This window comes from Clarias gariepinus, chromosome 21 (assembly GCF_024256425.1).
Source record: "Clarias gariepinus isolate MV-2021 ecotype Netherlands chromosome 21, CGAR_prim_01v2, whole genome shotgun sequence".
Lineage (NCBI taxonomy): Eukaryota > Metazoa > Chordata > Actinopteri > Siluriformes > Clariidae > Clarias > Clarias gariepinus.
The window spans coordinates 4,030,320-4,091,267 of NC_071120.1; the positions used below are offsets into that span (position 1 = coordinate 4,030,320).

At 39.5% G+C, this 60,948-nt stretch overlaps 2 protein-coding genes and 1 pseudogene across 4 annotated transcripts; 1 reads left to right on the forward strand and 2 right to left on the reverse strand.

Moving 5' to 3' along the window:
• Positions 1-4,582: 4,582 nt before the first annotated feature.
• Positions 4,583-8,938, reverse strand: LOC128509182 (H-2 class I histocompatibility antigen, Q9 alpha chain-like). 3 transcript variants are annotated; one of them, XR_008356011.1, is made up of 8 exons: positions 8,716-8,938; positions 7,869-8,126; positions 5,746-6,012; positions 5,327-5,611; positions 5,110-5,244; positions 4,945-4,974; positions 4,777-4,846; positions 4,583-4,700 (listed from the first exon to the last, which is right to left on the reverse strand). XR_008356011.1 is itself a non-coding variant. In XM_053480805.1 (8 exons), the coding sequence occupies exons 2-8, from the start codon at positions 8,774-8,776 to the stop codon at positions 4,836-4,838; spliced, it is 1,047 nt and encodes a 348-aa protein (XP_053336780.1). In that variant the 5' UTR covers positions 8,777-8,812; positions 8,917-8,938; the 3' UTR covers positions 4,605-4,835. The 3 variants fall into 3 exon arrangements, 2 of the variants coding, with proteins under 2 accessions (XP_053336780.1, XP_053336778.1); XM_053480805.1 differs by having other exon boundaries at positions 4,605-4,846; positions 8,716-8,812; positions 8,917-8,938; XM_053480803.1 differs by having other exon boundaries at positions 4,606-4,846.
• A 14,863-nt stretch (positions 8,939-23,801) lies between these two features.
• LOC128509167 (uncharacterized) lies at positions 23,802-26,717 on the reverse strand (annotated as a pseudogene).
• A 21,194-nt stretch (positions 26,718-47,911) lies between these two features.
• On the forward strand, positions 47,912-57,180 carry LOC128509730 (immunoglobulin kappa light chain-like). Its single transcript, XM_053481565.1, has 5 exons — positions 47,912-47,970; positions 49,525-49,872; positions 50,025-50,126; positions 56,364-56,389; positions 57,166-57,180. The coding sequence occupies exons 1-5, from the start codon at positions 47,928-47,930 to the stop codon at positions 57,178-57,180; spliced, it is 534 nt and encodes a 177-aa protein (XP_053337540.1). The 5' UTR covers positions 47,912-47,927.
• The last annotated feature ends 3,768 nt before the right edge of the window (positions 57,181-60,948 follow it).

Sequence of the window (60,948 nt, forward strand, 5' to 3'; positions counted from 1 at the left end):
CGCATCTACATAAAAGGCATTAAACTCAGTTTAACATTGTCCTCTGTAACAAAGTTACTTTCCCTATAATACTATCCATCCCGAAATAAACTGTACTGTCCAGGGAGATGTTCATCTGTGAATTCAATGTTATTTAAAAAGATGTCTTAATTGAACAAGGTTACAGGCAAAAAAATGAGTGGTAAATGAACAAACATTTTTTCATGAGCATGCTAATAACGAGTGGACAAAGTACCCTTTTCAGATATGGATGCTAAAAGTGGATTTGTTAAAATTGGGCGATTGTTTGTTTTAAATCTACATCTTTTAAAGGGGCGCTGAATTGTTTGTCTGTGTTTCAAATGATTTGGAAGATGAATGAAAAACCTTTTCTCACTTTGTGCTTTTCACAAAGCAGTCAAGTTCTTCCAATCCAAACTCAACACGCTTTGTCGTCAAATACTTTTAAAAGTAATGCAAGGCATTGTAACGTCGTCAGTGTGCTTTCCTTGGTGTAGCAATTATCATCATCCCAAAAAGGCACAACACTTTACGTATTCAAACCTGTGGCTGACAGAAATTATACCGTCAGACCTGGATCACACACACACACACACACACATACACACACAGTGACGGCAAAACAAAGCTGCATAAAACACTCGGGCTTTCCAGCCAGAAGAGATGAATTCCTCTAAGAATTGTTTAGCACACGGTTTACCAGCGACCCCTACTGCTGAAACCTGTATCACAGCAAAATCCTTTGTGGTCCAAGGGATATTATACTGTAGGTAATACAGCAGTCGTTCCTTTACTAACTTTTACATTTTACCCTGCCAGAGTTCTACCCACAAATTTTCAATGATCTTTAAATCAGGGGACTGTGATGGCCATTCCAAAGCCCTCAGCTTGCAGTTTACTCTCTTGAAATATTTTGTAGTGGACTTCAAGGTATGTTTAGGATCATTGTCCTGATGTATAAGCCATCCATCATTGGATTTTATGATGGGGACGGAGGTACAGTAAGGCTTTTTTCTACTGACTCTTTCACAAGGTCTTGGGGAAGGAGCACCACCACTCCTGAGTGTATTAAATCTTCCTGCAGGTGTTTTTGCAGTGAAATGGGTGTTTTGATTTATCTTTCTGATCAGCATATGAGCAGTTCTCTCCGAGTTTTCTTGGTCTTCCAGATCTTATCTTGACCTCCACAGTTTCCCTGAACTGTCTTCTCTTAATTACATTTCTTTCTGGGGAACCTCTATGCTGACAACACTTTGTCATCTTCTTGTAGTCTCTTCTCCTCCATTGTGGGCATCAATAAATTACACAGCTGCTTAGAGGAACGCATGGTTGTTGAGTATCCGCAAGTGTGTGCCCAAGGTTTGAAGAGTCAAAGTATTTGTAAATCTTTGAAATCAGCATTTACTAATGACAGCTGTTGCCATGCATCAGATCTACTGTAACTAGCTGATTAAGGTCTGAAACCTTGTAAATAGAAATCGAGGCTCTTAGGGTGCCCAAAATTTGCACAGTGCCATGATAATGTGTTTATTTTATTTTTTTGTTCAGTTTATGACATAAGTCGTAACTATGCATCAATGTTTGCTGAAAATATTGTGCATTTCTTCCAATTCCAAGAAAGACTGTTAACATCTTTTCAATTTAAAAAAATCATCAAAATCTGGTACTTATTAAGGGGTGCCCAAACTTTTGCATAAGACTGTATCTTAAATATGGTGCAAATATGCGTCTGAATTACAAATGTTTACTGTTCATCATCATCTATACCATTTTATTTTAGGTATGCAGTGTCGCGGGGGGCCTGGAGCCTATCCCAGGAGACGTAGCACATGGGGTGGGGTACACCCTGGACAGGGTCCCAATCCATCGCAGGGCACACACACACACACACACACACACACACTCAACACACTACTGGCAATTTGGGGAACGCCAGTTAGTCAATCTGTTTGTCTTTGAACTCTGGGAGGAAACCCTGAGGAAACCTACCAAGCACTGGGAGAACATGCAAACTCCATGCACACAGAGTCCCCGAGGCAGGAATCGAACCCAGACCCTGGAGGTGCAAGGCGACAGAATTAACCACTAAGTCATCATTACCAGGCTACAGTAATAATAAAATAGAAAAGGGTGAGCGTGAGTTCAGTTCAATCATGGTTTATTGATGGCTGTTGATAAAAACTGTTCCTAAATCTGGAAGTTCGACTCTTCTGAGCTTTCTACTGTCGGTGTAGATGGTAGCAGTGTGAATAGATGATGGAGTGGGTAAATAAAATCCCTCACAATGTTACAGGGCTTACCCTTACAGCAGAATCTGTAAATGTCCTCCAAAGACGACAGAGGAAGTCCAGTAATTTCCTATGTAGTGTTTATAACCCCTTGAAACGCCTTTCTGTCAGCTGCTGAGGAGTATCCACACCACGCTGTTAGATATGTTAAAACACTTTCTATTGACTGTATTGGTAGAAACATTTCATCAGCTTTGCTAAGAGATGGACCTTCCTCAGAGTTCTGAAGAAGTATAATCTCTTTTGGGCCTTCTTTACCACAGCTGCACAATTGGCAGTCCACTTGAGGTCTGTACTAACATGTACACCTACAGTGGTGTTCAAAATAATAGCAGTGTATTGAAAAAATTGCGTAAATAAGTGCTCCATATCCATATAATAACTTTAAATTTAAATTACACAAATGCATTGGACACCCTGCACATTCTATTCTGAATCACAGCATGAAGAAAAATGTGCTAAATGTATTATTAGTTTAATGTAAGTGAAAAAACAAATATTAGTCTGTTAAAAAAATAGCAGTGTCATCAGTCATCTTTACAAAGTGATGAATTTACCGTTTAAAAAAAAATGCTTAAAGTTTAACCTTTCTTGTGCATTTCTGAACTAATATTTAGTTGTATATCCATGCTGTCTGAGAACTGCTTCACATCTGTGACAATCGTACTACAGGCCACAATTCCTCTGCATTTCTTGGTTTTGCCTCAGAAACAGCATTTTTAATGTCTGCCCACAACTTTTCTATTGGATTAGGGTCTGGGGATTGGGCTGGACACTCCATAACCTTAATCCTGTTGGTCTGGAACCAAGATGCTGCTCGGTTACTGGTGTGTTTGGGGTCGTTGTCTTGTTGAAACACCCATTTTAAGGGCATTTCCTCTTTGGCTTAAGGCAACATGTGACCTCTTTAAGTATTCTGATGGACTCAGATTGATCTATGATCCCTGAAATGTGATAAATAGGCCCAACACCATAGTACGAGAAGCATCTCCATATCATGATGCTTGTCACTCCATGCTTCACTGTCTTCACAGTGTACTGTGGCTCGAATTCAGTGTTTGGGGGCCTGACAAACTGTCTGCGGCCTCTAGAACCAAAAAGGACAATATTGCTTTCATCAGTCCACAAAATATTGCGCCATTTCTCTTTAGGCCAGTCAATGTGTTCTTTGGCGAACTGTAACCTCAAATTCAAATTTTATTTGTCACATACACAGTCATAGACAGTACGATATGCAGTGAAATGCTTGTACGACCACCAGTGATCTTAAAAAGTAAATAAAAACTATATATAATGAATAAATATTAATAAAAAGAAATACTAGTTTTTAACTAGTAAAATAAACTGTAGAAATAAGGGCAGAATAAAAATATTACAAAATATAGAAATATAGGAATATGGGGGGGGAAGGGAAAAAAAAAAGTATATATAAAAATGAATACTGTACCACGTACTACAGTGGCTACCAAAGCTCAGGGGTTTAGGTGAACATGTCTGTTCTCCTGCGATTACTGGATTAACTCACTACACACAGTATGTGAGGACTCGTGGCTGTGAGTCCAAACAAAAAAAAGAAAAGGTTTTTCACAAATATTTCATGATATTTGACATTGTGTAAAATTTAAAGGTGTGTCCGAAAAAACTTTTTCCCATTACTGTAGAAAAGAAGATTAGAAATAATGATGCTCCGGATCTCTGCTTGAGGAAATTTTCACCAAGTGGACCTCCAGTGTGTCTCCAGAATAAAAGAGTTTGTCACAAATGTGTGTCGCAAGCTCTGTCATGCTTATATAATCTTGTTTGATTAGTCTTAAGTCCTGCAACTAAAAATAATATTGTGCATGTGATACTGTATGAGGGAACAGAGGCACATTAGTGAGCAGAAAATCATCCTCACAAGGGAGCATTTCTGATCTATGTGCATTTGTTTTGAGGCTAATTACATGCCATCAGTCTTTCTCATTTATCTCTTCAGAGAATTAATTGACCTGCTATCATTTAAGTGCAAATATAAATGAAACTGGTGTCCACACTGATCAATTTGTAAAAAAAATAATAATAATAATAACTCAAATAAAAATAACTTTTTTTGCAGAAAAGTGAGTTTTTGCTTTTTCCTCATATTTCAGTACAGCAGTAAAACCTGGCAATGTTTTTGCAGAGTTTGATTGTTTGGTAATAATGACAATGAGTGTTAATACGCTGTTTATGTACCAGCTGAAGTTGTGATCAAATCCTTTACAGTATAGACTATATGTAGATGAATAAGCAGCAGAAAACCAAGAAGAATTTTACTAAAATATAAAATATTTAATACAATATATACATTATTTACAATAATAATGATATTCAATTATTATACAATTTTAATATGCCAAATATTCCAGGACATTGGCGGAGAATCCGTGTCTCCTAGAAGGACAGACAGAAACAGGATGAGCTCTGAGCCGAGACTGAATGTTTAACTGTAAACGCCATCATGTCTTACTCTCTCAGTTCAGCAGGAAGACACACAGTCAGACTTTAAGAGTTGTTGGAGGAAGAATCTCAATCAGAGGCTGTAAAACATTCACATCCATCACAAAGTGACTAAACACTGTGTATAAATAATGTAGTGGTTTTAAACATCATTTATGGATCATAAAGGTTCACTTACAGGGTTTGCGTGAAAGAACAGGTTTAATGCCTGAAACACAGATGATGGACAGACAGTTAGTATTAAATCTGCTTTTACAAGACAATTAATCAATATCAGCTTATAAATCGTCTAATTTATCAGTTCAACTTAAACAGAAGCAAAATATTCATTACATCCCCTTACAGATATTAGAAAGTGTAAATCCGTTCCATCTGTTCTTCTTCTTATAGACAACAACGATGAAACCGATGAGACTTAAGAGAGACACGACTACAGCAGCAGTGATGATAGCAATTGATGCTCCACCTGATCCTCCACCTGTTAAATCAGCACAGAGTCTTTATTATCTGCTGCAGCAAGAAATCAGCTTTCACTCTCTACAGCTCTAGTTTATTAGGACCTTTTGGTACTTCTCGCACTAACTCCTTCTCCAAGCTGCTGTGCTGAACCACGCAGGTGTAGTTGTGTTTGTGCAGCTCCTCAGCTGGGACTTTCAGAATGCTTCTCTTCTGGAAGCTTCCATCCTGGTTGGGTAACGTCTCTCTGAGCTCCACGTCCTCATGCACGTCCTCTCCGTCCTTCTGCCAGGTGATATTTAGTGGTTTGGGGAAGAAACCTGTAGCGTGACACACCACCTCTGGAGAAGGAGACGAGTGTCTATGGAACACTAACACCTCAGGACCAGCTGCAGAGACGGATTAAAGAAAACCACTGTATTCAGAGTGTGGTGTATTAGTGTGTACACTAGTGGAGTGTGTTATTACATATAATAGTGGGTGCACACTCAGAGCGTGTGTGGGTGTTTGTCACACTCTTTACCTTTCCTCTTCAGTGTCTCATTGCCATACTTCATTAAACTGTCAGTACACGTGCTCTCCAGGTAGTTCTTCCAGTATTTGGTATAAACACTATCAGACTCCCACTTCTGTTTGGTGTTCAGAGCTTTAGCATTAGTTGCGCTCCAGGTTTCTGTTGTCAGGTTCAGACTGATGAAGTCGTCTCCATCGTAAGCGTAATGATCGTATCCTCTAGTGGTGCCGTCACTATTCTGCTCACAGCCGTACATCCTCTGTAGTGTATTAACACCTGCACCCACACACACACACACACACACACACACAGTATAAATGTATATATAAATGTATAAATCACTCTCTCACGTGCTTAATTGTGGTCACGTCCTACTGTATGGAGAAATGTTCTGGAAATTAAATAACCAGCAGATAATCCACAACAAATAATGAAACATGTTGTGTAGTATAAAAATAAATATGAAACTGATAATAGTGTGTGGTTTTGGTGACCATTAAAGGCTAATTTGGTTTATTAATATAAATAATTGATATGAAGCACTTGCAGGCAGCATGCTGAGTTAGAAAACGTCAAAGAGGCAAGAAAAGTCACTATAGCAAAACTTAGCAAGAAGGTCATGGTGGCCATGTTGTAGAAACGAAATTTCTGAAAAAATTTCTATAAAAAAATTAAATACAATAATAATAAAAAATAAAAATAAAAATGTGTCAAATTCACCCTGTGCAGTGAAATCACCAGTCTGCTGGTATTTTACAAAACTCTTTGCGGATGCTAGAGAACTCAATCATCTCAATTGGGAGCGGAGACTCACCACCATGAGGTCATAGTAATACCATGACATGATGCCATGGACATGTCACTTTCAACCCAGTGACGCTACAGTATATATTTAATCAATATCACATGAGAGTGTGCTGTTTTACCGAAGATCAGCACAGCGGGCACAAGGGCACAGCTTCAGCACTAAAGTGGGGCCACAGTGGATCGGACTTGTTTTTCTGGTGCATCTCATGGGTGATTGATTGGATTGGGATCTGGTGAATTTGCAGGCCAGATCAACAACCCTGTATTCTTTGCCTACTTAACCCCATGCATGCTAAACTGTGGTGCGCTGGGTATTCTGGTGCCTTTCTATTGAATTTTAATTGAATTTGACCTCCACTGGGGTTTCTGGGGATCAGACCGTACAGGCATGCAGAGTAACTGCAGGTGAAAGAGCTTTTTGAGTTTTTGATTGTGCAAGAGAAGCGGCTTTAAAATTATGGGATGCCAATTTTTATATGTGCATTTCAAAATTTGAGTGCAAAAAAACTGTCTTTGCTGTTTTTGTGCTGTTCCAAAGTGCTCCAAAAGCATTTTTCTTAGTGTGTGTTCACTCTACAACCCCCATTATAATCTATGAACCAGGGCCATTTCTGAAGGGGTGAATAATTTTTGATAGATATGATTTTTACCAATGTTGTAAAGTTTTTCGAGCCCTTTGATGTGCAGTGTCTCAGTGGTTCAGCACAGGTACTCATAACTCAAAAATGGAGAGTTCTCTTTCCACCAATTACCCCCAACCCCCCCGGCCGATTTTTATTTCATTGTGTGGGGGTGCGTGCAAAATTCTGAGAGACATGGCCACCCAGTGCTGATTTGGAAAAAGCAGGAATTTTGGGAAAAACAATTGTTCAGATTCTTTAGAACAGTAATAGCACATTCCCAGGGGGCTAATCAGCTGTGACAATATTCAGCACAACAGCATGACCTTGATTGTAATATTGCAGCAGTTAGTGTAAGTAACAGGGGTAAAATTTGTTTTATTTTCATACTGGCACTCTGTAGCCAAATGGTAAGGAGAATAAACCATGAATGTGGTGGACAGTCCTGAGCTTTTCTTTATATTTCCACTTATTCCACTTTATGCCTTTTGCTTAAAGTCTTTCAATTGATCAGATTACTTGGTCAGAAGGAACAGTTGTATAACATAAAATAATGACATGGAATCTATGGCAAGCATTTGCATTTGTTAATTTATGGCTAGTTTAGTCAAAGCTAGTAAAAGTGGATTTCTAATTAGATATGAACGCTCTTTATTCCAAGAAACATGCTGGCGACATGAATCTAACAGGGAAGTTTATTTTTACCTTTAGTAGGATTCAATTCTTTCCTTACTCTTGTGAACGTCTCGGTAAAGTCATTCTCTCTGCCCTGCATGTCCTGTGTCTCACTCTGCCAATACACTTCACCCTCAATCTTCTTTATCCAGTCCTTTAGGATCAGTGTCCTGTTGCTGCTGCTGTAGGACATAAACTGCTCTCCGTCCAGTAGACCCACAGCAATAAACCCTTTAAAACTGATTCCTGGTGTGACTGCAGTGTAGAGGTACTCCAGAGAGTGTGTATCTGCAAGAACAAGGACAAATTATTTAATAAAATTCTAATTACAGATTAACAAAAGCAACCATGATGGAACAATTAAAACGGAGGAGTGGAAAAAAGGCTCCCTGATTAAAAAAAAAAAAAAAAAAAACAAGAATGTGAATTGACAAAACCGAGTGGGGGAATTAACAAACAGTTTCCTGATTGACTAACCATGCGCGAGGATTAACAAAACCGAGGGTGAGGATTAACAAAAGCGAGCGTGAGGATTAACCAAACCGAGGGTGAGGATTAACCAAACCGAGGGTGAGGATTAACCAAACCGAGGGTGAGGATTAACCAAACCGAGGGTGAGGATTAACCAAACTGAGGGTGAGGATTAACAGTTTCCTAATTGACAAAACCAAGCAAACTGATTGACAAAGAATTCCCTGATTAACAAAACCCAGAGTGAGGATTAATAAACAGCTCTGTGATTGACAAACCGGAGCGTGAGGATTGACAAAGAGCTCCAGGATTTAGTACTAGTTACAGGGTAAACTTTACTGTCCTGTGTGAAGAAGCGTTCATTTAAAACAATATAACTTTAATACAAACACACACTCGGTCTGACCTGCGGACTCGTACAGTAGACACGCTGTAAAGATGATGTTCATCAGCCCGGTCCGCTCCATCCTGACGTTCACACAGGTGTAAAACTCCAACAAAGACTTTGTCAGAAAAAAAACTTCAGCCTTTTTTCTCTGTGCTCTCACACTAAACGAGAAATATAAACATATATACAGTAACTTAGATTATTAAAAGACGACGATACCTGAAGCCCTGAGTCACATTGATACCGGCTAATGAATCCAGTTTAAACCAGCTGCTCGCTTTCCATGGAATTTTGGGCTTGCTGTGACGTGACCCTGACCCCTCCCACTGATGGAACGTAGCCAGCCATGGGCTTTAAACTGCGCTCCTTCCGCCCTGCTCCCTGGGCAAATCTCCTATTTGGATTTTTTTTTATTATAAGAACTTGAAACAACACGAAATAGAATACAAGGGGCATTAATGACAGTAAAAATACACATTATTTACAGGAAAGGAAAAACAAAAGACAATACAGAATTAATATTGTGAGACTATAAAAGAAAGGACAAAGATGCGAGAGAGCAGTCAAGGGATACAAACAGGACAAAACGTTTCCAAGAGACACATTTTCTTCAGTTAAAAACAATGCTGTAGAAATGTAAAAGTCTTTCGTTCATTTTATTAAATCTAATTACCTTAAGTTTATTAGGATGATTTAGTTTCTGATTTAGTTTTTTTTAGTTTTAGTGATTTAGAAGTGATTTAATTTCTATTATAAACAGGGACAGTTTTGCTCTTAGAAATCTTGTTTATAAATGTAAAATTGTGCATTAAAAATAATTATTTACATGTTTGAGAGGATTATTTTCAGAATTATTATAATAAAAATTATGTTTTTAATATGAAAGGAGTGAGATATATTAAAAAGGTCAAAGACAGGGGCGTTTCTAGCATTTTCAGTTAAGGGGGCTCAGCCCCCATAGATGTTTAACACATATTTGACTTGTTCAGAATCAGTACTCAAATGAGTCTTCTTGATCACACACGCTGTTTACCATATAAACCTTTTTCTATGTACAGGTACAATCAGAAAAATGTAACCAGAAACAGCATATAACTTTAAACTTACATTGATTAGCAATATAAACAACACACCTATGAGGCTGGACAATGGAATAAACTGTGTGGGAGCCAATAATGTCAAACATTTATCTGTTAATTCTTTGACAATGCTGCTGCTTTTTGTTGGATACTAGCAGAAATAAAAAATGTAAAAAATGGTTTCTGATGCAATGACTTCAATCAATGTTGGAAACACAGTGTTAATGTTCCTGAGAGGCTGCGCTTTCAGAGAACTGAACTGTAGAACTGAACAGAGAACTGGAGATGGAAGGGTTTTACAACTCACATGGGAGTAGGTCTCCAAATGAGCAGCAGGTAAGAATAGAACATGTTTATTTTTATGTGACTTAAAAAACCTTCTATCTACAGTTAAATATAAATATTAAAACTTTGATCATCATGTTATCTAGTTTTAGCTACATAAATAAGACTAAATTAACGTTCTCTATTCAACCCCTTAAAATTTTATATTTACATTTGGCTGACGCTCTTATCCAGAGCGACTTACATTTTTATCTCATTACACATCTGAGCAGTTGAGGGTTAAGGGCCTTGCTCAAGGGCCCAACAGTGGCAACTTGGTGGTTGTGGGGTTTGAACCTGGGATCTTCCGAACCGTAGTCCAATGCCTTAACCACTGAGCTACCCCTGGCCCTTATATCTACTAGGATATTTATTCAAATTCATTAAAATATCATTCTTTTTCAAAATCAAAGTGACTAAAACCCCACTCTAAGGATATTAAATTTATTTAACGATTTGGGACATTATTTAATACAATACAATATTTATTTAAAAAAAAAATGATTTTTCTATCTCTGTAAATCACACTGCTATGCAGTTAAAGCGAGGGCACTGAATGCTGTCTGTCACTATTTTTAATCATTTATGTGCAGAACTATATGGTAGTTAATGCCATAAGCATTGTGGAGTGTTTTATATAGACAGTTAGGTTTTCCAACTGAAACAGTAACGGCATGATTGTTGTATAAAGTAGACTATAGCTTCATAGAGTGAATTAAGTGTATTAAGGGCTTAATTTTCACTAGAGGAAACAGCTGGTGTGATGAGGGTGAACACAGTGAAGATTTAACAGATTAATTCCTCATGACATTTTGTAAACTGTATTTATGAGAAAGGACTGCACTCATGCAGATATAACAATTTATCGAAAAACACAAACTTTGCCTTAATCCTCCCTCTGTGAGGCGAATTGAAGACCCGCTGAAAGACGGTGAGGAGCCGAAGGAGCCGAAGCCTGCCGCAGCTTTCATATCAAATTTAAAGGGGACGATGGGCGACCAGCAATTTGTGTGGAGTTTATGGAGAATTTTTAGGGAGGCTAAGTACAAATGTTAGGGGGCTAAAGCCCCCCTAAAAATGGCCTAGCGACGCCCATGGACAAAGAGATGACATTTTAGGTGTGTTAAAAATCTTTTTGTCTTTTCACACTCAAAAAACAAATGTTTTAATTATTGCATCACAGAAGGAGCATTTGTTATCTATCTCCAAATTTATCTCTCCAAACATCTCTATGAAACACATAGTTCACATAATAAATTTTGTGGAAGATTATGAAATTAACTTGTTTTGTTGGAAATGCAGTATTAATAAGGCATAATACAGGCTTTACACAAGATTAGATAAAACGTACCGTTACAGCATTAAATGTACACCACACAGAGCTTTATCAATAATCTCCCAGAGTTACTATCCTTATGGATCACCATCTGACTCCACAGAACTCGATCAGGCAACTGAATATTTAGAAACAACATTTCGTTATAACTTGGTCAATGTAGCTCCAGTAAAAATGAAAATCATTTGAGATAAGAAACTTGCTCCCTGGTATAATGATCACACACAGACTTGTATCTCTCCACTTTTATAGAAAATAACAAAAATAATCCTGAATTTTTATTTATTTATTTTTAACACAGTGGCAAAATCAACTAGAAATAAGACCACTACGGTACAATAATCTCCACAACAATAACATACAGTAGTGAGGTAATTTGTTCTGATTTTTTTTACATGGAGGACTCATGAGGTATGCTTGGGACGCATGTGGTAACTGGGGGACAGTTTCACTTTACCATGAAGACAGTTCTGGCCTCGGCTGATGCAGACAGATGTTCTCTTCAATAGTTTACGACTGGAATTTTGTACAGTCTACCTGAGCCTCAGATAACGAACTGGACTTCATATTAACTTAAAGACATCAACTGTTTTATTGAACGTCCAGCTGCCTATGTACTAAGGAAACAGAAGTATTAGCATTTTTATACAAATGAAATAAAGGTGTGTTTCACCGTATCAAAGTCTTCATAAAAGTCCAAAAACACAACTAATAATTCTGGGTAGCTCGAATGTCTGGCACTACTGTAGTTTAATGTTTTTAGAGATGTGCCATCCTTACATTAAACATCACCGGGTTACATAAATACTGTCCCCTAATCATAATTTCAACCTCTCTGCATGTAGAGCAGCAGAAATAAGGAGGGTTATGGGGAGTCAATTGTCAATATATAATATTGTCTGGGTTTTGGATCGAGTGGAATTAAACTGCATTATATTAGCATTTATTTCACTGTTATCGGCACAATCATCAAGCAAGACATCCAGTTACATGTTTTAGATCTTCTTAAATCTTCACTTAAATATTTTTAGACAATGTTTGCAGAACATTGATGTTTTTACATCAATGTTCTGCAAACATTGTCTGAAAATATTTGCATTAAAGCCATAAAATAACCAACTTTTCTACAGATTTAGTTTTCACTAAAATCCATCTGCCAGCCTTTGATATCTCTGTACACTGTAAACCCAGATTTAATATCTAATTAAACAATCAATTACAATGTACTAAATAATTTTAAGTTTCAATGCATTACTATTATAGGTAAGTATATTGTACTAATTTGTAATACAATATACTTGCATTTGATAGTAAAGCAATATGTAAATAATTTTAAGTTTAATCGCTTAAAAATTGTAAGTTTTAGCCGTGGCCACGCCTCTTTATCTCCATAGAGACCGAATTTGAAGTTGATGATTGGCTGTTTCTTCAGGCAACACACAAGATGAATGTGCACTCGCCACTTCGGTTATTTCACCCATCTGATTCGACCACGATACATTTTCCACCTCTTATTCTTTTCATTTGGTTTTCTTTCACTCGAGACGCTGATTGTGAGCCGCTGAAATATCATCGTGAAAAAAGTTTTATCACCTGTTACTTTGGCTGCCATTAACGGAGCTGGTGTAATGGCCGCTGTGGGCGGACGCCGCCCCGCATTGACCTCCCGCCAGGTGACCGCGCCGAAGCTGCTTCCAGCAGGTGAGACCGGAGAGCGACAGTCGGGCTGCTGTTCCACAGTCTACTGAATCTGGTGAGTGCTATTGGCGAGAAGTATAAACCTGCTGCTTTTTTTTTTTGCTTTATTTTGCGCTGGAGGGGCTGAGTGTGGCAGTATGAAAAGTTTCTTGTAATGTTTAACAATTTTTCACCTGCTAAGTTCGCTAGCTAACTGGGAACACGAACGCGCATTTCACGTAATTTCACCCGCTAAGTTAGCTAGCTATATTGTACAGCGTTGTCTTATTACTCTTTCTGCTGTTTTGGAGCAGTACAACGTGATGCTTTTTAATTAGTTTGATTTTACCTGTTAGTCACCTGTAGGGGAATTTAAAAAACAGAAAATTTCTCAAACAGATAAAATACACGTGCAATTGTTATAACAGGCTTAGTTTGTCACTTATCTAGAGCTTTCTTTTAAAGAAGTCTAGTGGCTTATTAGTGACTGAGGTGTGTTGTCGATAAGTGTCTTCCTACTTTGTCTTATGCTGTCTGCTGCCAGCGGTTTAAGACACAAAACACACAGAGGTCTCTCCTCTGCCCCACCATCCCCACCATGAATCCAAGCGCAACATACAGTAGGCTTCATCATGTTTTCCTTTCGGCTGGCTTTTTGGTTGATTAGGCTGATAGTGCTGAATCACCTGCTTTTTTTGTGGTCCATGTAACAAATGTATCCATTGACGTTATTACGCTCACTACATACAGTACGCTACTGACCCGGTTTGTGTCCGCGGTAAAGTTAGTTTTATATTTGCATCTCCGAATTCAATAGCTGCGTAAATAAACCTGCAAATAAGATACCCACATATATTTCCACTCTACATTGTCTTTCAGCTACATTCGCCTTAAATTATACAAGTTTAAAAGCATAAACACCATTATTCTCTACAGCGCAACGAAAGATTTAGGGATCATCGCAAAACGCCACACAGCAACAAAAAGCGAAAACCGATATTGATCTTCCCTTCTGTTCAGCACCTGAAGGATCAAAAAGTAACTTTGTTGCCACACTGGAAACTAGAAATGCCAGACTAGTACTGCCTGATACGGGCCAGGGGTAGCTTAGTGGTTAAGGCATTGGACTACGGTTCGGAAGATCCCAGGTTCAAATCCCACAACCACCAAGTTGCCACTGTTGGGCCCTTGAGCAAGGCCCTTAACCCTCAACTGCTCAGATGTGTAATGGGATAAAAATGTAAGTCGCTCTGGATAAGAGCGTCTGCTAAATGTAAATGATAAAATATTAATGTTTAACAGAAATACAGAAAAATATCAGCATACACATTGGAATAAATGAAATGACATATATAATACCGAATGTTTGCTTATACTGTATATTGTTCCTCTGCATTTAACATGCCGACGGTAAACCGTTATTGTTGCACTATGGTTCCACTTTTTCTCTGATGTTATTTTAATTTACTTGTGTTAATGATTCATTTCTTTGCGTGTGATTGTTTAGTTTCGAGTGTCCGATCTTTATTGTCAATAAAGAAAAGCATGAATTAGAATAGATACTTTCCTATTATTTTCCACTAATATCCTCCCGTTCATTGCGCCACACCTGTCATGTCTGTATTCCCCACTATGGGGCACCACACACTTTGAGAACCACAGCTTTAACCAGTGTGATAGGCTATTTTCCACCTCTTCCTTCATTATTATTTTTTTAAGGACTGCTTGCTATTTAACTTTTACTTTAATGGTTTACAGAGCGGTTAATTTTATGCTCATGAAAATATAAATAGGTGGAGGTAAATAGAGGTACTTTTTGTTGGACAAAACTGCATTATCTAACTGGTTAATTACAGTGTATCTTCTCTTAGTTAATCTGTTTTTTTTTTTTTTTTCCTGTTAGATTGTAACTAATATGGACTTGTACAGTAAAACACCAGTGTGAGTCCTCTACATTGATCAAGAAAAACAGACAATGACAATGATCAGATGATCAGGCAGTGATTAGTATACTAGTGATGCTGAATGCTGAGTGGTTGGAACAGACGAGAGGGGAAACGAGGTCGCTGCTGAGTTACATAAACAAGCTATTTTTTTATTCTATCTTTAGGCAGAAAGAATCCTTGAGAAAAAACAGATTTAAAATGGAACCCACATTTTCTTTTTAGGGTGATACCGGATATTTCAACTGTACATAAATCCCATCTGTAGCCATGTACAGTACTATAAGGTCCAAAGTGCAGTTGTATGACAGGAAAAGCGTTCGGTTTTGGTTGTCCATTTGGTCAAGGTTTGTGATGACAATTTCAGTTTTAAATATAAAATTATAATATTATTACGGCTTGTAGAGAAAGAAATCAATAATAGTATTTTAAAGGAAATAGCCAGCCAATGTAGTTGGTACAGTTTATTACTGTAACTATGAATACACAGTTTTGCCATGAGTATTACATGTTATAAAGTCCTCCCAAGTGTGTATGCAATAATTTATAAAGTGTTTAACAAAAATAATAGTGGGAAAAATATGAAGGTAAAACAGTAGCAAAACCCGAGAGCTTGCAAATTCGAATGTGGGAACTTGTAAAATGAATATTTGTATTTGTAAGTTGAAATTTATACTCACAGCTCTGATGTGAAAAGCTGCATCCATCGATTTGCACACCTGTGTTTTGAATTCGAAGTTGCAGATTAACAGGCACAATTGTGTACTACACATTTATCTTTGCGCTTTACTTCAGTTTCGCTGTACAACCACAAGTCGGCGCTCACAACCTCTCAGATCTGGCAGTACAACCTCAAATCCCGGCGCTCTGACTTTTGCTACTCATTTTGCGATATTCCTGTAGCAAAACTGACTTGTGCACTTGTAAACGCGGGGGCAGGGCTGGGGTGGAAATGAAGTCATTTTATTGGTCAATGCCTCACCAATGAACATTTAATTGGTTGGAGCCAGCCAATGAAGTGGGACGTTTTGTGCGCGATGACGTCACAGACTACACAGAGCAGCTCGCGCCGTTTCGGTGGTGGTGGTGGGTCGTCTATGCCAACCAATTAAACGACATTGCTGCGCTTTTACTGGTATATAAAATCCAGTAAAACTAATGATAGTTAATAAAAAAAAATTCCAAGCGTTTAAAAACAAAATAGCTGATACATATGCATACAAATGTTTGCATTGTGGCTGGCGTTGTTCATTAGAGAGGCATTGACCAATAAAATGACTTCATTTCCACCCCAGCCCCGCCCCCGCGTTTACAAGTGCACAAGTCAGTTTTGCTACAGGAATATCGCAAAATGAGTAGCAAAAGTCAGAGCGCCGGGATTTGAGGTTGTACTGCCAGATCTGAGAGGTTGTGAGCGCCGACTTGTGGTTGTACAGCGAAACTGAAGTAAAGCGCAAAGTACACAATTGTGCCTGTTAATCTGCAACTTCGAATTCAAAACACAGGTGTGCAAATCGATAGATGCAGCTTTTCACATCAGAGCTGTGAGTACAAATTTCAACTTACAAATACAAATATTTATTTTACAAGTTCTCACATTCGAATTTGCAAGCTCTCGGGTTTTGCTACTGTTTTACCTTCATAGAAAAATAGCTTTTTTTTCTTGAACGTTGCATGTTTTTTTGCATGATTGGAATCTTTCCAATGTCAAATGGACACAAATAAAAAATTTAAATTGAAATGTAATATGAAAAATATAAATTTAATAATAAATTAGAATTTAAGTCTCTTTTAAATTCTTTTACATTTAAATTTACACAGCATTTGGATGCTTCCTAAGTACCATGATTAATGCTGTGTTTAGTTATGCAATTAATTAAAATGTTTTTTACCTTATGTGCATCTGTAATTACTAGCAATGCGATTTCATAATAATTATTGCCCTCTTCACCTGATAGAAAAATTTAAAGGAGAAAACAGCGCCTCTCTATGGCACAAAACTGACATACAGCACCAAATAACTCGCTACAAAACTATGGGTCAAGTTGGGCCCTGAGTATCCTGCCTAGTCAGTGCAGGTTATCACTTCAACCCCAGAACCACACCGCACCGAGAGAGAAAAAGAGAGGTGTGAAAAGCTCAACACAACCCCTCCACCGTGCTCACACATTTACACCCTGCTCAAAGACAACTCAGCCCTGCTAGAGGTGGATCTGATAGGGTTGAAAGAGCAGTACAAATCACACTTATTAGACTATTAGACATGCAAAAAAAAACGTAAAATACCAAATTTGGCTTAAAATAAGTACATCCACACTGTTCTCACAGAAAGATCTGTACCTCAGTGCCAAATACATCCCTCCCTCAGAGTCACCAGACTACTCTGAAGACATGAGAGACATACATGCCATTACCAGGCCCAGGGAAATGTGCTTATCTGTGGAAATCTGACCTCCAGAACAGGAACACACCCCAACACAATAAACACCCACAGCAACCACTTCATTAAAAACAACACTAATACTCACGTCTCAAGCAGGAATAACTGTGACAAAACACTAAAGAAGAATAGTAAAGACCCCCTGCAGCTCTGTCGAAGTCCGGGTCTGTACATCATCATCGGTAGGACATGAGGGGCCTCTTAAGGGAAAATATGCTTTTTGTTTACCTTTTGCTCACAGTATAGTGGACTACATCATCACTGATTTAGACCTCTTCTCTCTCAGTGCATTCACTGTTAAAGTAAGAACCAAAAAGTACAATACACACAGAAACAGCTGACACTAAGTCACTCGAGGAGTCACTGAACACACGCCAATTCTGGGATCATCGGAACAAACTTAAAAAAAGAGAGAGTGTGAAGAACTGGCCACCCAAAATAGTGATATCTGGACAACACATTTCCACATTAAAACCATATAATCCGACACAAACTCACAGAAAATCACATCAAGAACATGCTGGAAAAACTGAATCCCTTGATCCCAATCATTACCGAGGCATTTGTGTAAACAGTAACCTGGGGAAGATCATGTGCAGCAAAATCAATGCATGAGTCCTAAACTTCCTTCCCGAGCACACTGTCCTGAGTAAAAGCCAGATGGGATTTCTACCAAACTACTGCACCACTGATCACATTCACACCCTACACACCCTCATCCAAAATATATTCTCCAAAATAAATAATAATAATAAATAAACAATATTTGCCTGTTATATTGACTTCAGAAAGGCTTTTGACTCCATCTGGCACCAAAGCCTGTTCTATAGTGTTTGATAACGGTGTCGGGGGTAAATCATATGATCTCATTAAATCCATGTACACAGTAGACAAGTAAGAATTTGGAACAAAAAAAACACATTTCATCTCTCAGGAGGGCCGAGTGAGACAGGGCTGATGTTTAAGTCCAACATTATCCAATATATAAATAAAAACGAATTGGCCTTCGCCTGCAGCGCCCGGTCTCACTCCACACGACTCAGAGATTAAACTCCTGCTGTACGCAGATGACCTGGTCCTGCTGTCCCCCAGCGCTCAGGGCATCGGACCTGCTGCAGCAGTACTGTGAGACCTGAGCTCTGATGCTCAACCTCAGCAAGACAAACAGTCATCTTCCAAAAAAGTTAGGAACCATTTGGAAACCCAAACTACACTGCAGAGTAAGATGTGGTGTTATCTAGCCCTAAACACACAAAACAGCGTAGCAGACTCTCTGAGCACGGTGTCTGACGCAAAGATAAAAAACACAAACTCACCGAGCACCGTCTCTACAGACAGACACAGACAGACCTGCTGTCCTGAGAGAAGAGACGGTGTCAGCGGTGTACACTTAATAACACAGAGACAGAGCTGCACTTCATCACTGAACGCCCGAAATATCACCACAATCACACTCAATTCTTCACCAAATTCAATACAATCATCAACTTCAACTGCCCCTACCTAACACACATACACAGACAAATAAACACTAATCGCTATTATTATTATTACTATTATTATTATTATTAGTAGTAGTAGTAGTAGTATGTACGGTGGCCCAGAAGGGCAAATCATCTTTCCCATATATGTGTGTGTTTTTTCCCTTATAAATGTGTTTTTTTTTCCTTGAAAATGTGCGCTTTTTCCCGTGTAAATGTCTGCTCTTTTCCGTTTGTGCGCAACTACTTCTTTCCCGTGTGAGAACTCTTTCTCCAGTATTTTGCAAGCTAAAAGCTAAAGCTAATGCGCAAAGGACTATGGGAGTGGGGTCAAAACGCAACTGAACAGGGAACCTTTCCGGATATCAGCTCCAGGACTCAACATCATGGAGTATACAGTGAATTATAGCGTGATAACGTTATAATTTTCACTAAATTTCCAACTGCACACACTTACCAGGTAATGTTTAATATATGAAATTAATCAGATTTTACTGTTTTAGGCACTAATGATAACTTTGTAGCAGTGTTAATACTATTGGAGTGTTTGGGGGAAATGCCGAGCCGAGTGTAAATGGCAGTGATTAAAAGGAATATTATCTCATTTAGACCATTAAACACTGATGTAAACCATCAGCTCCATGGCATCTCTGTAATATACATCCACATATGGATTTATAAGCAAGCTAATATCACTATGCTAACCGCTAGTGCTTAGCATGGGGAAACTAGCTTGTTTATTAATATATATTAGTTTAATAGTGTATTTGGACACATATACGTGATGTAAACAGTTAGCTCTATTGTTTTTGTAAAATGCCTTTCCAAATATGAATCTATAAGCAAGCTAATATAATTATGCTAAGCGCTACCTTACTAAAAGAGCTAAGATAGCAGCAACTATTGCTAATTATCCCTGAGCTGCTCCTGTTATGTGCTAAATGTTACAGATGGTTAACGAATTGTTGTATGTAGTTTATTGGAGCTCCTGAGTGCCATATAATGTATCCTGCTGTATAATGTAGTGGTTTTATCATAGCTAGAGATCTTCTGAGTAGTTAGCTCTGTGCTTACACAATGTATGTAACAGTCAAGAAAAGGGGCTTTTGTTCAGGTTCTATCTATTCTATTATAAAGTCATTAAATAAATGTGTTTTTCCTCTCACGGTGAATTGTGTGTAAATCATCAACTGCCTGTGTATCAGCTGATTTCTACACCAGCTTTACATCCTGAGCAGAAGGTGAGTGCTCAGAAGTATTTACCTCTCTTTTCAAGAACACCACTGAGCACATCTTAATCAGGGGACAGGGACACATTTCTCTTCATGGACATGATGTGTGTGTTAATGAATGGTGGAGAAGGGGCAGAATTGCAGCACACATCATGTCCATGAAGAGAAATGTGTCCCTGTCCCCTGATTAAGATGTGCTCAGTGGTGTTCTTGAAAAGAGAGGTAAATACTTCTGAGTAGGGATGCACCGAAATTTCGGCCGCCGAAAATTTTCGGCCGAAATAGCATTATCGGTTTCGGCCGAAACGTAAGAAAGCGCCGAAAATAAAAGCCGAAATTATCGCCACGCCTCTCCCATCCTCCCGTCTCGTTCGCGCTGTCATTACGCATCAAACACGGAGTATGTCGGCGGTTTGGAAGCACTTCAAAGTTTCAGATAAGGAAAGCAAAGTTGCAATATGCAACATTTTTTTAATACAAACAAAAAGAAAATATTTTAAACATGTTTTTTAATGAAGCCATTTTCGGTTTCGGTATCGGTTTTCGGCCAAGTGCATCCAAAAATTTCAGTTTCCTTTTCGGCCCAGAATTTTCATTTCGGTGCATCCCTGCTTCTGAGCACTCACCTTCTGCTCAGGATGTAAAGCTGGTGTAGAAATCAGCTGATACACAGGCAGTTGATGATTTACACACAGTTCACTGTGAGAAGAAAAACACACAATCATAAATATTATATGGAGTATAAACATATATTTAATGACTTTATAATAGAATAGATAGAACCTGAACGAAAGCCCCTTTTCTTGACTGTTACATACATTGTGTAAGCACAGAGCTAACTACTCAGAAGATCTCTAGCTATGATAAAATCACTACATTATACAGCAGTATACATTATAAGGCACTCAGGAGCTCCAATAAAATACATACGACAATTCGTTAACCATCTGTAACATTTAGCACATAACAGGAGCAGCTCAGGGATAATTAGCACTAGTTGATAGGCAACAGTTAATAGTCTGCTATCTTAGCTCTTTTAGTAAGCTAGCGCTTTGCATAATTATATTAACTTGCTTATAGATTCATATTTGGACAGGCATTTTACAGGGCCAGGGGTAGCTCAGTGGTTAAGGCATTGAACTACGGTTCGGAAGATCCCAGGTTCAAACCCCACAACCAAGAGTTGCCACTGTTGAGCCCTTGGATAAGAGCGTCTGCCAAATGCCTAAATGTAAATGTAATGTACAGAAACAATGGAGCTAACATCACGTATATGTGTCCAAATACACTATTAAACTAATATATATTAATAAACAAGCTAGTTTCCCCGTGCTAAGCGCTAGCGGTTAGCATAGTGATATTAGCTTGCTTATAAATCCATATGTGGATGTATATTACAGAGATGCCATGGAGCTGATGGTTTACATCAGTGTTTAATGGTCTAAATGAGATGATATTCCTTTTAATCACTGCCATTTACACTCGGCTCGGCATTTCCCCCAAACACTCCAATAGTATTAACACTGCTACAAAGTTATTATTAGTGCCTAAAACAGTAAAATCTGATTAATTTTATATATTAAACATTACCTGGTAAGTGTGTGCAGTTGGAAATTTAGTGAAAATTATAACGTTATCACGCTATAATTCACTGTATACTCCATGATGTTGAGTCCTGGAGCTGATATCCGGAAAGGTTCCGTGTTTAGTTGCATTTTGACCTCACTCCCATAGTCCTTTGCGCATTAGCTTTAGCTTTTAGCTTGCAAAATACTGGAGAAAGAGTTCTCACACAGGAAAGAAGTAGTTGCGCACAAACGGGAAAGAGCAGACATTTACACAGGAAAAAGCGCACAGTTACACAGGAAAAATGCACACATTTTCAAGGGAAAAAAGGACATTTATAAGGGGAAAAGCACACATTTTTAAGGGAAAAAACACACACATATACAGGAAAGATGATTTGCCCTTCTGGGCCACCGTAATAAAGTATGTATGTATATATGCTCTTTTTATAATGTTCTCAAGTACTTTATCTTTGACTAATTGATAGAGTATATAAAACTATTTTATATATATGCATTTATTATTACTCTTCTTATACTCTTGTTTTTTTTTGTTCACTCTCTACTCCTGTTATTTTCTCGTGTATTATTTCTAAGCTTTAGTAATACGAATGTAAATATTGGTTATACCAATAAAGCACCTTTGACTCCTGACTCACTGCTCTCTTAATGTGCACCTCTGTCTCCCTCTGCTGGCAGCCTGTGGTATAGCGCGGCCTTTTACAACAGATTAGATCATAATTCATGAGGTGTAAATTTTTCTCCTCCATTCACTACCATGGGAAAGGGCAGGGTTAAAATCTCTACTGCATGTGGCCACTAGAGGGCCTCAGAGACATTATGGATTAACTTTTGAAATTTAATTTCTATTTTATTTAAATTTATGTTATGCTGTCCCCTCCTATATTTAATCATATATCCACTCCTTCACTACAGAGACAGTCTCTCTTTCTCTCTCTCTCCCCCCCCTTATACACACACACACTGAAGCATATTCCCATGGATGAGGAGGAAAAAATATGCGAGAAAAAAAAAAAATCCATGCTCAGTATTTTAAAGTCATTCGTTCCTGTAAATGCATTAGAGCAGCAAGACATCGACATAAAAGATAAATAAGTATTTCTTCACAACTTACTAATATATATGTGCACTAACAACTGGCCTTAAACAAAGCTTTATTAATATATATAATAAAAGAAAAAAAATGTAAAGGAGTATTCGGACAAGTGGAAACATAAATACAACAGCATAATAATAATAATAATGATTATTACAATAATAATATTAATAAATAATAATTCAAAAAGAAAAGAAAGCTAATTATGTAAAAGACCACTTTTTCAGATAAAAATCTGTCAATTAATACAAATCCAGATCAATATTTTAAATTAATTAATGAATATATTGAAAAGTGCATTAGTGTAGCTGGTGATTGTATAAAAAAAAAATTAAGGAAGTTTTAACTCCCAGAACTGTCCTGTTATTGTTATTGAATTTCAATACAAGTGATTTAATACCTGCACTTGCAGTTTTATCTACATACAGAAATGAGGCCGGGTACATCAGTCTGGATACGTCTTGACCTTTAAAACAATTAAATACAACCAAAGAGTGTAAAATACTTTTTGTAGTATTAAATACAAACAATTAAATATAGATTTAGATTTTTAAAGTTAAGAGAGAATGTTTCCCTCATTATTTCGACATTCTTAAACTTTCTGAATTAGCAAGCTGATAAAAGTTGGCAGTACTGAGGCGGGATAACACTTGGACACTTGTGGTCATAAAAAAAAATGGATACAAGAATGATGATACAAGATTCAAATTGTGATATTTATAGTGTTAAGAAGAGAATGCCTTATTTTTTAAATGTGTATCTGAGACAGTTTGACTTCACAGGAAGGTTTGCAGGTCAGTCCAAAGCAGTCTGATATTTTTTTTAGTTATAAGAAACACCTTAGTGGTGCAGCTTGGACACATCCTTAGTGATGAACCCAGGGTCACAGGGTGTTTCGGGTCTTAGATCATCAGACACCCTCACCTGAGCGACCCAGCCGGGGATGATCAGACCCCGACTTGTGTCCAAGCAGCGGACTAAGCCATACGTCGCCCCTTTTTATCCACAGCCACCTAGAGGCTTTCTCCGCTGCCTCACAGATGTTTCTGGTGGCTTTTCTTTCTTGAGCACCTCTGATTCCAAGCAGCCTGAGTGATCGGTGCAGGCTGTGTCCTGGGAATCCTCTGCAGCCAACCTCAATTGGCTCACAGCGGGCCCTCCACCACCAGTTCCAGATACTTCGCCTTTTTCCGCTCAAAAGCTTTCTCAATCCGATCTTCCCAGGGGACTGTGAGTTCCATTAGCACCACTTGCTTTGTACTCTCTGATGTTAAAACCATGTCTGGCCTGAGTGTTGTGCTGGTTATGTGGTCTGGAAACTTCAGTTGCCTCCACAGATCTACCTTCAGCTGCCAGTCCCCTGCTGTGGATAGCAGACCAGCTGAGACCTTTGGCTGTGACTGAGTCTTCTCCCCGGCCCTGACGAAAAGAATATTTGGCCTTACTAGGGGCTGGTGCTTACTTTGCTGGATTCCAGCACCGATGATATCAGCTACGGCCTTCAGCACCTGGTCGTGGCGCCATCGGTACCTCCCCTCTCCCAGTGCTTTTGGGCAGCAGCTCAAGATGTGCTCCAGCGACCCTCTTGCGGGGCACAGAGGACAAGATGGTGCTTCCACTAGCCCCCAGCAATGCAGATTAGCTGGGCTCGGTAGGACGTCATACACTGACTGGATCAGAAACTTGAGTCTTGCTGGCTCTGACCTCCAAAGTTCTGACCAGGTGATTTTCCTAGTCAGTGCATGTTCCCATTTGGTCCAAGCTCCCTGCTGACGCATAGCCACCATTTTACTACGCCGCTCCTATTCCACCTCTGCTCGGACCTCGCCCTGAATCATTTGCCGTCTGACCCTCCCCAGCGCTCTGTCATAGCGCGGCATTTTATGACAGCCGAGTCCTGCTCGCCCAACCGCCACAGACCCTACTAGCACACCATGCCGCAACCTTGCCTTTGCCAGCTGGACTGCCTCCTGCGCCCTCCACTTCCTTCCAGTCCTGACCTCTATGCCTGCAGAGGAGACTCTGGTGTCGGATGAGTCTCTGTACAGTAACACCTCCCTAGCTCTTGTTACTTTGAATTCCTCTGTAAGGCCTGAGAACGGGAGCTGGAGCTTGTTGGTGTGCCCATACAGGGCAATGCAGCTCAGGCTCTTTGGGAGGCCCAGCCACCTGCGCAGGAACTGGCTGATGTTTCTCTCCAGAGTCTCCACCGTTGTTATTGGGACCTGGTACATCAACAGTGGCCACAAAAGCCTTGGCAGAATGCCATGCTGATATATCCAGGCTTTAAATTTCCCGGGGAGGCCTGCCCTGTCCACTGCTGCAAGCCAGGTTTTCAGCTCTGCGTGCATAGCCTGGATTGCTACTGTCTCTTAAAGTCGCATCGAAGAGCTTCCCCAAGCTCTTCACCAGCTTCTCCGTCAATGATGGTATCTGGAGCCCGTTCATGTGGAAGCGGAATTTGTCCCCAACTCTCCCCTTCCTCAACACAAGGGACCGGCATTTAGCTGGCTTGAATGACATTCTCGCCCAAGATGTTAACCTTTCCAGACCTTTAAGAAGCCAGCGGCACCCTGGCACTGATGTTGCTGTGACTGTTAAGTCATCCATAAAGGCTCTAATTGGCGGTTGTCGAGTGCCAGATCTGGAGAGAGGCCCTCTGCATTCCACTTCTGCCGCCTTGACAAGCATGGTCATCGCTAGAGCAAACAGCGTCACTGATATGGTACAACCAGTAATGATGCCTTTTTCTAGGCGGTGCCATGCTGATGTTATAGATCCAGATGTAAATCTCATACTAAACCTACTGTAATAGTCCTGTATGAGATCTGTGATCTCCTGCGGAACATGGTGCATCGTCAAGGCTTTGGTCACCAGCTTGTGAGGAATTGATCCGTAGGCATTTGCCAGATCCAACCATATGACTGACAAATCTCCTCGTTTCTCTCTGGCCTCTCGAATCAGCTGGGTGACCACTCCAGTGTGTTCAATGCAGCCTGGGAAGCCTGGAACCCCTCCCTTCTGCACGCTAGTATCAATGTAGGAATTCCTCAGGAGGAAATCGGTCATGCGATTGGCAAGGATCTTAAAAAAGATCTTGCCCTCTACGCTAAGCAGTGAGATGGTACGGAACTGCGAGATGTCACTTGCGTTTTCCTGCTTCGGTATCCACACACCTTCGGCATATCTCCACTGCTTGGCTACCCTGTCTCTTCGCCATACTACCCTGATGATTCTCCACAGCCTCTTCAGAAGTCTTGGGTAGTGCTTGTATACTTTGTATGGCACGCCACTCGGCCCTGGTGCTGCACTGGTCCGTGCAGCCCTGACCATGTTCTTGACCTCTGCCAGCGTTGGCTCTTTGATGTTGAATTGGCTGGATGGTAGTGGTGGTGAAATTTGTTCTCTGCAGGGGCCCAGGTCTTCCTCCCTCTGCCGGTCGCTGTATGTTTCAGAGAGATGGCGATTGATGTCGTCTTCTAGGCACATGAGGGTCCCACTCCGCTTCTGCCCAAGCAGCTTCTTCGTAAACCCGAAAGGGTTAGCTATGAAGGCAGTGCGCTTGCGGGCCCTCTCTCTACCCTTCCTCCTGTGCCACTCAGCACAACGTAGGGAGATGAGCTTTTTCCCTTCAGATGTCCCGGAGCTCAGTCAGGGCGGGCTTTTCTTCCTCGCTCGCCTTCTTAAAACGTTGTTTTAGGGACTTCAAGTCTCTCCTGGGTACAATGATCTTATTCTCTCGCCTGTTGGGTCTGACTGTAGTCTTGGCCTTTGGCTGTTTGATACCAAACCGCTCAGCACCGATGTAGATGATGAAGGTGCACATCGTTTGGAGCTGCTGATCCACACTCCCTTTTGATGATGCTTCCAAGGCGCCATCTACATCTTCATCAAACTGGCGCCACTCAAACTCCTTGTGTGCCGCTGGCCACAAGACCCTGCGATGTTCAGATGGATTGCTGGGTGGAGCACGCTGAGCTTGGAAGTTCTGAACACTGTGGGTTGACTCCGGGTCCTGCTCCTCCTCCGTCTCACCAGGGGCCTTGCTATGCACTGCCTCTGTGCGTTGTTCAGCTTGCTCCTTCCTCGTAAAGCCCATCTTCGTCTGATGGATCTTCAGGCCTTTCAGGTTCTTGCAGCTTTTGCCACACATACAAGATACTCTCATCGTCGTTAATCCTTTGCTCATGTTCTGCACCAGAAGGTCCGTCCGTGTGGGGTGCTCATCCTCCCCCCCTCTCGGGCACCCCCTGGGGGTATATTTCATTCGGGCTTTCTGTAGCTTAGTTGGGTGCTCCCTCACGGTAGCTGCAGCTTGGGGTGCTAACCCTCGCTGCCCCGGTTGCCGTCTCTCCGAGCTGTCCACTGTCTCTCCAGCCGTCACTACACTGTTCGTAGTCGTCATCCAGCCTTTCCTGGATGTCACTGGCTATGCCAGAAGGATAGTTATAAGAAACACCTTAGTGGTGCAGCTTGGACACATCCTCAGTGATGAACCCAGGGTCACAGGGTGTTTCGGGTCTTAGATCATCAGACACCCTCACCTGAGCGACCCAGCCGGGGATGATCAGACCCCGACTTGTGTCTAAGAAGCGGACTAAGCCATACGTCGCCCCTTTTTATCCACAGCCACCTAGAGGCTTTCTCCGCTGCCTCACAGATGTTTCTGGTGGCTTTTCTTTCTTGAGCACCTTTGATTCCAAGCAGCCTAAGTGATCGGTGCAGGCTCTGTCCTGGGAATCCTCTGCAGCCAACCTCAATTGGCTCACAGCGGGCCCTCCACCCCTTCCGCCTGCAGTCCTGCACCAGTTCCAGATACTTCGCCTTTTCCGCTCAAAAGCTTCCTCAATTCGATCTTCCCAGGGGACTGGGATATAATAACAGTCACTAAGAAAGTGTTCAAGAGTTACAGTAGACACACACACACACATTACATCACATTCAACTTTAAATCTTTTTACAATATATGTTCTGCCGGAAAACAACATACTCGAAGAATTTCAGTCATGTTTCAGGTCCCATCATAGTACAGAAACTGCACTAGTTAAAATTGCAAATGACTTCGAACCAAGACTGCATCTCGATACTAGTCTTACTTGGTCTTAGTGCTGCATTCGACAATATAGATCATAATATTCTCATAGATCGCTTACAAAATCACATAGGTATTCAGGGACAGGCGTTAAAATGGTTTAGATCATACCTGTCTGATCGATACCATTTTGTAGATCTAAATGGAGAACCATCTGGTGTAATGCCAGTGTAATATGGGGGTCCCACAAGGGTCAGTTTTAGGACCTCTGCTGTTCTCAATATACATGCTTCCCTTGGGTAACATCATTAGAAGACATGAAATTAGTTTCCATTGTTATGCTGATGACACCCAATTATATATCTCAACAAAACCAGACGAAATACCCAAGTTGTCTAGACTAACTGAGTGTGTCCAGGACATAAAATATTGGATGATCGCTAATTTTCTCTCTCTTTTTTGCCAGCTGCTTGTGAAGACTGGGGCTGTGTCTTTGCCTCTGTCTTGAACTTGAATGCCTTTGTTCTTTGTCTGTCTTGGCCCTCAACCCTTATCAGTGCTACCTAATGATCGCATGAAGTGCAGGTATCAGAGCCCTTAAATTAACACACCACCAGGTGCAAAACGTGCCCTTACTGATTGAGCTTACGGCACAGGCGTCTAGTGATCATGAATCTAGATGACCAGGGGTCTGCCTGATTGGAATTCCATGGCATACAGAGTATTTTAATATTCGTCAGAATATTTATCTGCCCTTCGTGAGACCCGCATTGTTACACTTTAAGCAAAGAAAACACATCTGATAATATTATATATAACTAGCTTTTAACATTAAGCTGAATCCCAAATTTCTCTTTAACCCCTAATTAGTTTCCCTTCTTGGTGTGTGGAACAAAATGGCTTACCATTTAAAATTTGCAATTTAACCCCAGATCCCAGATGTTAATAAAGCTAATATTCTTAAAATTCTTAGATTAAATGAAATATGAAGTAAATCTTGTAAGTTTTAAGGATTGTTCACCACCTCCATGGTTTATTCTTCTCACCTTTTGGCTACACAGTACTGGTCAGAATTTACAACACCGTTCACCCATGTTAATGAGACTGTCGCTCTCCATTTGCACCAATTGCAGTTAGTTATTTCCACCAGTCAAGCAAGGATATGTTATGAGCAAAATAATGAAGATGATAAATTGTGTTTGTGAAACTCTTGTATAGAAGCAATATCAAACTTAAGGTCATGCTGTTATCACAGGCTTGTCGATATTAAATACAACAGGACAACCTAGAGTGTGATATTGCTTAATGTTACGTGCAGGTGTAGCGCACGTATGCGCGCATGCATGACCGCTGGTGCCGCTCTCTCTCTCCCTTCTTTTTTCTCTCTCTCTCGCTCTCCTTCTCACAGGAAGCCCCGCCCTGATTGAGCGTGCCGTGACGTGCGTCGGGATTGGCTGGCCTAAAGCAGCACGTCCTCTAAAGGTGGCAGATGAAAGCCGGAAGGGGGAGCGGTTATGTTGGTTTCTGAGATGTTTGCTTATGTTGTGTTTTTTTTTTGTGTACGGACTGTTGGGTCGCGCCAGTGTTTGTGAGTTTGGGTGTTGTGAGTGTTGGTTTCTTTTTCCTATTTTTATTTTATTGTTTTCGTAAATATTGTAAATAGCCCTTTTTGTTTGTATATACATTTTGTTCTATGGAAGCAGTAGGGGTTGGGTGCCATTTCTGTTAAACGCGTTTTCTCCTGTTTTTATATGTTTAGTTAGGGAGTTAGTATAGCCCTGTGTTTTTGGTTTATAGTTTTCTTTGTAGTTTAGTTAGCTTTACGGGAGGAGATAGGTACAGGGTTTTGTTTATTGTTTTGGCCTTGGCCCAACCCTGAAGCCAAGAGCTTCCTGCGTGTGCTTGTAAAAAAAGAAAAAAACAACCAAGACCACGCACACTTAAATTTGGTTGTAAAGGTTCTTTTTTTATTTATTTATTTTTTGTTGCGTCCCTGAACCCTAGACCAGGGGTCGTAACAAGTGGGAGCTCGTCTGTTGTCGGGCATACTCGGCCTTTGGTTTGTTTGGCTGCCTTCTTAGGTTGGAATGTAGTCATAGAAAAATGGCTTTTGACCTTAATAGCCTTTACGCTAGCTCCTACTTTAGAGCAATTTGACCGGTGTCGTAAAGACGACTTGTTCAGCATTGGTGAATTCTTTGAAATTGACATGCCACGTAAGGGTCTAAAAAAAAGAGGTGAAAAAAATATTGCTTAACACATTAGTTGATCAACAGATTTTGCCTCGGGTGCCTGGAGAGTATACTGAGGACAAGGACGCTTCAACGCCGACAGAGGTCGACGGTGAGCCATAGGTTGCGCCACAGTCGCCCCCCCAGGCATAAGGTAATTACACCACCCACAATAACATCACCAATTGACAAATCAGAACAACTTTTGGTTCTAAAAACGAGGGAAGTAGAACTGGAAATAAAACGAGAAAACACAGGCTCAAAAACTACGGTTGCGGGAGCAGGAGCTTGAGATGGAGAGGGAGAATTTTCGGCGAGATTTCAGCCGGCTGCACGGGACTAAGAGCGCGGGGGAGACCTCCCCTGCCTCTCCATCATTTGCTCAGTTACCTGTAGCAGCTGCGCCGGGTTTTTCTTTTCTCGCTTCTGCCCTAGTTACTACCTCCCCACCCCAGTTTGATGTAAGCAAACATATTGTTTTAGTGCCTCCTTTTGGGGAGACCGAGGTGGATAGCTATTTCATAGCTTTTGAGTGTGTGGCGGCTACATTACAGTGGCTGAGAGCAATGTGGGCCCTCTTGTTACAATGTAAGTTGACTGGTAAAGCACAGGATGTGTGCTCTGCGTTGCCTGTTGAACAAAATCTGGATTACGACACGGTCAAACAAACTGTTCTACGTGCCTATGAGTTAGTGCCAGAGGCTTACAGACAAAAATTTAGGTCCCATAGGAAGGCGGATAGACAAACCTTCATTGAATTTGCCCATAAAAAGCAAACGTTGTTTGAAAAGTGGTGTGCTGCAACGAAAGCTACCACTTTTGAGGCTCTTAAAGAGTTAATCCTGTTGGAGGATTTCTCTGTCAGCATCCGCTGTGTTGGCTGACGAGTTTGTGTTGACACACTGTACTGTATTCTCTCCTACTATGAGAACGGATAAATTCGCTGCCCGTGGGGTTGAAGGGCAGGTGAAACCTTCAGCAGGCAGTGTAAAACCTGCACGAGGGGGTGTTTTTAGAGGTTCTCAGTATCGCTCAGGAGGAGGTAGAGTCTGTTTTTACTGTTTAGCTGCTGATCATCTGATTTCAGACTGTGAGGCCTGGAGGAAGAAAAAATGCATCGGTAAAGTCAAAGTCTGTGTTTTTTTTTAAGACAAGCAAAACAGGTTTTACCTGAGCAAACAGTGGCAGTGTATAAGCCCTTCATGTTACAGGGGTGGGTGGCAGACAGCCCTGAAGGCGTTTGCAGATCAGTGTCCATCCTGCGAGATACAGGTGCAGCACAGACTCTGATGTTAGCTAGTCCACTTTCACTGTCTCAGACAACCTACATGGGTACTGATGTTATTTTACGTGGCATTGGAGCAGGCTGTATCACAGTCCCACTTCATAATATACACCTTGAAACAGAAATAGTAACTGGTGAAGTATGTGTCGGTATTTGTACCGAACTCCCTGTTGACGGAGTTCATTTAATCCTGGGAAATGATCTGGCAGGTGCTATTGTTTCCCCTCGCCCAATTTTGACAGAAAAAACAGTAACTGATGTTAATGATTTTGTTTCCAACTTGCCTACAGTATTTCCATCAGGTGCAGTTACACGTGCACAGGCACGGAACCTTGATTATGTTGTCGATTTGTCTGATTCTTTTTTGCAAACACCTGTTACAGGAAAATTTTATGTCAAACCAACTGTGTCTGATGAAACTATTGCACCCTTACAAATGGGCCGTTCGCAATTGGCGGCGGCGCAGAGGGCTAATGTAACATTAGCGAAATATTTTAAAGCTGTTACTGATGAGCTAATGATGCTTAATAAAAATGTAATGTTTAATTTAGATGGAGAAGTATTAATGAGACGATGGGAAAATGTTGATATTGTTCAACAAATTGTGGTGTCTGTGAATTATCGATGACAGATATTAAATCTGGCTCATGACCATGTTTTCTCTGGCCATTTGGGGATTACAAAGACATATGACCGTATTTTACGATCGTTTTTTTGGCCGGGCTTGAAGGCCGACGTTGTTGCTCATTGCAAATCGTGCCATGTTTGTCAATTAACGGGCAAGCCGAATCAGATAGTTCCTCCGGCTCCTTTACACCCAATTCCTGTAATGGGAGAACCGTTCGAGCATGTGGTTATTGATTGTGTGGGTCCGTTGCTAAAATCGAAAGCAGGTCACCAGTTTATACACACTTTTACTGTATGTGTACTGCCACTCGTTTTCCGGACGCCGTTCCAATGCGCAGTATAAAAGCTAATATGGTGACGAAAGACATATAAAAAATTTTTTCACTGTTTGGGTTGCCTAAAGTAATACAAACTGATCAGGGGTCTAATTTTACCTCAAAGCTGTTTTCTCAGGTTCTTCGTGAACTAACTGTCAAGCATCAGTTGTCGACTGCGTTCTATCCGGAGTCGCAAGGCATGTTGGAGAGGTTCCATCAAACTCTCAAGTCCATGCTCCGGGCTTTCTGTCTCGAAACGGGAAAAGACTGGGATGAATCGCTCCCGATGCTGCTGTTTGCAGTACGTGAGACGGTCCAGGAATCGTTAGGCTTACAGTAAGTCCGGCTGAGCTGGTCTTTGGACACACTGTGCGGGGCCCTCTGAAACTTTTAAAAGAGCAGTTTTTATCATCTGAGGAAAAAACAGTGACAGTATGTGAGTATGTGACTCAAATGCGACAACGTTTAAATCGAGTGTTGGAAGTGGCAAAGTCAAACTTGGGTTTTAAGCAACAACAAATGAAGAAACATTTTGATGTTAAGAGTGTGGCACGTAATTTTAAACCAGGAGATTTGGTCTTGGTGCTACTTCCTCTCCCAGGGTCATAGTTGCAGGCCAGGTTTTCTGGACCCTATGTGGTGGAGAAGAAAATTTACGAAATTAACTATTAAATTTGTACTCCTGAGAGGGGAAAGAAAAGTCGTGAGTGTCACATAAACATGTTAAAACCTTATGTGAATAGGGAAACGTCTGTAAAGCGCGCAGTGGCGGTGTCATCAGTGGTGACTGTTTCCCCTCTGTCAATTGAAGTTAATCCTTAGGATGATGGGTTGAATCATTATGACAAAACTGCTAACAATACATTAGGTAATAAATCCCATTCCCAGGCAATTAGTGAATTTCCCATTCCCAAATCGAAAAGGGAGCTACTCTGTTATTTAGGCATGATTGGGTATTATCGTGCCTTCTACAAAACCTTTTCCTCCGTGGTATGTCCTTTAACGGACTTGTTGAGTACGTCCAAAATTTTCGCCTGGAGCAGTAAATGCAATAATGCTTTTAACGCGGCAAAAGATCTTTCATGTAGTGCAACGGTTCTCTCCGCCCCTGATTTCTCGAAACTTTTTAAACTAGAGGTGAATGCAAGCGCATTGGGGGCAGGTGCAGTGTTTTTACAACAAAGCGAGTCGGAAATTGACCACCCTGTGTGCTATTTTTTAAAGAAATTTTCAAAAACATAGCAAAATTATAGCACAATTAAAAAGGAAGCTCTAGCCCTGCTCCTGGCTCTTCAACACTTTGTGTATGTTGGTGGTAGCTCTAGACCTATAGTAGTATACACTGATCACAACCCCTTGGTCTTCCTATCTCGAATGGCCAATTCGAACCAGCGGTTAATGCGGTGGTCATTAATCATTTAGGGTTTTAATCTGGAAATACACCACAAGAAAGGAGCAAAAAAATGTTTTGGCAGACGCACTGTCGAGAGCGTGAAGATTTTTTTTAGTCAAAATAAGATTTCGACTTTTATGGGTGGGGGTGTTACGTGCAGGTGTAGCGCTCGCCCTTCTTTTTTCTCTCTATCTCGCTCTCCTTCTCACAGGAAGACGCCCTGATTGAGCGTGCCGTGACGTGTGTCGGGATTGGCTGGCCTAAAGCAGCACGTCCTCTTAAGGTGGCGGTGAGGCGATTATGTTGGTTTCTGAGAAGTTGGCTTGTGTTGTGTTTTTTTTTGTGTACGAACTGTTGGGTCGCGCCAGTGTTTGTGAGTTTGGGTGTTGTAAGTGTTGGTTTCTTTTTTTATTTTTATTTTATAGTTGCGTTCCTGAACCCTAGACCGGGGTCGTAACAAGTGGGGGCTCATCCGGGATTTGAACCCGGGACCTCTCGCACCCAAAGCGAGAATCATACCCCTAGACTATTGAAAAACCTTTATGTTCATTGCCTATAGCTTTTATACCTCATCAATTATATAATTTATTACACATACACATGCATAAATCAATCAAGATGTAAAGACAAAACTTTCAGCTATAATTCAAGGGGTTTTACAAAAGTATAGCATTAACCATTCAGGAACTACATGCATTTTTATATGCTCACATTTTGTGTGTCTGTTTTTGTGTGTTGGGGGGAGGTTTGTTCCAAGTTCCATCTTGAAACAAACTAAAATAATTACAAACATGAGGATTGCATTAAATACAATAAAAATTATTTGCAGTCAATGACTTACTGAAGTGTCAGTTCTGTGGCTGGAAAAACATCCACACATTGGACAGATGCTGCATGTGTTCTAGCAAAGGCTTGTGGTTAGAGATACGTCTTACCTTTACACAACCACTCACTCACACACTCTCTCTCTCTCACACGCACACACACAGACACACACACACATATGCATGGATCACTCCAGATGTAAACTCAAACCTTTCAGTTTAATTCAAGGGGTTTTACAAAAGTGTGGCATTAACCTTTAGGAATTACAGGCATTGTCACACACTCACATTTTTTAGGGAGGCAGTGCTTATAAATTATGAAACAAACTAAAATAATTACAAATATGAGGGCTGCATTAAATACGATAAAAATCCTTTGTAATCAGTGACTGTCTGAAGTCTGGGACCCATGGACATGACCAAATGTTGAGTTAACCTGCAGGCTTCGCCAGGTTATTACTGCAACTGTATTGAGCTGCTACTACTTCGCTACTTCAATCTTGTCCTCAGTAAGTAAAGGGTATAACCTATTGAGATGAGAGCAAATGATTGATTTGGTCAGGAAAGAATATCACATTTCTTTGTCTTGGAAAACTCCTGGGTGGCTTTCAAGTTTGAGTCATTATTCTTCTGCAATATGAAGCAGCATCATATAATTTTTTTCAGCATTCAGTTGAATCTGAGCAGAGAGTATAGCCTTATACACTTCATAATTCATCCTGCTATTTTTATCAGTAGTCAGGCCACCAATAAACACCAGTGACCAGGTTCCATTGGCAGCCATACACTCTAATACCCAACACTGCTACCACCATGTTTGGCCTTTCCTTTCCATACTTTTCATTTTCAATAATTTTGGCACAAGTTAATTTTGGTTTCATTTCAAAGAATCTGGGAAGGTTTCTGCCAAAGTCTAATTTGGCCTTTCGTTCTTGTGTGTTATCCGTGTTTTTGCACATTATTTACTTCATAAAACCGTTTCTTGACTTCTTGACAGTGACCCGCCTACCTCCTGTTGTTGATGTGACTAGATGTTGTGAAAGGGTTCTTCTTCATCATGGATAGAATTCTGTGGTCATCTACTTTAGTTGTCTAGTTGTCCAGTTAATTCCTTCTCTATAAGAATGTACCAAGCTGTTGTACTGGCCATTCCAAATGTTTTTTTTTTTTTATGTCACTATTATTAATAGTTTAAGAGAACAGTTACCAAATGCAAACATAACACTCAGAACCACCTCCAGACCTTTTATCTGCATCACATCTAATCATGGGTGTGTTAAATGATGTATGCTGTAATTTCTCAGTGGTTAATGCCACACTTTTGTCACACGCTGTGAATCCTGACCTTGCTTATATCTTGCTTCATTTTAAATGTAATGTGGTCGTGTACAGACGCCAAATGCCAAAAAACATATATATTCTCCAAATTCCTGAGCCTGACTGTAAGTTAATAAAAAAATTCTAAAATTGTTACCATTTATTATGGATCATGATAACTACAGTAATAATTTACTCCTTCATTCTATTTTTTCATTTTTAAAAAGTAAAGACAGGAATCAAATGTGTGTGAAAAACAGTTGGTAGTCAGAACCTGTAACCTAGACGGGATGGTGTAATTTTAAAAGACTGAGTGTCAGTTCTGTGGTTGGAAAAACATTCACACTTTAAGATGGAGAGATGATGCTTGTGTTTCAGCAAAGGCTTGTGGTTAGAGATATGGCTCATCTTTACACACCCACACACACACACTCGAGTGCTTTCTCACACAAACACACACATACTCACAACACACACCTATGCATCCGCTTATACACCCACAACACACACACAGTCACACACTGATAATATATAGAAGTTTATCAGTGTCAAAATTCCTTAAAGCAAAATAGCATGTTGTATTACATAAACTCAATAAAAACTCATTCAAACTGTTAAATTCCTTCTGCATTGCAGTTTGATCTGAATGGAATCCATACAGCTTTTATAATTCTGCCAAATGCTCAAATGTATAATGCTTAAATTTATCATTTAATTTCATATTTCAAATAAAAGTGTAATTCAAGCATTTAAAAGTAAAAAATTGCCCTTACCAAACTGCTGTTGGAAATATTTTGAAGTGTTAAAAAAAACATCTTAATTATTTTGCTACCACAGAAATTCAGGTTGACAAAATTCTTGGAAGAAAAATCAGGCCTCCCCCTCACTGGGTTGCCAGTTGAGTAGCAGAAAAACTGTGTTGTGCGCAATAATTTCCCATTGACACAGGTTTCACCCCTTACACGCCGTAACTGCTATCTTCAAAGCAAAACCAGTGAGCGTTTTTGTTCAAACGCTAGATCAATGTCTTTTTCCCTTTATACTCAGTAATGTAAGTACACTTGTGTTCAGCAACAGGACAGGATTAATTTCAACAGCAGCAACAACAAACATGCTGTTTACTCTGTGTTGAAGTTACGTTCCTTAAAAATAAAGGTAATCAACAACTTTGTAATGAAGGAAAACAACTGTGTAATGTTTAAGTGACATTCTTTTTTTAATGATGACAATAAAGATACTAAGATTTTTTTTTATATTTTATGCAATGAACTTGTTATTTAGTTCAATATTAGTATGAAATAGGGATGGCACACTTTAAAGTACACTGTGGAACAGACCACAGCAATTGTCAATCCATTGCTTTTTCCATGATTTACCAGATGTGAAGACTTGATATCTTTCTTGCTGAATTTTGTCAGTGTGACATTTCATGCCCTTAACATTGACTTTTGGCAGCCTGAATTTGTGAGCTTGAAAAATAATGATGCAGAGATACAGATACAGAGACTGTCATTGTAGTGATACAACAACAATTGTTTGGTAGCTCTGCATTAGACACCAGCATTAACAAAGAAAAATAATGCAAAAATAAACAAAATAATAAACAATATATAAAATATAGATATAACAATATATATAATGGAATACATGTGAAGTGGGACCTTTATGAAAACAGTTCAGTGCAAACAGGTTGTGTGGGTGGTTAAACTGTTCCATAGTCTGTTAGTGTGTATCCTGATTGACCTGCAGCTTTTGAGTGATGGGGCTCTCTGGTTCCTTGCAGTGCAGCTGCTGTACCACAGTGTGACACAGTGGCAGAGAATGCTCTCTATTGTGCTTCTGTAAATAAACAGTGAGAGCTGAGAGTAAGGTAAGGTGGTAGTCTGTTTTGGCTTTAATACCCCTCCTCATGCTGCAAGGGGTATCTGTAATTGGCTTTTTTTAATGTCCTTCAGATGGTATTTTTTACACACGAAAATATTTTAGAACAGCAATTTGGTAAGGCAAATATTTTAGTGACTTTTTTTTGCAGACAAAAGGTCTAAGACAGAAAAAGAGATCAGTTTTCGTTATTTTACAAAATCTGAATATATTCCATGAATTTGTTTAAATTTATTTAAAAGTAAATTTAATGCTCATTGCTGCGCTGTTTGGGGGGAGGTACGTGCTGATAAACTTTGGTCTGCTTTTCAGAAGTTGCCACTCTCTGTAATCTGAGTGTGTGTGTGTGTGTGTGTGTGTGTGTGTGTGTGTGTGTGTGTGCGCGCGAGTCTGAAACCGCTATTTTTTTAAACCGGGTCCCAAAGTGGATAAATCTGAAAACGACACCCTTGCGTCTTCTTGTGTATGGCCAATCCGTATATTTTGTGAAACGATGATGTCATCACACCCCGTGTCGGCTGCGTCACACGTAACAGCAAAAACAATAATGGCGGACTACATGATTGTGTTCGTGTTGCTACAAAGCCTACTAGCTTTATTACAGCAAAATCTATTGCTTCTATGCAACTGTTATAAGCAACAAGCGATAATGGACAACACCATCTTGGTTCGTATACAGCGCACAAGGTTATGGGCATGCTCAAAGTCTTCTTCTCCGTGTATAGTGTATCTCTATGGCAGAATTACAGCGCCCCATACTGGTCTGGCATATATACTACACCGTTTTCAGTGGTTTCGTGTGTACGCAGATATTTCTTGAGACGACGCCGTGTTCACGAAAAAAATGATCGGATAGGGAACGCACCGGCTTCGTGTGGACGGAGTCTAAGTTACCTTAAAGCGGGGAAAGTTGGTTTTCTGCCTGTGTACAGATGGAGCCACCCCAAATAGCCGCGACCATGTGAATGGCGTGCGAATGGCGTACGGTTGCCTTATGCACGCCGTAGTCTCCCCTCCTTTTCCTTCGAGAAAGGCGTGTCAAGATTTCACAGTAAACACGCCCATTTAAGCCCTATTTATGCATTTACCTGGTTCCACCACTAGATGGCGCTTCGTTCTCAAGGACACGTTAACACAAGCCAGCAATTTAGCTGCGCTAAGTTGCAATCACGTGATTTTAACAACCCGCTCCCACCCCCGCCGAACTGACGCTACCAAACTGCACTAGAGATGAAGATGGCGGATTAATGGACTATTCGCGGTAAGTGGTGTTTTAATTTATAACATTTGTTTGGGATTAGTTTACAGTTTATTTCCCAGTTTAGCTTTTTATCGGCCGTTTTGAAAATCACTGGCAGCACCAGCAGCGGTCAGATGTGACTTTAGATAACTTAATGATCTGTTTACCAAGTCTGGAGTTAACATTACAGCTTACTGTCAGTGTCACAAACTCACAATTTCACTCCTCTTTAACTAAAAAAGACACTAAAGCTTCGAAAGCAATATTAATGTCCCTATTACAAAAGCTGCACTACCCGATGAAGAGTGTTTGTATTTTATAAAAATGCCTTTAGAGTCTGACCGCGTGTTGTCTGGATAAATTCAGCAATTATTTATTCTTTGGGTAAGAGTTAATCTGCAGGTTATTTCTGTGAATATAATGTGATGCAGTTCATGAAGGACACAAGCTGAGGATAGATGTACAGGAGCTCGCGAGCTAAATGCTCATAACCAGGTTTATATTTTTCTTAATTTGGCCGAAGTGTTTATCAGTTAAGGAGTGGGGGGAGGGGGAGGTGTGTGGGGAGGTGTGGGGGGCTTCAGTACTCGGGAAGTTATAGTTTGGCTTCAGAGATGAACTAATGTATACGAGTGTTATATCGCCTAACTTATTTGTATGAAAAGCGCATTAAGTAAATTCTCGGTTAATTTAATGCAGACGGTAATACAGACAGACCGGGGTTAACGCTAACAAAGTTCAATGGTTAACATTAGCACAGGCAGTTTATTTACATTCCAGAATTCCCCAAAAAAGTATTTTACACTCTGTGGTCTATGTTTACTAATATCTTTTATATTTATTACAACTAGATATTCTGTAAAGTTTATTTATCTTTGTCTTCACTAAATTCTCCTGTTGTCTTTAATCAGAGCTCCGCTGTGGAGGATTGGGGGGTCAGACGGATGACGGTTGGAGCTACTGGAGGAGCCTGAACAAGCTGTTGAGGGAGCTGTAGGAGGGATGACGTCACAGTGCAACAACTTTAGAATGATGTTTGGTCAGGTCTACTGTATATTCTAAACATAGAATTGCAAAACATCTGATACTTTAGGGGGACACAAAGAATTAAACAGTTCCATCTTTAATATTTTTTTAATGATATTTTAATATAAAAGAACCCGATAGAGACTAATAAGCAGCTGGTGTTATCCTGGTATTTAAATGACCTTTAAGCAAAAATTAAACATGTTTTCACCTGTTTTACACAAATTATTGTTTTACCTTTGACTAGTTTTGGAAGAATAAATTTTATTTTTAAAGTCATGTGTGCATGTTTTAATTGTTGGGGGATTTTTTGGGTATTATTATTATTATTATTATTATTATTATTACTGGTTATACAAATAAATGAAAACAACAGTTAAACACTTGATCATATGTATCTGTGCTAGATTGTGTTTGTGATTATGTGACCCATAATCATTTTTTTCTCAGTATAAAATGTTTTGGTGGTTTTAAGAACTCCATCAAAAGAGCAAAGACAAACTTAGAAGAAGTGGAAGGTAAGAGACCTCAGTGGAGAATACTGACTGTGACATGGTGCTAATTGCTCTGTCTGTGTGTGTGTGTGTTTTTGGCGGGGGGAGGGGTACTTCAGACTTATTTGTCTGTGCGCAAATGTTTGTGTTAAACCAACGGAGAAATACAGGAGCGCACACACACACACACCTCTCATCCACAAACGCTTTAACTTTTGTCTTGGAAATCGTTGATTAAACCTATGAACACAGCTGTTCAGCATCAGTCCAGAACACAAGCGCAGGGTCTGTTTTTGTCCTTAATTAAAATACATCAATATGTTAATAATTTACACAATGATAACATTTTGTTTATGTTTAATGTTAATTTTGCAGGAAAAGGTAATAAGCAATATTTAAAATAAAACAAACCAGGAAGTAAGTGTTTCATACATTAAAGTGCTGTGTATAACCAAGTGCCCCAACAAACATGGCAACAGTGTGGAGAGTGTGTGCGCTGTGGGGGATTGGAAGATGAATGAGGATAATCATTTACAAGACAAAAGAGGTTCAGAGGTGTGTTATGCCCTACAACTTTTATTATCTTTTTAGCCGTGTTGCGTAAGAGAGGAGTAGTGACAAATTCATTACTTTCGTTACTAGACATGGTCTATTTTGTCAGCAAGTGAAATACATCAATACGTTAAAGGGGTCATACAGCACTACATGCACTATTTTAAGCTGTTTGGACTAAACTGTGTGTTAGGAGAGTGCGTACACAACCACTCTACGATGATAAAGAGCTGCCCAGTGATTTTCTTTTCGTTTATTACAGTAACATCCCCCTTCTGAAATCAGGCCAATCGCAAAAGCCTTGCCTTGTGACGCCACACCACAAGAGGGCATTCCTACACAAGTTGATTGACACTTGTGTTTTAGCAAAGACCCGCCCCGAGTGAGAAGACGCTGTCGGCCATTGTTTTTTCGCCGCTGAAGCAAAATGACGCCTAAGCGAGTGTTGTGTACAGTAGTTGGGTGTAATAGCGAACACAGCAGTCGTCATTTACTACCGACATCTGAGCCACTGAGGACGCAGTGGCTGAATTTAGTTTTTGAAGCTAACGTCCCCGCTGATTTACCTAAATGCGTTCATGTTTGCACTACTCATTTTTCACCAGACTGCTTTATAAACGCGGGTCAATATAAAGCAGGTTTTACTAGGAAGCTGCTCCTAAAAATGGATCTGTACTAACGCTTCGTGTTCCTGCTTCATCTTCACCAGGCTCGGTGAGTGTAATTTATTTTACTATGACTCTTTGCAGATCGCCTTTTCTAATAATCACGATGAATGCGGAGTGTAAGTTAACTTACACTCTCATAGAACATGGTTATGGCTTCTTCTCTATGTACATCCGTCTCTATATAATCCCTAATCGCCCGTTTATAATAAACAATGCATTGAGGTGATTGTCTAGTTGCAAACTGTGTACGTAGTCGGAAAACTATATTATGCTTACCTTTGTAACGTTAGATGGTTTATAACGATGTCTGTCGAAGATTAAGAAGTCATGTAAACACATCAGTAAACACATCGCGTCTGTATCTCTCTCAGTAAGTTTCTCCGCTTTTGTTATTGTTGCTCGCGGCAGCGCAACAGCCCGTTAATTCATGCACATGCAGTGATGAGAAAGACAAATCGAGTCGATGCATGTCCATTCTTTTAATTTCTGCTTTGTCAGGCGATATTACAAACTTCCGCGTAGGTTCCGTACTTAAATCAAACCAAAAACGACTGAAGAAAACAGGCTCGGGCTCTATAATCCATAGTTTTCCAGTTTGGACTGCATTACCCATAAAGCACTGCGTTGTGGCAATGCTTTGTGGGTAATGCAGTCCAAAGCATTGCCCGCACTGAACTACACTTCCGTCGCTATACCCCACGTGTCACGCCCCACAGAACGGGGGGGCGGGCTCAGCAGAGGTCATGAGCATTTAAATTAGCATGTACTGAAACAGGTTGCTGAGAACAGAGCTAGTTTTTACCAGGTAAAAGTAGTGTTTTTTTTACACAATCCTTTTGAATTTTTAATTAACGTATAATACAAACTTTTCATTAGGACCCTAAAGATCATATTAACATTTAATGAAAAATATAATGTGTAGGACCTTTAATAATTTACACCACGATAACATTACTGCAGAAGGATCTAGAGACGTGACTTTGAGACGTTCACAGTATATTCGAACTGTAGACAGTGTTTATTCTGCAGAACATTACAAAACAGCCATGTCCAATAAAACAGTGCATCTTTAATAAGCCACATTGGTTTCGAGTCAGTAGTAAAATTAACGAAAGACTGAGAAGCCCCGTAAACTTGACCATGGTTTTTATTATTTAGGGAGAAAAACAATCCAAACCTACATGGCCCTGTGTGAAAAAGTAATTGCCCCCTGAACCTAATAACTGGTTGGGCCACCCTTAGCAGCAATAACTGCAATCAAGCGTTTGCGATAACTTGCAACAAGTCTTTTACAGCGCTCTGGAGGAATTTTGGCCCACTCATCTTTGCAGAATTGTTGTAATTCAGCTTTATTTGAGAGTTTTCTAGCATGAACCGCCTTTTTAAGGTCATGCCACAACATCTCAATAGGATTCAGGTCAGGACTTTGACTAGGCCACTCCAAAGTCTTCATTTTGTTTTTCTTCAGCCATTCAGAGGTGGATTTGCTGGTGTGTTTTGGGTCATTGTCCTGCTGCAGCACCCAAGATCGCTTCAGCTTGAGTTGACGAACAGATGGTCGGAAATTCTCCTTCAGGATTTTTTGGTAGACAGTAGAATTCATGGTTCCATCTATCACAGCAAGCTTTCCAGGTCCTGAAGCAGCAAAACAACCCCAGACCATCACACTACCACCACCATATTTTACTTTTGGTATGATGTTCTTTTTCTGAAATGCTGTGTTCCTTTTACACCAGATGTAACGGGACACGCACCTTCCAAAAAGTTCAACTTTTGTCTTGTCGGTCCACAAGGTATTTTCCCAAAAGTCTTGGCAATCATTGAGATGTTTTTTAGCAAAATTGAGACAAGCCTTAATGTTCTTTATGCTTAAAAGTGGTTTGCGCCTTGGAAATCTGCCATGCAGGCCGTTTTTGCCCAGTCTCTTTCTTATGGTGGAGTCGTGAACACTGACCTTAATTAAGGCAAGTGAGGCCTGCAGTTCTTTTGATGTTGTCCTGGGGTCTTTTGTGGCCTCTCGGATGAGTTGTCTCTGCACCTTTGGGGTAATTTTGGTTGGGCGGCCACTCCTGGGAAGGTTCACCACTGTTCCATGTTTTTGCCATTTGTGGATAATGGCTCTCACTGTGGTTCGCTGGAGTCCCAAAGCTTTAAAAATTGCTTTATAACCTTTACCAGACTGATAGATCTCAATTACTTTAGTTCTCATTTGTTCCTGAATTTCTTTGGATCTTGGCATGATGTCTAGCTTTTGATGTGCTTTTGGTCTACTTCTCTGTGTCAGGTAGCTCCTATTTAAGTGATTTCTTGATTGAAACAGGTGTGGCAGTAATCAGGCCTGGGGGCGACTACAGAAATTGAACTCAGGTGTGATAAACCACAGTTAAGTTATTTTTTAACAAGGGGGGCAATCACTTTTTCACACAGGACCATGTAGATTTGGAGGTTTTTTTTCTCCCTTAATAACGTAAACCTTCATTTAAAAACTGCATTTTGTGTTCAATTATGTTATCTTTGATGAATAGTTAATGGTTTTTGATGAGCAGAAACATTTAAGTGTGACAAACATGCAAAAGAATAAGAAATCAGGAAGGGGGCAAATAGTTTTTCATACCACTGTATTGAGATGTTGTGGCATGACCTTAAAAAGGTGGTTCATGCTAGAAAACCCTCAAATAAAGCTGAATTACAACAATTCTGCAAAGATGAGTGGGCCAAAATTCCTCCAGAGCGCTGTAAAAGACTTGTTGCAAGTTATCGCAAACGCTTGATTGCAGTTATTGCTGCTAAGGGTGGCCCAACCAGTTATTAGGTTTAGGGGCAATTACTTTTTCACACAGGGCCATGTAGGTTTGGATTTTTTTCTCCCTAAATAATAAAAACCATCATTTAAAAACTGCATTTTGTGTTTACTTGTGTTATCTTTGACTAATAGTTAAATGTGTTTGATGATCAGAAACATTTTGTGTGACAAACATGCAAAAGAATAAGAAATCAAAAAGGGGGCAAATAATTTTTCACACAACTGTAATTGTGAACAGCTGAAACATGTTCACACCTGGGGAAGGGTGCATTATTTGCATTTGAATGTTGTCTGACATTGTAAAGCACACACAGTAACACTAAAACACCTGAGAATGAATAAAGGCCCTGATTATACTGAATAAATATTATTTAGTACAACAAAATTCCTAAAAAGAAATACCCCAAATGAAACTAATCTGCAGTTTTAACCGCTGCAGAGGTAGCCAGCAGTAGTTTTCAGAAGTCCTTTTCGAGGCTGCGTTGGGCAGGTACATGAGCTCAGAGCGCCTGGGGATTGACTGGAGCTGAAATCTCAAAACCAGCGAAAATTGCAGCACTTCTAGATAAAACATAATACACCTGTCCATAAATAAAAATTTACATTTAGACCTATACAATAAATATATTTCACCTAAATATTACAGATTAAGCTAATTTAATAATAATAATAATTATTATTATTATAATAAATAGAGAAAGCACAGTCAAAGAATTATTCACTATCATTATTGATATTAAAAAATAAATACATAGCTCAACATGTTTATGAGCTCTGTCGCTTGCTGTCAATGGGCGCCTAAAAGAGATTAACACATTTTCGGCTTCAGTAGACACGCAGTACCTCAGGTTGACACACGAAAGTCACCACAAACCTGCCCTGTAAATATGCTATACAATAGGAAAGGAAATATACATGTCAGGTTTATAGAAACACCTTCCAAGAGCTGGCTTATATGGAAAACAACTGGTATATGATCTCAATGTCCGTTTACATGCCTAAAAGCCATGCAGATTTTGGTTAGTAGAGGGCTTTAGTGAGCTCCCTCTTTATGGTTGTACAGTTTTCTGTTTTAAAACAGAACTTTCTTAGGTTCTTCAACTGAACCTTCTCGGGATCTTCTAATGCATTTGGATTATATAGAATAATAGTATAGAATTTTATTGGGTACTGCTTATATACAGTATGTGTGTACCTGAAAGGTCAAGCAGCCCATAGGACGAGCAAAAGAAAATCTCTGCCTCTTGCCGTTATCTATGTTTTTTTTTTTTTATAATACCAGTTTTTTCAGCTTGGAATAAAACAAAAAGAATCCAACAAACTTTTACCGGCCAACATTTAACATCAAACAGAATTCTGTAGAAGCCACCCCTCTCTCAAACCACAAGGTTTTGCACACACATGCAGCAGCTGTCCATTTTCTGGTTTGACTATTTTCCAACCACATGACTGACAGGTGATGCATTTTCATGCATTTCTTTTGCTCTCACAACCATGTTTTCATCTGCTTGTGACCACCTGTTACTTCCACACACTGCTGTCATTTTTGGAAGAAAAAAATGTGTTTTTATCTAAAATTTATCTTTATAATGGTTAATTGTGTTTTTTTTATCTTTATTATGGATTAAGATCACAGTAGTGCAACCCATATATTCTGAAGAAATCATTTGTGATAGATCTCAAATTAACATACTGTATTGTGTTGGTCATTGCTTAGGGCCTATTCTATCCTATATACCCTGCATAGGACACTAAGGTAATTTTATGTATTACTACCTATAAAACATAAACTACATTTGGAATACAGAGTATTTGGGACCTCATGTATCTCCCTTTATATTTATTTCATGTTGATTAAAGTATAATATATAAAAAGTCCACTGATGTAACTACACTAGTATTTTATCCCGAAATGCACCACCTAGCATACCATAGAATACATTAATGTACTTATAAAATAAAATCTATGAACATTGTATTATAAAAGTAAACTGCTCCACATTCTCATGTACACATGTCTGAGAACAGTGTGTAACTTAAAGGAAATTAGAGAATGCAGTTTTTAAATGGTGAGTTCATCTATTAAGTAAAAAAGCTGTCCAAACCTATGTAAAAAAGTAATGGCCCCTTGCTAAATCATGAATGAACTATGATTTTTGAAAAGCTGAGTTAAATTTAAACCTGTTGAATCAAGAAACCATTTAAATAGAACCTGTCTAACAAAGTTAAGCACACTAAAAGATCTGAGAAAAATGAACACTATCAGAACAGATTCATGAACAGGTGAGAAACAAAGTAATTGACATGTATTAGTCTGAAAAGGTACACCAAGCCTTTTCTAAGGGAAAAAAAAAAAAAAAAAAACTTAGAACAGTAGTGAACCTTGCCAGGAGTGGCTGGGTACCAAATTCACGCCTAGAACACAACAAAACTCATCCAGGAGCTCATAAGAGCTAAAGACACGACATAACAACATTTAAAAAAACGCAGGCATCAATTGTCTCAGCTTTCACATAAGGATGAGAAATAATAAAAGAGGCATCCATAGGGTGTTCCAAGGCAAAAGTCACTGCTGACTAAGAGGTTGATTATCCCCATGATCTTTGGGCAAATATTCTGTGGACTGACAAGACAAAAATTAAACATTTTTGGAAAATGTGCATCCCATTACATCCTGTGTAAAAATAACACATCATTTTTTATATATATATATATATATATATATATATATATATAAACATCATGCCAACAGTCAAACATAGTAGATCTGGACAACTTGCCATGGACCATAAATTCTTAAAAAATATTAAATTAAGTTTTTGAAGTGGTCTAGTCAAAGTCTAATCCAATTAACATCTTTAAAGAGGCTGTCATGCTCAAAATCCCTTTCAATGTGCCTAAATTAAAACAATTCTGCATAGAAGTGTAGGCCAAAAAATTTTTTATAGTGATTTGAAAGTTGCCATTTATCGCAAGCGCTTCTGTGCAACTAAATTTAAGGGGCAATTGCTTTTTCACATAGGTCCAGATAGGTTTGGACAGCTTTTTTTTTTTTTGCCCTTAATAAATGTAATAAATAAAATCATCATTTAAAAACTGCATTTTATATTTGCTTGGGTTATCTCTGTGCAATTAAAAAACTATTTAATGATCTCAATCGTTTAAGTGTGACAAAAATACAGAAAACATTAAACAAAGACTTTTGCACAGCACCTTGTTAGGGTAGGTTAAATAAATCTTTAAGCTGTAAGCTGCATAATTAAACACACCTCCTACACACAGATACACCAGCAGTAGTTTTGCCCAACAGATGACAGTTTCCTCTTTGTCTCTCTGCTGATACACGATGGTTCAGTTTTTATCTCTGCATGTGTTTCTCTGTGCCATGGGTAAGTCTGAATGATCTAACTTGTTGCTTTACTAAATAAAATATATTTCATAATAAAGCCTTTAAGTATTTATAAATTGTAAAATAAATGTTATATACGGTATATAAATTATACATGCTTTATTATATATGCTTTGATTAGTGAAACATTTTTTATCTGATGTTGGTACATACAGTAGTCTATTGAGCACCATTGTTTTCTGTAGTCACACATTTGTAGCAACATAAACAAATAATTCTAACATACTGTATGTTTCAAACTTTTAGTGTGTAAACCAATTAAAACATACAACTTTCTCAACCAATTCTAGGCATACAAAAAAAAAAAAAAAAATGTATATATCACAAAAATGATGCCACCAGTGCAATAAGTCCAGTCGTGAAATTTTCTTAATACTAAATATTCCACAGTCAACTGTTAGGATTATAACAAAGTGGAAGCTATTGGGAATGACAGCAACTCAGCGATAAAGTGGTAGGCAATGTAAAATCACAGAGCTTGGTCAGCGCATGCTGAGACACATAGTGCACAGATGTCAGCAACTTTCTGCAGAGTCAATAGCTATAGACCTCCAAACTCCATGTGGCCTTCAGATTTGCTCAAGAACAGTGTGTAGAGAGCTTCATGGAGGGGGCTTACATGCCCGAGCAGCTGCATCCAAGCCTTACATCACCAAATGTATTACAAGGCATCGGATGTAGTTGTGTAAAGCATGCCGCCACTGGACTCTAGAGCAGTGGAGACATGTTCTCTGGAGTGATAAATCACGCTTCTCTGTCTGGCAGTCCAATGGATGAGTCTGGATTGGGCGGTTGCCAGGAGAATGGTGCTTGCCAAGTGTAAAGGTTGGTGGAGGGTGGATTATGATGTGGGGTTATTTTTAAGGAGTTTGGTTCGGCCTCTTAGTTTAGGAACACTTAATGCTTCAGCATACCAAGACATTTTGGACAACAGTTTGGGGATAGACCTTTTCTGTTTTAACATGACTGTGCACCAGTGCACAAAGCAAACTCCATAAAGACATGGCCTGCACAGGGTCCTGACCTTAACCCAATAGAACACCTTTGGGAAATTAGTGCGGAGACTGCGAGCCAGGCCTTCTCAACCAACATCAGTGTCTGACATCACAAATGCACTTCTGGAAGTTCTTTTGCTGCTTGAGTTTTAAAGGTTAAATTAGACTACAGCACTAGAAATTCTATTAACATAGCTCAGGACCTCAATACTTCACAATCACAGAAAATCATCACAGTGTCAACTAATTTAAGGTTAACCAAATCAGTAATGCCCTAATTAAGTTGTAATGTTTTTCTGCTGGTTGCAAACATGTGTGAAACTACTTGGGCTGCCCCGTATGAAACCATAGAGGGATTTGTGTGGGTCTATTCTCCATTTGTTTGGCCCACAGTGCCCCATGAAAAAACACACACACATCCACAGTGGGTCCACATGGGTATGTTTGCTGGGTAGGAGGGATAATGTCCTTCCTGCATCCCTATTCTGTACTATAACTGTATGTTTGAGTCGAGACATGTGATTGTTTCTGTGTTGCAGGTTTGCTCTCAGAGACTCTGTGCTCTTTAACTTTGGAGGCAGAAGCTGGAGATAAAGTCACTATTTGGTGCAAACATGATCTGACTGACACAGGTTACATCTTCTGGTATAAACACACAAGTGATTCAGTTCCACTTCTTATGGGGTGTAAACAGTTTTTTACATCAGCTCCATCAAAAGCGTGTCACTTCTTTAATGAAAGTGAAGGAATAGTGATGTCAGTTCATGACAAGAACACGTCTCTCACCATCACTGCAGTAAACGTCTCTGATACAGGACTCTATTACTGCGGGTACATGGAACAGAATCAGATTATATATAGTGATTCAATCTACTTAAGCATGAAAGGTACATTACTATAAAATGAGAAAGTGTAAAGTTAATAGTTGTAATTACTCCAGTTATAAAAAAATTATTTTCCTAAAAGGCTTCTGTACATTTTTTTATGAAAATATAGTGGACTTTAAAATATCTAATTGTTTTCTTTATTGCAATCCAAGGTTCAGACTCTCCACCTGTGTTCTTCATACTGACTGTGTTGTTTGGTGCAGTGATTGTGATTCTTCTTATTGTCCTAATCTTCATTGTACTGAAGCATAAAGGTAAATCATAGATGGATAGATACATATACTGTAGGGCCGGACTGAGACACAATTTCAGGGCAAAAATTCCACAACAGCTCAGGCATGTATATATATATATATATATATATATATTTTTTTTTTTTATTATTATTATTATTATTACATCAGTTCACAGTTAGGTTCTCTATGAACCAAAGTTTTACTTTAAAAGTTTAAAAGTTTAATTTAATTAAACTGGTCCATATACCATTTTTTTTATGTTAAGACCTTCAAAAAGTATGTAATATATTACAGTATACCCTCACCCAAAGGATTATTATGAACATCATTAGGCTTGGTCATTAGTCCACCCCATAACAATATATTAATACATACATACATATAAAAATTCTGTTACTGCAAGCATTTCAAGAATTATATAGAACAAGTTACAAACTAAAAATGTGTGCATGAATATTATACACGGTAAAATCCCCACTTTCCATCTAATCTAAGTGTGCCAATGACATACTGTATGTGATGGTATTAGCCAATAAAACATCTTTTTAAAAAAAAGAAATATGATTATTATTATTATAATTATTATTATCATTATTATTATTATTATTATTAAGTGTTATAGTCCCATAGACTTAACATTGAGGCCGGCCTGTTCTGTGACATCACGCCCATGACTGTGATGCATCGGAAGGCTCGACCCCGCACTGGATGGTATCCACGCTTATTGGGAGTGACCCGGCCGTCACGGAGGCACACTTAAAATTTCTCCAGAAATTTTCGCTCTCTAGTTAAGTGTGTGGCGCACACTTATTACTCTTCTCCCCTAGAAACCATTGCGCAATCCATTTATTATATCCATAAAACTTTGCAGCGTTTCTCGTCCCGCCGTTTCGAGACGACCCACATGTGTTACCCGTTCCGTGCGGCTCGCTTGGAAATGGTGTGCTATGACTTTTGATGGGGGGCCGTCGGGCGGCGCTCCCAAAATCCCCAAAAACTCGCCCCGAAAAGTCCCATAGACTTAACATTGGGGCCGGCCTCTACTATGACATCACACCTGTGACTATGATGCACCGGAAGGCTTGACCACACACTGGATGTGTGGCCGTCACGGAGACTTAAAATTTCTCCAGAAATTTTTGCTCTCTAGTTATTTTTAATATTATTATTATTATATCAGGTCACAGTTAGGTACTCTATGAACCAAAGTTTTACTTTAAAAGTTTAAAAGTTTAATTTAATTAAACTGGTCCATATACCATTTTTTTTATGTTAAGACCTTTAAAAAGGCCCAGCTGCTGGAAGAAATGCATCACACTATGATGGAAATAATTAGCCTTATAAGTATAGGTTTAAGGTATTTCCACGTTGCACCATGCGAGTTATCCTTTCACGAATCTTGAATTCCTTTCAAGATTCCTTCACGATTCCGTATAGGCAATGTGTTAAGATCACATTGGCTTGGTTTCATGGCAATCGTATAAATTGCTTAGGAGGAGTATATTACAGCCCATTGGGTTTTCACACGAGATTCCAATCTGTCTGCTGATTTTCATGACTTTTTGAGCATGTTAAAACATGCCCCCATAAAATCCCGGATGCTTAAAAAATCCTTCAAACAAGAGGGCCTCCCACACACTATGACATACAGTAATAAGTCAGATGTGAGAAACCTTGAGAGGAACCAGAGTCAACAGGGAACCCATCCTCATTTCCTCACTTTTCTTCCTATTTCCATTAAGTTTTTCCTTGCCATTGTCTCCCTCGGCTTGCTCATAAGGAACAATCTGACAATTCTGATGCATACATTTTTTTCACATTTTATATAGATTTCCATTTTTTTGACGTCATAATGCTGATTTCATAGTGCATGGGCCCTAACAATAATCCTTAAAAAATCAATAGGGCCCTACACATGAGATGACCATTACAGTACATGATATCAACACAATTTAAATATTACCAACATTAGAGCATCAGCATTATAAGAGGTATAACAACATAGTCCCAATGTCTCAGAGCTTGGACCCTAAATAATAATCCTTATATAAACAATAGGGATCTTCACATAACATTAGCATGATTAGAACATCAACACTATCAGAGCCACAGCATCATCAGAGCTATGATATCACAGTGCTTGGGCCCTAAATAATAATCCTTAGAGAAACAATAGGGTTCTTTACATGCCATTCACACTATTAGAACATGAGCACTATGATGTCATAGTGCTGATGTCATATTTCTTGAACCCCATATACAATAATGGCAATTAATTAGCAAAAGTGAAAACCACATGGTGTCCTAAAAGCAATGTGGCTGGAAGGGAAGCTCTGGTTATTTCTTTGGGGTTATCCCGCTTGGTATGCCCACTAATAATTATAACATGACAGATTAAATATTATATAAAATGTATTTCCATATTTTATTAGTGACAAAAAATGTGGTGGGGCTTATCAAATAGGTGCCCAAATCTAGGTCAAGGAGTGTGGTCCCGCACAAATTAAGCCCTGCTACAACTACTGTAAATAAAGATACATTCATTTGGCATTAATAGGTTTAACAGTGAGGAATTTAACTACAAAAAAGAATGTACATAACCAATTGTTTAGTCATTTTGGGTTACTACTCTTGTACTATTACTGCTGCTATTACTTCTACTGCTACTATTGCTACTAATCTGGAAGTTGAGTCATGTCTGGAATTTTTTTCCTGTTAGGTAGATATGTTTCACTACTCATCTTCATCTTCATCTACTCAGCTTCACTAAGTAGCTTCTTCAGTCTGAGGTGAGTTTATCATATTTGAGTCCTCCAAGGTCAAAGGGTCCTCCACTGTGTGAAAAGTCATGTTTATTTGAACAGTGGAGACGATGAGCGTAAGAGAAAGAGTCATTAGAGAGTGGGATAAAAGATTACGAATTTTGGAGAGGGAAGATAGATGGTTTGAGATAGGGGTAAAAGAAGACATCTACATCCAAGTGGAAAGTCCTTCTCTAAGGAGAGGTGGAGGTCTCAGGCACAACCTTTGTCCTATTTTTCATGCTGCTGTTTTATGCATCTAATTGAAAATCGACAAGATCTCGCGACCCCCACTGTCAAAAACAAGCAATAAACATAAGAGGCTGTTCACAGTATTTTGACTACATTTACTATACATCAAAATAATTTTGGGTTACCTTTAAATGGGAAGGGTGTACTTTTTTTTTTTTTTTTTTTGAAACTTTCATGAGCAAGCACTTCTGAACAGATTACACACTGAGGGAACTCTATGTGGTCAACAGTAGAGCAAGTGAATGCATACTTTATGAATTCTTCCTGATATTTTCGACGTTTCCTACTTTGGTCTGACGGGGTCTTGCTCTTTTGCTTGGTCGATGTACATGGTTCCGATGACTCAGGCAAACTGTCCACAATTTCCTCAACATTTTTAGATTTGCGAATAACAAATTTATCCATCTCGGCAGTTGCGGTTTTCACATTCAGTTGTGCGCTGTAGCAATAACTAGTGAGCCAGTCGCTGCACAGTGACGTTGTCATGAACCCAGTTGTAATGGCTGATGGTGTAGCATTATTATTAATGACAGACAAGCTCTGTGTTAGGCGCACTACTGTGGCTATGTGCCGTGACAAAGGCCCCAAAAGCCTCTCTTAAACAGATCACGTTAACGAAAACTCAAACAGACAAACGCTACAACACTCAAACATATGACCAAAGCCCCTTGAGGTAAACTTAAACCTGGTATGCGTCTACGAGCGACTCACACACACCCACACGCTCCTATGAGCGACCCTCACACACACACGCTCCTATGAGCGAACCTCACACACTCGTAGAGCATGCCAAGGCCTAGAGCTTTGGTCAAACACACTAAAAACATTACCAGAAGTGACACGAAACAAAAGGACAATAATCACATGCCACATACTCACACATAAAGGTATAACCAAAGATAAATTTAATCCCTTAAACACAGAAAACAAACCCTCAAAGCCAGTACTAACATAATCCAATTTTCAAACAAAACAAAACAAAAGCCCACTAGACAATAACAATGCCGGGCCCAGTTTCCCAGAACTAACAGCTTTTTATAATGTCTCTAATTGGCTGCCTCGGCGCAGGTGAGCTCCTTCCTCACCTGACCGAGGTGCCTTCTGGGAAACTGAGTTTTCCAACAAAACTACAAACAAACAGAAATGACAACCACAGTGCTCTCTAGGGGCAGTCCCTTCCAGACGTCATATCTTTGAGTCGCGATGTAAGGGTCCACCACCAGAGGTCGCTGTTTTTTATTTGTAGTTTTGTTGGCTGACTCAGTTTCCCAGCAGGCACCTCGGTCAGGTGATGCGAGTGCACACCTGAACCGAGGTAGCCATCAATCCATCTCTATTAATAGCTGTTTAGTCTGGGAAACTGGGTCGAGCATTTTTGGTTTAACCACTGTCATTTGTGTGGGCATTTTGTTCTGTTTTGTTCTTTGTTTAGTTTGTATTTTGATTTTAGTTGTGTTGACTTGGGCTCTCTTATTGGCAATGTTTCTGTGTATGTTTTGTGTGTCGGTGTTAGTGAAGCTGATTCAGTCCTGTCCTAAATGTATGTGTAGCTGACTGCCATGGTTAAGAGCAATCTTAATCATGTTTAGCTAAAAGCCATGCCTAGCTGACTGCCATGTCTTTAGCCCTAGTTCCGTCTCTCTCCTGTCTCGAGTCTCTACGTGTCTCCCCGAGTCTTTACGTGTCTCCCTCTAGTGTCCAGTTTCAGCTCCACGCATAGTTTGTGTGTCCTGTGATGTGTTTGTCCTCCTTCTGCCTGTGTCTTGCCACAGGACGTGTTAGTTGTCCCTCTGCCTGTGTCTCGCCACAGGACGTGTTAGTTGTCCCTCTGCCTGTGTCTCGCCACAGGGCGTGTTAGTTGTCCCTCTGCCTGTGTCTCGCCACAGGACGTGTTAGTTGTCCCTCTGCCTGTGTCTCGCCACAGGACGTGTTAGTTGTCCCTCTGCCTGTGTCTCGCCACAGGACGTGTTAGTTGTCCCTCTGCCTGTGTCTCGCCACAGGACGTGTTAGTTGTCCCTCTGCCTGTGTCTCGCCACAGGACGTGTTAGTTGTCCCTCTGCCTGTGTCTCGCCACAGGACGTGTGAGTTGTCCCTCTGCCTGTGTCTCGCCACAGGACGTGTTAGTTGTCCCTCTGCCTGTGTCTCGCCACAGGACGTGTTAGTTGTCCCTCTGCCTGTGTCTCGCCACAGGACGTGTTAGTTGTCCCTCTGCCTGTGTCTCGCCACAGGACGTGTTAGTTGTCCCTCTGCCTGTGTCTCGCCACAGGACGTGTTAGTTGTCCCTCTGCCTGTGTCTCGCCACAGGACGTGTTAGTTGTCCCTCTGCCTGTGTCTCTCCACAGGACGTGTTCTTCGTCCGTCTGCCTGTGTTACATCACAGGAAATGTGGTGTTCATCTGTCTGCCTGTGTCTTGCCAGAGAGCCCCTGTTAGCACAAAGTTATTAAGTATTGTTTGAGTTTGGTTGTTTCTTTTGTTTGTTGAGTTTTTAGTTATACTTTTGTGTTTAATGTTCATTAAAGACTCTTTTTTGATTACACAACCCCTCTGCCTCTGTGCCTGCTCTCATTGCCCACGGCGATCAACACCTGCCACTACACCCAGATCGTGACACGCGAATTAATTTTTTTTTAAACACTCAGTTTAAACACTCACACTCAATCAGTAATATCTTTACAAATCAGTAAATATTTATTTATAGCTTTTACTTGTAATACTGAAGTGTGTATTATAATCACAAAAAATGACAATTGACAATTTGAGAACCACTGATCTCCAGGAAGATCGAAACCTCTTTACAGGTCCACCAAAAAAGCCTCTCTTACTCTGTCGGTGGTCATTACCTCTTAATGATTCTCCCTAATCTCTCTCTATTACTGTTTCTTCCTCCCACTCTCTAATGAATTTCCCTTCTACTCTCACCTTCTCAATTGTTCATGTAACAAGCCTTTTCAGACAGGGGAGGATCCTTTGACATTGGAAAACTCAAATATAAGGAACTTACCAACTTACCTCAGGCTAAAGAAGATACTTGGATGATACAATAAGTGAAATGTATCTACCTAACAAGAAAGAAATCCAGTTGGCATGACTTAACTTCCACCTCAACTGGAGGTCTATCAATTATTACAGACATATTACTGGTCTACTACTACTACTACAACTAATAATAATAATTTTCTTTTTGTTGCTTTGCTTTACAGTAGGTCATGAATCATCCAAAAATGAGGTAAATCTGACTACATTTTCACACACAGTATATTTTAACATACAGTTACATCTCAATGGATTGGCACCATGTCCAGTGCCCCGCCTTGTGCCCTAAGCATACTGGGATAGGCTGTCATTTACAGACAGATGACAGGATGGATGCTAAAGCAGTTAAGAATTTTATTAAAATCACTTAGGCATGGTAGAGTGATGAGGAAGCATCAGTTAAAAAGAATCCTAAAAATTAAAGATAAGGTCCCCAATTCCACTGAGCCGAATTTGCTCCCAAATCTACAACAATGCAAATTTGAAGCGACCACTTGATTGCTCAGTAGAGGACTGTAATGACTGCTTATAGCCTCTTTGGCTATAATTCAGTTCATCAGCGTCTTCAACTTTAGGAGGAATGCGCCGTTATCAAGTCATCATCGATTTTTAAGCGCATTTATAATAATAGCAATGTTTTAATCTAAAATGTGTGTGGTTTGATCATTTCTGTTAATTTCATAATCAAGTCTGACAGATTTACCATGTAATTTTTATTAGTAATATATGTGTAGCATAGCTGGCAACCATTGGCTGCCGGTCAATAAGGGGTGCAGGGGCGCCACCCCATTAAAGTTAGGCAGAGAAGAATGCTACTTTAACATGTAATTATTGAACATAATAATTATTTATTTTAATAATGGAATGAAGTCATTTAGTCACAATATTCCACTGTATTTTTTAATATAATTTATTTGCAATTAAAAAAAAAACTGTATTACGTTCATTTGTGTTCGTGTAACCTTTTAGAAAAGCTTACAGTAAAAATTTGAAAATAAGGGCATTGTTATAATAAATAGAAAAAGCACAGCCATGGTTGTTTGCCTGGTGGTGCTGGTGGCTTAGTGGTAGGTTTTTAGCCTCTCATGCGGAAGGCCTAGGTTTGATTCCCAGCCAGCGGCCAAACCCCAGCCACTGGAAGCATTGATGGTCCAATGCCCGGATAAAATGGGAGGGTTGCATCAGGAAGGGCATCTGGCATAAAACCTTTGCCAAGCTTGTGTGTGGACTGGATGGTCTGCTGATAGCTCAAAGGATTTGCATTGAGTTTAATCATTTAGCACTTTTTATTTTCATACGACACTCAAAGGTTAACAACCATGAATGAGAGAAAATCGCACATGCGAGAGACTCACAATCTCACATGTAACACAATCACACTTTATGTTCAGAATCTTTATTTTTTAATTTTCTTTTTGTCTCTCCTTCGTTTGTTTCAATTGTGATTTTCCCATGACTCTACTTTCTTTGTTCATTATTATTATTATTATTATTATTAATAAAGGTTCAACAACTGTAAACACTGACATATATTCCCCTTCATGAATAATATTGCATCACTTTCTCCATTTACATTTTTTTACACCAGGTGCATGTGTGTGCAGCTTTTGTGTGTGATTGACCGCTTGCACAACTGTAAACGTGTGTTAATTACGCAAATATTATTTATCTTAACTTAGAGAGAACAAATGGACATTAATGGGACAATATGAGGTCGTTATCACATTGTTAACACCTTGGAAATAGTCTGTAATAGTCAGTAGCATAGTTTTAATTCTGCTTTCATAGGTCGGTAGCAAATCGGCTTAATGTAATAGGGACCTTAAGAAAAAAGGGATCAAAGCTCAAGACCAATGCAAATGGTGGCATAATTTAAGTAGCAAGCTGAGCAAAACTTTTTTAATGAGTAAACCTGTGTATCTTATGAACAATGAAAGAACACGTTACATTATGTCCAACACAAGGGCTTAACCTTGCATCAGCTCAATAAGAACATCCAGAAGAATTATACTAGGTTTAAATAATTAATTGTTCATATTTGTTTATCTTTGTGTGTCCTCTGTGTCTTTGCAGGATCCTGAAGCAGACTCAGTACATTATGCTGCACTACATTTTTCAAAGAAAAAAAACGAGCAGACAAAGCAATGCAATAAAATGGGGGATCAACATGTTATATATTCTTCAGCTGGACACACTACTGTGTATACATAATGTTACGCATCATTTTCTGTTTACTATATAACTATAACTATTTTCATGGTATAACCTCCAAAGGCAGACTATCACAATTTTTGCACAGTTTACAGATTCTGTGCATTCAAAAAATACATAAGGAGCTTGCAATAAAATGCTCACCAAATGTGTCATGTAACAGAAATATTTAAAGTAATAATCACCCTTATACAAGTTGAATCTCAGGAGTCTGACATGGACTTAGGACCGATATTTCATCCAGTGGCTGGGTTTTGGGCACTGGCTGGGGATCAAACCCCGGCCTTCTGTATGGTAGGCAAGAAACCTATCACTAAGCCACCAGTGCCCCATGAATTTAACATATAAATGTATAGAATACAATACATGAGGACTGTTGTTATAGGACAATATTTGTTTTCCTTCCATAAACTTCTGCCCCTTCCAGACCATTTTAAAGTTGATGGTCAGTATACTGTATGTTGACTACTGCTATATTTTCAGTTGGTACAATACATATACATTAATTAAAATAATAGGAAAGTCACCCAGCCAGCAAAAGTATTTAAGGGATGCTTGATAACATTGTTTCAAATTCATCGTCAAAATTAGAATCAAAATCAGGTTTTATTTGCCAAGCATGTTAATACACACAAGGAATTTGATTCCAGCTATTTTAAGTTTAGAGTACAGACCAACATAAAACACTGTACAAAAACACTATACACAGTAATTACACAACATTCAGTAACTTGTAGCCCTGTGTGCGTCATATAAACTATAATGGGTAGTGCAAAATAGCAAGTAGTAGTAATAATGTAATGTGCATTGTAGGGAGATTGTTGGAGGCATGGGGGTGCTTTTACACAATATACAGTACGATGCTGGATGAGTTCGGTAGCGCCTGCCAGAAAGGAGGAGGTTAAAAAAGTTGTGTCTACATTGTGAGAGGTCTTTAGGGATTCCTCCTGCCCACTTCCTGGTTCTTGTAGAGACAAGGAGAGGGGGCAGAAGAGCTTTCAATTATTTTTTCCGCAGTTGCTCCAAACCAGACAGTGATAGATGAGCACAGGACAGACTCAATGACTGGAGTATAAATCAGTTTCAGCATCTCCTGAGGCAGACCGTACTTCCTTAGTTGGCACTGGAAGTACATTTTCTGCTGAGTCTTTTTAAGGATGGAGTTGATGTTTCAGGTCATGGGAAATGGTAGTTCGCAAAAAAATTAAAACCTCCATGATTGGCACAGGGTTGTTGAATATTGTGAGGGGGAGTAGTGTTGAAGCCTTTTTTTCTAAAGTCCATTGTCATCTCCACAGTTGCCACTGTCGCCAGTTGTGTGCCCCGCATGCCAGCATGGCACTGCCCCTGGACCTGCACGTACACAATCTTTCCTCCCCTTTCTTTCCATCCTTGCTCCTTTAACCCTTTCCTTCCCAATTTTCCCTAAATAAATTACCCTTTTTCCCGTAAGATCTCGCCTTGTGTTCTTCCTTCATGGTGCCGCCCGTGCACATAGGGTCGAACCCATTACAGAGCTATAGGGAAGTAATCATTCAAACCTGTGATGGAGGGTTTCTTGGGGACTAGGATGATGGTGGATTGTTTGAAGCATAATGAGACATCACACAGCTGGAGTTGTCTGTACCATCTGGGTCTGGTGCTTTCCTGATCGTCTGTCTCTGGAAGAGTCGTTATAAATCCTCTTTACAGATTATGAGTGGAGCTTGGGAGTAAGAAGGAGAAACCCAGAGTCATGAACTGTACCTGTTAATGCTCCATATGGTTGTTTTTATTTTTGTGATAAACACAACGGCACTCTGAACAACATTCCTACTGACACATCTATCGCACAGCTCAGAGGCTGAAATAAGCGCTCACTGCATGGATATGGCAAAAGGGACTGAGCAATGACTTTACAATTCTACTCTGTAAGGTGAGGAACCAGGTGCTGTCTAGATTCTCTTCTGATTTCCACAGTGAAATTGAAAAAAGGTGCTCATTAAACATTAATTTCTTTGGTCATACCACATGAGCGTTATTTATTTATTTTATTTTTTATGTACACTGGGAATTAATCATACACATGTAAACAATGATTAAATAAATGCAAGAAATACTATTAAATACAGTGAAATACAAGAAATGCTAAAAATAAATATAATGCCTGTTATAATAAAGTTCAACCAATAGCATAGATACATATAATAAATAATAAATATCTAATCATCTTGTTTTCTGTTTTTCACAGGATCATCTGGGTTCAAGAGAGGTCAGGTGTGTTATGGCAACATGTCCTTGTGACCTGGAGAGACCAGGAACGGCTGCTAAATTTTCCTATCGAAACAAAAACAAAATAAGACAATAAATTGCTTAGTAAGTTTGATTGTAACAATATGCTACGAGCATTCTTACTCTGTAAAAAAATATGAATTTAACACTTAGTTTAAAGTAGAAAATACATGTAAATTTAGAACTATTTTGATAAGTCAACAGAAGATAGTATTTTTTTTTCAAACTGTTCTACATCTTCATTAGGTTCTTATTGTAAAACAACTTGCA

Coding starts and splice junctions, on each gene's coding strand:
- LOC128509182 (XM_053480805.1), bottom strand. CDS start 8,776: ATGGAGCGGACCGGGCTGATGAACATCATCTTTACAGCGTGTCTACTG. Junction 8,127..8,715: donor TCTACTGTACGAGTCCGCAG/GTCAGACCGAGT, acceptor TTGTTCTTGCAG/ATACACACTCTCTGGAGTAC. Junction 4,975..5,109: donor ATTTACACTTTCTAATATCT/GTAAGGGGATGT, acceptor TCTGTGTTTCAG/GCATTAAACCTGTTCTTTCA.
- LOC128509730 (XM_053481565.1), top strand. CDS start 47,928: ATGGTTCAGTTTTTATCTCTGCATGTGTTTCTCTGTGCCATGG. Junction 47,971..49,524: donor TGTGTTTCTCTGTGCCATGG/GTAAGTCTGAAT, acceptor TCTGTGTTGCAG/GTTTGCTCTCAGAGACTCTG. Junction 49,873..50,024: donor AATCTACTTAAGCATGAAAG/GTACATTACTAT, acceptor TTGCAATCCAAG/GTTCAGACTCTCCACCTGTG.